General features: G+C 36.0%; 3 protein-coding genes across 6 annotated transcripts in view; 2 read left to right on the top strand and 1 right to left on the bottom strand.

Moving 5' to 3' along the window:
• Positions 1-1257, top strand: part of LOC132627871 (phosphatidate phosphatase PAH2-like) — a 5543-nt gene extending 4286 nt beyond the window's left edge. For 2 of the 4 annotated variants that reach the window (XM_060343481.1, XM_060343480.1), the window contains 3 exons: positions 291-419; positions 497-594; positions 798-1257. In XM_060343481.1, coding sequence (XP_060199464.1) covers positions 291-419; positions 497-594; positions 798-810 — 240 coding nt within the window. In that variant the 3' untranslated portion in view covers positions 811-1257. Of the gene's footprint in view, positions 1-290; positions 421-496; positions 595-797 lie in introns of those variants that run through there. The other 2 variants (XR_009577987.1, XR_009577988.1) reach the window with 2 other exon arrangements.
• Positions 1258-35483: 34226 nt separating this feature from the next.
• LOC132629107 (uncharacterized) lies at positions 35484-39396 on the bottom strand. Its single transcript, XM_060344844.1, has 5 exons — positions 38847-39396; positions 37290-37856; positions 36139-37079; positions 35852-36029; positions 35484-35743 (listed from the first exon to the last, which is right to left on the bottom strand). The coding sequence occupies exons 1-5, from the start codon at positions 39394-39396 to the stop codon at positions 35484-35486; spliced, it is 2496 nt and encodes an 831-aa protein (XP_060200827.1).
• A 26848-nt stretch (positions 39397-66244) lies between these two features.
• Positions 66245-67021, top strand: LOC132629106 (uncharacterized mitochondrial protein AtMg00810-like). The gene has a single exon (XM_060344842.1). The coding sequence runs from the start codon at positions 66245-66247 to the stop codon at positions 67019-67021; it is 777 nt and encodes a 258-aa protein (XP_060200825.1).
• Positions 67022-72089: the final 5068 nt, after the last annotated feature.

The following is a 72089-nucleotide window of genomic DNA, read 5'->3' as shown; positions in this document are numbered from 1 at the left end:
AAATACTTCGAGTGGAAAATGTCTTTCAGCATAAACGCAAAAATTGTTTTTCGTTTTGATGCTTTGGTCTCCAACACCCCCCCACAACCCTCTCCCCCCTCCCCCCGCCTATTTAGCAGGGATTATCTCTTAGAATAATAGCGTGTGCAACTTATAGGGCAAGGAGTATCTTAATTAGAGGCTGTATCGACGTTTTAGTGACTAACTTTCAGCAATTCATCTTAGGTCATCTAGCTTTGGTAACAAATACAGATAACTGAAGTGTTGAGTATTGACTTTCTAATTTGCAGGACATCAAGGCATTGTTCCCTTCTGATAGGAATCCCTTTTATGCTGGATTTGGAAACAGAGACACTGACGAGCTCTGCTATCTCAAGGTTCAAATACCTGAAGGAAAAATCTTCACCATCAATTCAAAGGTATGTACATGTCAACTGTAAAGGACCTTTTGGAAGTAACAGAATTTTTTTGATGATATTATTATGATGATTCACAGGGTCAAATTGTTCTAAATCGCCATATAGATACAAAATCATACGCCTGTCTTCATGGTCGTATCAATGACATGTTTCCACCCACGTCCTCATTGAGCAGGTTGGATTTCTTTGCTTTTCTTTTTTTATTTAAGATGATTATTGGTCATTTAGCATTTGATAGAGCAAAGAGAAGTCTGTGATTTCTCGAGCATACAGTTAGCTATGTTGAAGTGGAGCATAAGAGCTCTGTCACCATTATGTTCATTTTAATGATTGTCCGACTTAGTCAATTTTCACCAACATGTTTGTTCGTACGTGCAGGTTACAACGCTGACCATCTGAGAATAGCTTCATTCTGCATATCGCCTGCAAAGGGAAACACCTGAAATTGCAGGATTTAGCATATCGTTTGCAAAGGGAAACATCTGAAATTGCAGGATTTAGTTTTGACAAGATGTGTGAGGGGACTCACAATACGAACCTTTATTTTTCCTATCCTTTTAATTTTGTTAGCATCAAAAAGTTGGTGAAGACATATTCTGAATATAGAGCTTCTTTCTTTGGCTCAACCAAATGCGGCCTCATTGTAACTGTATATTTGCACATGGAAGTTACTAGTTTGTTGTTATACAACCATACTTGAAGGAAGAAAGTATTGTAATCAATTTTCTATTATGTTCTAATTTTATGCATCAATAGTAGGCTTGCGCATTTGCTGTGCATGCATGTATATAAACCATTGTTGGAGGACATTACAAATAAGTTCCACGTCATTGAATGAGTTGGACTTTGTAAAATGTTGTTGTAGCTCATGAAAATGTGTAGATTGTGTTCATCTATTGAAGCTTTTCTTATTAAACTTATGGGCAAAAAGTTTTGATACCATGAGGTGGTGTTTTCGCGCTTGATACTAACATTGGAGTTCTGTTTTTATTTTTATATATGCTGCTGATGGATTCATTATATATTGCAAATGACACATACTGGTAAATTTTCAATCAAGACTAAACGATGACTGTAGCTTAGTTGGATAAATAAAATTTACAATCAAGTTGAACGTGAAAAACTAGCACATCTTTCTACTTGCCTCCTCGATTCCTTGTAGGGAAGGGTATTCATGGTGCTGGTACGGTTATAAATTTTGGTTGGGGTATTTTGATCTTTGATTTTTAAAGATATTATACCATTACCAAAATTAATATGATATGGTTTGGTATTTTAAGTTTGATTTTGATTTGCACGGTACGGTAAGCTGGTAATTACTATATGTTCGGCTTACATACAGTGGAGAATTATGACTGAAATAACGATAGGAATTCTTTCACGTGTGAAATGAATGGCAATTATATAGTGATCTGTTCGAAACCACACACATTTTGCTCGACTTATTATTGGTAGTACATAGTAATGCTGCAAAATGAGTAGCCACTCCATATATTAACAACGGATTTGGGCATTTACATGACATCTCGCCCATCTAGTGTAGCGCTGAAACCTATGGCATAAACAAAATATTTTCCTCAACTATGGGTACGTAAACTCTCTACAAAATATAACATTATGTGTTATTTCAGAATCGCTGATGTATATAGAGGGCCATATACCTCTATTCATTTTGTAATGATCCCTTTTAACTAATTTCCTCGTAATTTGATGTCTCTGAGGGTCATAAAACAAAAAAAGTTTGTAAATAGTCAAATAACCATTTCTCCCGTTTATATTTAGTAATAAAGGTTAGAAGGTTTTAGTTTAAAGGATTTTATGACTTTTGGTTTATATTCAAGATTAGTTAAATTATTATTTATATAACACACATGAATTATATCTGGAATTAAATATTTTGATACAGCAATTTGTTTTATTCCAAAATGTGCACATTACTACTTGTAAACTCCTTCGCACAACAGTAGTAATTTTCATAGGCAATTTTGGACACGAGTGTTCTTTATAGTTCTGAAGGCTCAAAGATGAAGCAGGGAGTCTATAAGAGAGAATTATGACTGACTTAGTTGATACAAAGAAGGAACCGTTATTGTTACTTATTTTTTACTGTGGTGTGTTAGTCAGATTATGTGTACTTCCACTAACTTCATAAATTATCTATTACTTTTTCACTAGCAAATAATTTCGTCCATCAAAACTTGAACAAAAGGAGTCATCGTTGTTATTAACACACAAAGAGCACATGAAAATTAATAAGACACAATCCTAATATCCAAGTGCTTCAGTGCAAACTCCGCGAGGTTGATGATTTCATCCTCATCAATACATCCATTGCCATTGGCATCAGCAGATTTAATAGCCCGATGGCTCTTTATCCGGCAGAACCAGCCTCCGTTCGTCGAACGGATCGCCTCTCTGAGATCTTCTTTGCTTATTCTTCCATCCTTGTCAGTATCAAATTTCTTCAACCATCTCTTGAATTCTGCTAAAGTCATTTCACGTTTTCCATCGCTGGAAACGTTGCGATATGTGATACTTTTTAATGCCATAAAACTAGCTAGCTTGTGATGAGACCAAATTTTTGTTATATGACTTAGAGAATAACTTGGTGAAATGACCAACATTTATAAGAGTATTACTTAGAGGCTTCACTTTCACGCAATATAAATTATTAGAAATTACAGCGTAACGTTCACTGCTTATGGAATAATTTCGGATCAATCGTGTATCACGGGAACATGCATAATAGTAAATGCTGTCAATCAGATAAAATCATATATGGATCATATTGGCCGAAAGAGGAAAAATTGATCTAACTTTTAATACTACTATATTGTTAATTGATTCTGAAAAGACTGAAGCCTAATCCTAATGGATCGGAAGGCAGCTACTAGAAGATCTGCTCCTACTGTTAGAGTCCGTTTGGATTAACTTATTAAAATTAGTTGATAATTATCAAGTTTCAGAAAATTAGGTGCCAAAACTGATTATATAAATAAGTAATTAGTAATTACGTATTTGGATAGTAGTGCTGAAATTGATAATAAATAAGTAGTTTGTAGTTGGTAAAAAAAGTGCTAATAAATATTATTTTTATTAAAATGACCAAAATATTCTTCAAGATTTAAAAAAAATATATAAACGGAAAAGGGCCAAAACTACCCTCGAACTATTGAAAATGGTGCAAAAATACCCTCCATCCACCTTTCAGCCCCCAAATATCCTTATCATCCACCTATTAGGTCTAAAATACCCTTATCACCACCTATTGGGTCTAAAATACCCTTATCACTAACAGAATCTTTTCATTAAACACGTGTCATTTTTCTATTGGTTGACTTATAAAATTAATTAAACTAATTAACTTTTGCAATATTGACCAGATAGTGCCCCCACCCCGACCCGACCCCCCCCCCCCCCCCCCCCCCCCCGTGAAAAAAAAATTTGAAAAAAAAGTTGACATTTTTTTTGCACCCCACCCGCACCCTACCCCTCCCCCGCACCCCCCCGACGGAAAAAAAATTAATATTTTTGAAAATAAAAGTTTTGACGTTTATTTTTGGGTTTTTTTAGCTGGGAGGGGAGGGGGAGGGTGCGGGGTGGAAAAAAAAGTCAACTTTTTTTTTTCAGCTGGGAGGGGGGGGGGGGGGGAGGTGTAGGGTGCGGGGTGGGGTGCAAAAAAAATATTATTACGCTTCTCAACTTCCTAGTAAAAAGCACAAGTACTGTGAAATGTCTTGATAAATTAAAATGTCGAATGTAATTGAGTTACCAAAAAAAAAAAAATATCTCACCCTAAAAAACATGGTATATTTTCAACCAAAAATCTAAAAGGCACAAGTGTAGACTACAATATTGTTTTTGCACCCCACCCCGCACCCCCCCCCCCCCCCCCCAAAATCTAAAAGGCACAAGTTGACTTTTTTTCCACCCCGCACCCTCCCCCTACGCCCCCCTCCCCTCCCAGCTAAAAAAACCCAAAAAAAACGTCAAAACTTTTTTTTTCAAAAATATTAATTTTTTTTGCGTCGGGGGGGGGGGGGTAGGGGTGCGGGGGAGGGTGCAAAAAAAATGTCAACCTTTTTTTTCAAAAAAAAAAAAAAAAAATTTCACCGGGGGGGCACTTGGGTTATCTGGTCAATTAGTTTAATTAATTTTATAAGCCAACGAATAAAAAAATGCCACGTGTTTGACCAGAATATTCTGTTAGCAATAGGGGTATTTTAGACCCAATAGGTGAATGGTAAGGGTATTTGGGGGCTGAAAGGTGGATGGAGGGTATTTTTGCACCATTTTCAATAGTTCAAGGATATTTTTGGCCCTTTTCCGATATATAAATTTGAAAGAATTTAAATAAAAAAGAGTGATAATAAAAATAGAATAAAGAGATAATTAAACATTACATTTTATGAAGAGTATTTCGGGATTACAAAAGAAATTGGGCGTAAAATTGTAAAAAGCTTGGACAAAACAAAAAGTGTTAATTATAAGATGTAAACTCATAAGTTGACGATAACCAACTTATGACTCTTTTAGTGATTACAAAAACAACTTAACTGTTTCATTATTTTTCACCAGAGAAATAATTATATCACCAAACGACCCCGACGTAAGAAGCACATTTTCCTTCATCTTATATTAGGCATTTCAAATTAAATCATCATAACCAGCGATGACACTAACTTCCACATATAGTTGGATGTATATTTAGTACTAAAGTTTTTTTTTATATATATATATATATATATATATATATAAAAGTATTTAGAAACGTGCGGAATGACGATAAACACCCTCTAGTCTGAAAAACTCAAGAGCATCAATCCATATTTCACTAGTACAAGTGACAGTATGACCAGTGAACTGACCCAAAATAAAACAAAAAAACCACCAAACACGCACTAACCCACAAACTGATTTATTTAACAATCTTGAAGTTCAAGAAGAAGTGAAAATTCACTTATAACTATATAATACTAGTATAGTATACAGCTACTCTTGGTGGAGCAAGCATTTCTTAGCCTATAGCCACGTTTTCTTGCATACTCAACAAGTTGATCCAACTCCTTGTTATCAATATATATAAGGCCATCACCATTCTTATCAGCACGATGGAGGGCTCGGGCCGCTCGATATCCCGGGAAAGTGGACCCCAGCTGCCGGAATGCCTCCGTGAGATCCTCCTTGGTCAGGTAGCCATCACCGTTGATATCGCACTTTTTGAAAATATTGGTCAGTTGACCTTCAGTCAACGGTACATGAGCACATGCACATTTTATGATGTTCCTAGGACGGAAAAAATCCAACATATTGTACTGTTTTGATCAGCTGAATTTTTTTAGAAACAAGAAAATGTTCTTTTTTTGTAATTGAATGCTAATTCTCCGATGGATGAGGAGTTAGAACAATGAAAGAATTATATATAAGTACTGTTACATTGGGTGCAGCATCTTCTCATGGAACTTGATTCCCATTTTTCAACTAAATTATTCCATGGAATCCTTGAGATTAAGGAATTTGTCATGAACGCCCACTCAAATTTCATAATTTTCAAAAACTTCTTCCATTTTTGCGAGGTTTACAAATATCATATTTTGAGTAAAAACTCATTTTGTAACAACCTTCTATGAGGTCTATAATGTAATAATTTCCCTCATTGCTAATTATAAGAATGTTATAATACCCCCGTCCAATTTTAAGTTTCTTTTGAGCCAAAAAATATGGTAAAGTATCTACTACTTCAGAAAATTAAGAGAAATTTTATATTTATATTTTTTTAAAATGGTAAACTTGTTGCTAAAGAGGTTAAAAGTGATTACTACTAATACTATTCACTTTCCAACAGGCAACAGCCACTATAAAGTGTGGAAACAAGAAATAACTATGGGTATTTTAGTAAATTACACTTTGTACGCAGTGACGGAGCCAGGATTTCCGTTGAGGGGGTTCAAAATATAAAAAAGTAAACATACGAAGAAGCCTAAGGGGGTTCAACATCTACTATATATACATAAAAAAAAAAAAAATTATCTTGTAAAAACAGTGTTTTTTTCCGCCGAGGGAGTTCGGATGAACCTCGGCTCTATGTGGCTCCGCTACTGTTTGTACGTAATGTTTTTTAATAAATATATTTAAAACCTAAAAAGACACTTGAAAATTAAAGTAAGACCGAATGATTAATAATTTAGATAGAGAAACCGAACACAACATTAAATATCTTAAAGGATAACAATTTCTATATAAGTACATGTGAAATTAGTTTGATTCTGTATGTCATTATCGATTAAAATATGTAGGTGCCGAGTGTACATACACATTATTATATTATAGAAAAGTCTATTCTGGTTGTCATGATCGATAAAGGACCACTCAATTCAGAGAGATTCTCATAACCTCGCAAATAGGACCTCGAGGTAAAAAACACAAAATTTAGAACTTTTTAATTGCTCAGTAAATAAAAAAAGAAAAAATGGTAAACAAGTAAAAGTTGGGAAGACAGTTAAATTTGAAAAAACATAAAGGATTGAAGATCTTATTTTTATAAGAAGATAAATGTTGCGAATAGATAAAAATTCGTTGTTCAGATTCGGAGTCACCCAAGAGTTTTGTTTATGGGTTAAGGCAAACATGTGAAAAAGAAAAAAGGTTAAGGCAACATATATATATATATATATATATATATATATATATATATATATATATATATATATATATATAATTGATTATTTTTTAGCATATAATGAGAATTCACTTTATAAAAAGTGAGCATCTATCCTTATTAATTACCGACCAAGCGAAGCAGCTTAGTGATGATGTTATAATACATGACATCAGTTATATTGTGTTAGTTATATTTTCTGAAAGTTTAAACTACATCAAAGAGATAATATTTTTATTTACTTAAATATCTATCTTTAACAAAACTTTTTATTTTCACTTGACTTACTTACACTTAAATAAATGAAAGAAGCCAAACACATAAATGGTCCTTTAAAATTGATGCAAACTGTCCATTAAATATTTCAACTACTCCCTCCGTTCACATTTACTTGTCCAGCATTCTAAAAATAGACATTTATTTGTCCAGTATTCTAAAAATAAATTTTCACTTGTCACTTTTAGCATATTAAGATAAGACAATTTTTTTTTCTATTTTACCCATAGTATTAATTACTCATTTCAAATCATCTTTCAAATTCATTAAAAATATGCACCAATTAATATGATCGAGTATCATGGTAAATTAAACACTTCATTTATTATTTCTTGAGGGGTGTGTAAAACCCATCGTGGACCAGTAAAAATGAACGGAAGGAGTATTTATTTAATCAGATAGACACCTCACATAGGTATATTTGTGTCTCCTGAACGCTTGTGTGCCCTTGACACCATCCCCATGAAATACACTTGCAACTGATGTGTCAATTTAATGAATTAAGTTATGACAATTTTCGTTTTGTCAAAAAAACATTGACACCTGTAATTTATATATATGTCCAACAGTGGTGGTTGCCTGGTCGAGATTCGGGAAGCAAATTTATTAAGTGGAATTAAGGGAATATAAGTTAATTATAAAGCATCTCTTTTTAACGGCTGGATGGTGTTATATAAGTTCGACCTACACATATAAGACATGAAAAGTTATGCAACAACTCAACATCAAAATAAAAATCACAAGGCAAATATCATTAAGCTACGCAAATAATTAAGAACTCATATTTTATCAAATACGTCACTCCGCAAGGGAGTCCGGAACCAAAATACCTCAAAAAAAAACATTTTGAACCAAAATACCCAACAAAAAAAAAAGTTACTAAAGTACCTATAGCGCAGTAAATAGCACTAACGGAGACGGACCCGTCAAGTCCTATAACGCAGTAAAATAATGCACTATACGAAATACGGTCCGACCTATAACGCATTATTTTATCGCGTTATAGGAGGGAGAGAAACTCCTATAACGCATTAAAATAATGCGTTATAGGAGTCTCCCATTTCCATTCACTCTTTTTTACGTAATTTATCTTTTTTACGTAGTTTAGCAGTATATTAATCATGCTTTGAGACTCCGAAACTTCAATATTTTATATAGAACTCTAGTTATATTTGTACAATTAATAAAATAGGCTCAACACATCAAGAATACGTGAAACTTTGAATTGCCGTTTTAATAATTGAAAAGTGCTCGAAGTCCTTTTTTGTTTGAAGACTTGTAGTCATTAGCTTTAAGTTATTTATCTTTTAGGGTTTCGTCTTATTTTTAAATTAATGCGTAACTTTTTTTCGAATGTGTCACATTTTTTTTATTATCAATAATAAAGACTAATGATAATATTTATAAATATGCAAAAAATATATAATATTTACGATAAATTGTACAACACTAATGTATATACACTATCGAGGATGGGTCCTGTTATACCCCATTTTAACCCGGTTAAAGTAGAGTACAACATATTGGAGATTCCTATATGCTTTGTTTTAAGGAGTCGCCACCTAATTGATTTTAAGGTGAATTAGGGCACCTAATTATTAACTAAGGTAAAACTAACTAAACCTCCGTTAATAGTCTGCTTAATCAGTGTGATTGTAGGTAAGGGTTCTATATTATCCTAAAGGGAAGGGGTTAGACATCCTCTAGAATCCGTTAACTACGGTTGTCCGGCCAAACTTGGGTTAATTAATTAATGCTAAATAAGGTGCTTTGAATTTTAAGAAAAAGGGCTAGGAAAGGTTGTTAAGTTTTTAAAGAAAATATAAGAATGTTGCTTAAAATGAGATTTAGAGAAAACATAATAATTTGCATAAAAGAGGACTTTAAATGATTTTAACATAAGAACTGAAACCTAGGGAATTAACTATTGGTTTCTCCTTTAATTTAACTACCCGTTATTACTAACATCATCCCCACTAATCCGCTAGGATTCATCTAATATTAAGGAACGAAACAAGGCAAAGCGTTAGTCATTCAATACCAAAGCAAAATGTTCAACGGAGCATAAAATAGAGGAGGAGAGGAATTAAATGGATCGGCCCATTTCAGGCCAATTGCTGTGCACTGTTGCTGCGGTTATGGGCCTCGGCCCAGAATCATTTTACACAGCTGATGGGGCTGACTCGATAGAATGTTTCGTTGGGCTTTGGCCCAACATCGAATGCGGAAGAAGATGAGTTCCTCGGACTCGCACGCGGTGGTCATGCATAAAAACGAAAGGAAAAAGATTAGTATGTAATCGATAAATATGGCTAACGATAGACACAGAACATGCTACAGAGATCTACTTCCTGACAGATTAATACTTCAAACAAATAACAGATTAAATAGTTCAAGCTGCTCTGAACTACACTACTATACTTGAATCATATACATAATGGGATAAAGACTAGCGACTAAATATGCAAGAAACTAACACTTCAAACTACCTTAAAACATTAACACGAAACATGGAGGCAAACGAGCAAAGAATTAAAACACACATAAGAAAACAATAAAACTAAAAGGAGACGAAGATTACCAACTAAACAATACAATACGGCTGAACCTGAAACAATGCTAAAAAGCTAATGCACCTAAACATGCTTGCAACCATTAACGAACATAACTAACTAAGAATGACAACCAACACACATAAGCAGATATTGAACTAGTAATTAAAAGCTAACACCATACCATCCTAGAACACAGCTAATGCCTTGACACTTAGCAAAAGAAACTAATCACACCTGAGGTGTTTACCCATGTGAAACCCGCCAAAAACACAGATTATAACCACATCATATTCCCACATAGATCAGAAACTTTCAGAAAAGTGAAATGATAGGAAGAAAACTAATATGAAACTACAGTGATCATCTATTCGCCCATGAACACGCATATGGATATTACCCGATCATACATGGTTCAAGCCTTAGGCGTACTTACAATACGATAAATAAGTAGTTTCAATCTTCATTACTGTTCAAAACATCATGCGAAATAAGATTCAACCCTCCAAAACATCCTTGGGTAATTCAGTTATATCAAAATCCAACAAATCCAACAACTGGATACTAAACAAATTATTCATAGTATTTTGTGTGAAGCAGGCAATTTAAACTTAATTTGATACTACAGATTTCATGGGTATTTCTTATTTAGAACAGGTCTATTCTAACACATATGTAGATACCAAACTACACACACAAATCCCATAGGGGCAGTAAAATAAACTAATACAGGACAAACATTATTTAGCTAACTATCTCGTCACATAAACATTCTTAATCACAAAAATGGCAAAACTGAGCTAACACATAGTAACTGAGGAAACAAAAAATGCAAAATAAATGGAAAAAAGGGGAATTACCTTCTTCGGGTGCAGCGAAGTGAGGCATCAAATCTCCGAACTACACTCGAACACTACCAAATCCGAGCTTGCGATGCTCGGATTCGCAGCAACACCAAGGTAAACGAAACAAAATTGATGTTGTACTTTTTACTTGATAACAAACAGGATTTAAAAAAAACTGCCAATAGAACTGGTATTTTAGGGATTTTTGCGACTGAAAGCTTTGATTCTTAGGGGGGTTTCCTGAATCCAAAAAAGCCCTCCTTTCAACGACTGGTAAAAGATTATTTATAGGGGATTGTTAGGGTTTTCGTGTGAAGAAGAGAGAGAGAGGAGCGTGGGGACAGAGGGAAGTGGGGTGACAGACGCGTGGGGAGCAGGGGAAGTGCAGGAAACAGAGGGGACAAAAGAAGATGGGGGAGATGAAGGAGAGAAGAGAGAACAGTGAGCAGGGGGGGGGGGGGAGGCGGCGTGGTGAAGGAAAAGATGAAAGGAACCCTAGTGGTTCCTTTCTGTTTAATTAGAATTGGGTCGGGTCAAATGATTTAATGGACTGGGTCGATTTTAAATGTGGGCTGGGGTGAATTAAAATGGGTAGTGGGCTATGAAAAATTGTTTTGGGTTAAAGTTCAAACAAAAGACTCATTTTAATTAATTGTATACTAAGTGTGCTACTTAATGAAATATGTAATTATTAGTGCTCGGGTAATAAAATTATATGACGTTGTAATAGCCGTGCAATAATATTTTGAAAAATAAATAAACGCTATTATTTAATTGTGCGAAATAAATGCGATGCGTATGCATAAGGTGGTAAAAATGCTGAAGCGCAAATTATGATAATACTGGTAATAATAATAATAACAAATAATAATAATAATAATAGTAATAATAATAATGGTAGTAAAAGATAATGACAGGATAATGAAATGCCGGTATTAATAAAAGCTAATAATTATAGTAAAAAAAATGCAATTTTTTTTTTTAAAGTTGCCAAAATATTGGAAGCGAAAATAGGTATTTCGGAGGAAAGGTGGGACAAAATTGGGTGTCAACAGGTCCCACATGTAGTATGCCGGAGACTATCCCTAGGCCTAAGGCTCATACCATCCCCACCGCCCTTGCCATCGTCTCCGTCGCCCTTTTTCCTCTTAATAACTGGGCGCTCCAAGTCGTGATCATCTCCTCTACCCCTAGCCCTTGCGCCTTTAACTAGAACGTGCTTCTTCTTGGGATCTTGTCCTGCTAGCACGCTCAGAACCTCAGGCTGAGCTGGGTCTGGAAACTCGACCTCTTCCTCGTCGGGAGTCGCCACCGCAGGCGCCGAAGGATGAACCTGAAAAATATATAAATATTAGTACCATTTCTTATTTATGTTGAATACATTAACGTTATTTATTTAATCAAACCTGTGTGTCAACGGGCGCCTGAGAAGGCTCCTGAGATGGGTATGTAGCCTCTTGAAATGGGTGTGATGGTGAATATGAGGTAGTCTCCTGGACGAGATGCTGTTCGAAGTCCAAGTAAAGGTTATAAAAATTAAATAAACATTTACCTTATATTGAATAAAATTAGTTTTAAGTAAAAAACTTACATGCGCCTCGGTAGTCTCATGAGAAGACACCTCTGCCTCGGCAGGCTGATGAGAATGCTTCGGAATGGGCAACTCCTGTGGACCCACTGGCGCCGAATCCTAAAATATGAAAAAATGAAATAATAAGTACTTTAAATGATCAAATATGTATATTAAATATTGACCTTATATTGAATAAAATAAATTTTAATAAAAAGCTTACCTGTGGCTCGGTAGTCATATGGGAAGACATTGCTGGCTCGGCAGACCCATGAGAAAATGCCTGAGTGGGTGGCTCTGATGGACCCGCTGGCGCCGAATCCTAAAATATGAAAAAAAATGAAATAATAAGTACTTTAAATGATCAAGTATGTATATTAAATATTGACCTTATATTGAATAAAATTAGTTTTAAGTAAAAAACTTACATGCGCCTCGGTAGCCTCATGAGAAGACACCTCTGCCTCGGCAGGCTGAGTGGGTGGCTCTGATGGACCCGCTGGCGCCGAATCCTAAAATATAAAATATTACTAAATAATGAATAACATATATATCTTAGCAAGTAAGAGCGCCGGCGTAAACGTAGGTGAGTCTCCAGGTGAGCTGCCACCGGCCTAGAAGGGCTGCGGATGGACTAGACCGTGAACGCCCTCTGGAATGGGATCGGCCTCATCCGCCTCATCTACCAGTCCTCCACCAGCAGGTCCTCTAGCAGCAGCGCCGCGTTCTCTACGCGCACGGCGTCCTCCGGCAGCACGGCGTCCCCTGCCAGCACGGCCTCCTCCTCTGGGAGCCCCCGGTGCTGCCTGATACTCAGCCTCCGGAACAGGCTCCGCCATGCGCCTAATCTCGCCTGCCTGGCGGATACCCTCCTCGGAAATCCTAACCATCTCCGCGGCAAGCCCAGGGTAAGGCATATGCTCTAACTCCAAGATGAGTAAACGCTGTACGGCCACCAGCTGTATTTGTGTTTAACAGAAACAAAAATGTTTATTTTTAAAACGTAACAATTAATGAAATTAGATAAATCTAAATACGATAAACTTACCAATGCCTCGTACTGCCCCGCGAGTGCTGAATATCCTACATCCCTAGGGGGACGCAAAGCTGGGTTGCCGATCAATCGGCGTGTGATATGATGATACCAGCGCCTGTAATGCTCAATGGGAGTCAAATGGCCGACCACCACTAAAGTGCCCAACCTGTTCTCCCAACGGTGGAGCTGGACATCCATGAAAGCCAAAAAATTATCATCAATGGCAGCCCGATCGTCCCGCTGGTAGTGTCGGAGCTCATGACGGACATCAGGGGGTATACTCTGTGTATGACCAAACTGTCGTAAGACACGCTCGGGCATGTGATCCTCTACGATGTCCAGGTGTATCAATGGACACCGCGACCTCCAAACCCCCTGACCTGCCCTACAGAAGGGGGGCAAACCATCTAATATAGCAGCGTACGACGTCCATATAAATAGCTGCATAACATATAAATACAAATCAATGATCACCATGTAGAAAAGACGTTTAATTAAATTATTAATGTACATTTAAATAGTTTTACCGCATTATCCGTCATGTGATCAAGCTGGTCCCGGAATGGAAGAATACTGTAGTGCGTATCGACATCCCGGTCAAAACCCGCTGTCCACCTCCTCGCATAAGGCATGTCAATCTCGAGGTGATGTCTAGGCTGAAAAGGCAGCATCCTCTCCCACGCCTATAACTGTAAGCGATATTAGAAAATACGATTTTTTAGTCGCCCTTTCAAGAGGTTTGTTGACATTAAAGGAACGCACACTTAAATATTACCTGGAGAAGAGCAAAAAATCCACACACATCTCTGACAGTACCAATAGACGCTCGGCACAAGCATCTGTAAAGATACGCCAAAACAGCACCGCCCCAGCTTTAGTCTCCCAAGCGGTCCAGATGCTCCAAAAAAACCAAGTAACGTAAACTGACAAAGGCACCCGATGAATTCGGGAACAAGATGCCCCCGAATATAATAAGCAGGTACAAATGGGCATGACGATCAATATCGTCCTGCGGGGTGCCGTCGTCAACCGGATCCAGACCCTCCAAATAAGTGCAGAGTGCACTAAGCTGAACCCGACTCTGTCCGGATATCTGGGCCGCGACATCAGGCACGAAGTGGGTGAGCCTAGTCAACTCTGTCACCCACGTCCGACCAGGAGGAGGATCGTACCGAGTGTACAGTGACTCTCCATCAACCCGCAATCCAAAGAGGACCTCTACATCCTCAAGTGTAATCGTGGCCTCACCAGTGCGAAGATGGAAGGTATGTGTCTCTGGCCTCCACCGCTCAACTATGGCTGTGATGAGCGCCCAATCATGCTGTACCCGACCAACGGACACGTAACGGTAGATGCGGCCCCGAAACAATATCTCCAACACGCGAGGGTGTGGGGGGTGCTCGCGTAAAAGAGTCCACGCTCTCTGCAGCCTACGGGGACGGAGCCTAGTAGATACCCCTATAGTACCGGCCCATAATAACTTTGACTTATGATTGTCTTGCAAAGACAATACTGATCTATTAGCGGGCCCCGGGTGAACAGTGGGCCCCGGGTGATCATCGGCCCCAGGGGGAACATTCGGATCCATGAAAGAGTCCGGTCTGTACAAACTAAAATAGTCATTATTCTTGAAATGAAAGATAAATTATATTAACTAATCGAAATTTAGCAGTAACATTTGTTTGGAACTCTATTTTGAATATGTGATATATTTTTAGTTGACCAAATAGCCAACACAACTACGATAAAATTAAACTAAGAGTTCATATTCGTCGACCACATATTTTCCTATAAACTTTACATTTTTATCGTTAGCTTATGTATTTATGAAAAGAAGAACTTTAACTATTCTTTTTAAGATAATTTTTTTATTTAACATATACATTCATGCTTTTAAAATTGTATAGATTAACATTTCATAATCGTTTACAACTTGTTTGGATGGTTGTTACCTATTGTATTATATTATGTTATTAGTATAAATAAAATGTTTGCTTTGATTGCTACTTTAATTTTATTGTTATGTAACGACGAAAGGTTCTATTTTATGTAACCACTGATTTGGTCCTATATAATACAACACAATACGATAAATGTCAAAACAATACATAACAATCATCCAAACAAAATGTTAACAATATAATAATTCATTACCAATCAACTTCTTTCAATTCATAAAGAATATTTAACAAATACTCAATTAACAAAATAATAATTCATTAACAATTCATAAATAATTAACCAAATTCAACTCATAAACATATAACAAATTAACAATGTTAACAATTCATAAATAATTAACCAAATTAACAACTCATAAACATATAACAAATTAACAATGCATAAACATTTAACAAATTAACAATTCATAAACATTTAACAAATAATGAATTGAACCACAAAAAAAAAAAAAAAAAAAAAACGGAATAGTGGCCTAAGCCACTGCCCAGCCGATCAAACCCAAAAAAACATAAATGAAATTTGATTTTTTTTTTAAATTAATGACGATTAAATGTTAAACATGCATGCAATATAATGTATATAACAAAATAATAACAAAAGTTCATAGTAGAAAACCTTAATCGAAGATTTTTTGTAGAGTTATTTTAATCGAGTTGTACGCCGCTTTTTCTCAAAATTCGAACTTAGAATCTTGCTCCTTGACTTGAATATACCGAGAATCTAAACTTTCCGGATGAAATTTAATAGAAAACGACGTTTTTAATGCGTGGGGACCTCCTTGGCTCGCCTCCAATGGCGTTTTTAATTTTTTTTTGCCACTGGAGGGGCCAGTGGTGGAACCCGATCGAGTTATAGTGGAGGCCTATAACGCATGATTTTACTGCGTTATAGGAGAGAGGCAAACTCCTATAACGCAGTAAAATAATGCGTTATAGGAGAGAGGCAAACTCCTATAACGCAGTAAAATAATGCGTTATAGGTCAGACCATATTTCGTATAGCGCAGTATTTTACTGCATTATAGGACTTGACAGGTCCGTCTTCGTTAGTGCTATAGCGCAGTAAAATACTGCGCTATAGGTACTTTAGTAACTTTTTTTTTGTTGGGGTATTTTGGTTCAAAATGTTTTTTTTGGAGGCATTTTGGTTCCGGACTCCTCCGCAAGGTGCACCAAATCTCAGTACAAATGTCAGCATCCGACACCCATGTGCCACTTCAATAATCGCAATAAAAAACCGAGTCCGGAGCCTAAAGGGTATAAAAATACACGGTGTAAACCAAAAGGGGATATCAAAAAATTTACATACCGAAACAGGTATAACGTGGACTGATCCACGTTATACCCCAATTTTTTTTTCGGCTGTCAGAGCAAATCATCGAAAAATTAAAAATAAATAAATATAAATTGTATAACGTGGACTGATCCACGTTATACAAATAATTTTGTATAACGTGGATCAGTCCACGTTTTACAAATATATATTGTAAAACGTGGACTGATATTTCTGACAGCCGATTTTTTTTTTTTGGGGTATAACGTGGATCAATCCACGTTATACCCGTTTTGGTATGTAAATTTTTTGATATCCCCTTTTGGTTTATACCGTGTATTTTTATACCCTTTAGGCTCCGGACTCATAAAAAACCAGCATGCACACCGCACGGGAGGAACCAAACTGGTGACTCATGACTGATAAATCTAAATACATATGCGTACATGATGATCATATCAGTGATCTTACAGGCGCAACAATCTCAAATCAACTTGACGATCAGACTCTCAACAGTGACATATTTGTATTAAATCAGATTTTCTATAGTCCCTACTCCCTAACACTCTATCAAACCGGACTCTCCGTAGACTCCATCTCTGTACACATATTGGACTCCCATGCACGATCCTCAAATATCCATATCCCAGCTACACAATCAAATCATAACACAAAACAAGGAAAGATGATAAAAAATAACGTACTACATGCCAAGTATAAGCCAATATGAAAATCAATGGGCACATAGATTTATGATACATTTTTTTTAGCATGTTAGTAGGGCTAAATCATCAGCAAGGTCTATTGATATGCACACATAATCACAAAACGTATATGGCAAGTATTGCACAACAATTAGCATTCTAGTACGCCCGTTTAACCACCCGCTACCCACATATATGCTCATCACTTCATATATATACAACCACCACAGATACAATACATATAGAACCTTACTCCCTTCGTTCCATTTTATGTGAAGGTGTTACTAATTTGAGAATCAAAATAATTTTTTCTTTGACTATTATTTTTTCAAACTTTTTTTAAAATATTTTGAATTGTTAACTATGTTTATTGTAGTAGTTTCATGTAGTTTTTAAATACATAAAATATTTTTTTAAATATTTGAAGACTTATACACAAATTCATAATCAAAATCAAGTGTTTTGACTCTTGTACGTATTTGAACCCCTTCACATAAATTGAGAAAGAGGAATATTAGTTTAGAAAAATTATCCTATTGAGGTCAAAGTCATAACTTACCTTGATCAAAGTAAGCTTTCAACCTTCCAAAACTGTCTTTCCACGCCCGAATGCATCCAAACGGCTCAACTCTAGCCAAAAGAATGCTTAATGGGGTCAAATAGTGCTATTGAACTCAATTTCACAATTTAATATGCAATTTAGATCAAAGTCAATCAAAAGTCTCAAGATCCCAAACCTCGAGACAAAATACATATCCGAGTTACCCATAACCTCACATGATCGAATCTATAATTAGATTTTCATTTTGAGTTCATTTACTAGCTCAAATCATCGATTTACAAATTCTAGGGCTTAGTTCAAAAATCCCTAAATTTTGCTTCTAAATCCATGCTTAACGACGAAATAATTAATGGGTAATCAAGACCGAGAAAATAATTAATGGGTAATCAAGACCAAAATGAGTCTCGTTGACTATATATATAATTGCTTATTCATTTTTTGAGAAAATAGCTAATTGAGCCCCTAACGTTTGACCGAAATCCCAACTACACACCTTATCTTTGCAGGAGTCCTATTAGTCCTCTGGGCATTTGAAAAATGAAATATATTGCTCCCTAAATGCTGAGGTGACAAAGAGAGTGTATTTCACTGTCTCAAAGAGAGTGAGAGACAAAAATAGATTATTAAAACTTTATTTTTATAAGTATTTTTATTTAATTTTTTGATTTTTTAAATTCTTTCTCTTTCTTTCTTCTTCTCTTCAACAGGTCACCGGATTTTGGTTGCCGGAAAAATTTCTACCGGCAAACTCCATTTTTTCTCATAACAATAAATAAGATCAAAACAAGAAAATTCAGGATCATGCTCAAAAAAATCAAAATCCAAGAAAACGCGATACGAGAGTTCACGTTTTTCTTGGGGATTGGGGAGTTTTCTTACCAGATTTTGTGCATTTTTTAGAAGAACAAATGGGATAAACATTGAGGAAAAAGGAGGATACAGGATTGAGATAACAAAAAATAGAGCACTAGATCGCCGTTCAAACACCACCTTCATTTCACCGATGACCGCGTTCCCCCACTAGTTCAGTACCGAAACTACACCAATTTCATCATTGTTGGTTCTCATCTGATCCAATCATCTTCAGTGAATATTAGATACACAAATAGAAAAAAAGAATTAAAGACCCAATTGAAAATTTGAACGACCCATCAATCTAAATGCCGACATTAAACAAAATAGGAATCAAATCAAGAATTTTGATAAAAAAGAAAACTTCATATCATGAAAACCCAAAAACAAACCTGCAAATTTGAGTAATACTAGACGAATCTCTACACTAATTGGTATGAAAAAAATCAGATCTTGAAGTAAGGAAGGAGATTGTGACATGCTCTGAAGAAGCACAGGTGGAAGAGAAAGGAAAGAAAAAGAAACTAAAAAAAATGGAATAATCCGGCGACCTCCACCATCTTTCTCTTCAACTCCGGCGACTTTTTTTTTTTTTTTTAATAACTTAAGCTAGTGCATTGTTTTCTCCTTTCCGGGGTAAGAAGAATTTCATACTAATCTTTGGTTTTCACCGAAATCATACTTTGTTTGTTGATTTTTGGTAGCCTTTGAATGACGGATTTCTATTTTTTCTTCAATGTGGAGCTCTGAATTTGTTTAATGGTGGAAAGATGATGGAAGTATGTTGGAAAGAAGAAGAATTAGGGAAAAATTAATAAAAAAAGGATTTAAATGAAAAATACACGTGTTAAATGCTAGTTGGCACATGTATTTCACTGCATACTTCAGATCTGGGTATAGAGTCTCAGAGATCAAATTATTCCACTTTTAAAATGACTAGGGGCGTCATAGGACCTCTGCAAAGGGTTGGTGTGTAGTTGGGATTTCGGTTAAACGTTGGGGGCTCATTTGGCCATTTTCTCTCCATTTTTTAGCAATTTTTTTTATAAAATGGAATTGGGGCTAGACCTTACCTTACTAATCCTATTGGGGCGTAAAAAATCTCTACTAATTAACACATCAATTTCCATAGGCATCATGAAAAAGAAAAATTTCTTATGTGCCTCCCTCTTTCTCTTTACACCCTTACATTCAACAACCCAGACACTGAAGACCGGTGGGAAGAGTTGTTATTCTCACGTAACAGATTGGTTTTGGTCAATAGAAAAGAAGTGGATGATGAATTTACCCTCTTCTTAATAAACCCCACCACCCTAGAGCATCATAGGATTCCATCTCCGATTTGGACTGAGAGGGTGACTCATAAATATGATCTGTTTTTTTATTCTGACAATGATGATTATATTGTCCTTAATGTTAATTTTTTTAGAAATTATTACGAGGTCTATTCTGTGAAAACCGAGAGTTGGATGATAATTGCTTATTCATTTCATCTTTCTTGTGACTTATTATTCAGTTTTCCTCCTCCTTCTCTTTTTGTTCCTTTTCCTCCTCCTCTCTCTTCCTTCTCTTTTTGTTCCTTTCCTCCTCCTCTTTCATTATTCAATTTTGCAATGACTAAAATTTCCCTTTGTATGATTTTTTCAGAGTGGGTGTTGCAAATTTTGTTTATGATATTGTTAAGAATTAAACGAGCCATGCAGCGGAACCGATTAGGATGCACCAATACAAGAACAATAATGCAAGAAAATAATAAACATAATGAATACAAGATTTACGTGGAAACCCAAGACGGGAAAAACCACAGGGCGCGAAGCGCAGAGAAATCAACTATAAGGTGATGAGTACAAAACGATCTCAACAGGATGTCGAAGCATAACGAGAACAAAAAAAAAATGAAAAATTACAATCTCTCAATGAAAACTCTTTCTAACCTAAGTGTGGAATATAGTCTTGTGTGTAGTCTTGATAGTCTTGATAGTTGTTCTCTTTTTCTTGATGTTCTGGCAAAAAATCTCCTTTAAATAGGGGTTGAAGACATTCAAAACCCCAGTTGGAATGGGACAAGCTAGTCGAATCCCAGTTGGAATAGGACAATTATCGAATCCCAGTTGGAATGGGAGAATTTCGTGAAACCCTTTTGGGACATATTCTAACAATCTTCACCTTGGACCAAAATACATCAACATCAACACTCGTCACCCTATAAAACCCCGAAAGGCAATTTAAGCATGAAGAACACCAACTAAGTCTAAGCAATGCTTAAACTGAGTAATAGGAAACAGCTTGGTTAACACATCTGCGGGATTATCTGGCGTGTGAACTTTCTTTACCACAATCTCCCCTGCAGCAATAGTGTCTCTGATAAAGTGGTATTTAATGCTAATATGCTTGGTCTTTGAGCGATAAGAATCGGCCTTGGTAAGATGAATAGCACTCTGGCTATCAGAAAATACAACGGTAGTACCCTGTTGAACACCAAGATCAATAAGAAGGCCTCGCAACCATGTAGGTTCTTTAACACCTTCAGTTGCAGCGATATACTCAGCTTCAGTAGTAGAAAGGGCTGCAATAGACTGTAATTGTGCTTTCCAAGAGATAGCACCAGAGCATAATGAAAAAATATAACCAGAATTAGACCTCCTATGATCGAGATCACCACCATAATCAGAATCAACGAACCCAACAACATCATAAGACGATGCCTTGGCTCTATCAAATACCAAACCAATATCAACGAACCCTTTCACATAATGAAGAATCCACTTCACGAAATTCTAATGATCCTTTCCTGGATTATACATGTATCGACTCACTATGCTTATCTCAAAAGCTAAATCAGGTCTAGTGCAAACCATAACATACATAAAGTTACCAACAGCACTAGCATACGGGATAGTAGACATCCTCTCAATGTCCTCCTTGGACTTAGGACAAGAGTTAGCAGACAGTTTAAAATGAGTAGCAAATGGAGTAGAAACAAGTCTACAATCAAACATATAAAACCTATCAAGGACTTTCTTAAAATACTTCCTCTGAGATAGGTAAAGTTTCCCAGCTTTTCGATCCCTGTGAATCTCCATACCTAGAATCTTCTTAGCTGCACCAAGGTCCTTCATCTCAAACTCATAATTAAGTTGAGATTTTAACTTGTTGATCAAAGACTTTTCTTTAGAAGCAATCGACATATCATCAACATATAACAACAAGTAAATGAAGGAACCACCAGAAAACTGTCGAAAATACACACAATTATCATACTTACTACGTGTGTAGTCTTGCCCAATCATAAAGGAATCAAAACTTTGTACCACTGTCTTGGAGCTTGTTTAAGGCCATAAACAGATCTTTTCAACCGACAAATAAATTGCTCTTTGCCAGGAATAACAAAACCCTCGGGTTGCTTCATATAAATTTCTTCTTCTAACTCTCTATGAAAAAACGCAATTTTAACATCAAGTTGCTCCAACTCCAAGTCAAAAAGAGCAACAATAGCAAGTAACACTCTAATGAAGGTATAACGAACAACAAGAAAGAAATCTTCATTAAAGTCAATACCTTCCTTTTGGTGGAAACCACAAACCACTAAGTGAGCTTTCCATCTTGCTTCTTCAACACCGAGAATACCATCTTTTAGTTTGTAGATCCATTTTGCAGTCAATGCACGACGACATTTGGGTAGCTCACATAAATCCCATGTATTATTTTTGTGTAAGCTTTCCATATCTTCTTGCATAGCCACTAATCAATTTGAGCAATTAGGACAAGAATTTGCCTCAGAGTAAGTAGAAGGATCAACTCCTTCGGGAATTTCTTGTGCAACTGCAAGAGCATAAGCAATAAGCCATCATCACCAGTGTCAGCATATCGAGTGGGCTTCTTTATAACTCGCCTCGGTCTATCACGAGCAATAACATGATCATCCTCCACCCGTGGCTCGACGGGACGTGTGGTACTAGTACTTGGCTCCTCAACAGGAGCCTCCTCGCTAGCCTGAGGAACTGTAGAAGAAATAGAGCCAACTTTGTGAGCTTCATGGCTCACGTCTACCTCCACCTTCTCACTGGCATCTTTCATATCATTATTACCCGTAGAGGAAACAACCGACTCTGTCCCCGAAGATAACATAATGGCCTCATTAAAAGTTGCATCTCGACTCTGAATAATTTTCTTGGAGCTAGGACACCACAAATGATATCCTTTAGACTTAGAAGCATAACCAAGAAACATGCACTTAACAGCCCTGGGGGCTAGCTTCCCATCATTAACATAAGCAAAAATAGTGCATCCAAAAACTCTAAGAATAGAGTAGTCACGGGATTACCAAACCAAAATTCTTCGGGAATTTTAAAGTCAATAGATGAATGTGGAGACAAATTGACGAGGTAACAAGCCGTTCACAGCGGTGCCATAAACCAGCATTTGAGAGCATACAACGGGCTCTCTCAAGTAATGTTCTGTTTATACGTTCTACAACTCCATTCTGCTGGGCTTATGAACGAGATTCTTATGTCTAGCAATACCTTAAATAGCGTAGAACTCATTAAACTCATTACTACAGATCTCCAAAACATTATCAGTTCTGAGCTTCTTAATTTTTTGGCCAGTCTGGTTCTCAACAAGGGCTTTGAATTTCTTGAAATAGGGAAACGCTTCACTTTTCTATCTTAGGAAATAAACCCAGACCTTACGAGAAAAATCATCAATGAAAGTCAACATGTAGCGTTTTTCTCCAAAGGAAGGAACTTTGGAGGGACCCCATAAATCCGAATGAATATAATCAAGAATGCCCTGTGTACGGTGTTTTGCTCTGGAGAAACTATCTCTCTTTTGTTTCCCAAAAACGCAATGATCACAAAAGTCAAGTTTACCCGTACCGGTTTTACCAGGAAGACCTCTTTTGCTCAAAATGGTCATACCTTTATCACTCATATGGCCCAAACGCATATGCCATAAATGGGTGAGATCATCGTCAATGAAGTAGAAACTGCTACAGACCCCGTCACAATTGAACCCTACAAGTAACAGAGAGTCTCACATCTTGTTCCTTTCATCAAGACCAGAGCACCTTTTGAAACCTTGAGAACTCCAACTTCAGCTGAATATTTACATCCAAGAGATTCAAGAGAACCCAGAGAAATAAGGTTTCGTTTCAAGGCAGGAACATGACGAACGCTGGTCAAGGTCCTGATAACACTATATGGGTCTTAATTTTTACAGTACCAATCCCAACAACGTTGCACGGGGCATCATTCCCCATTAGGACAACACCACAAGCTTTCTCATATGTTGAAAACCAGTCCTTATGAGGACAGAAAACTAGTCCTTATGAGGACAGAATGTACATCCAGAATCAAAAACCCATTCAGAAGAATTTTTCTTATCAACAGAGACAGTCATCAAAACATAACCTTCGGAATCACTTTCAACAACTCCTGCTTCAGCGGTTTTTTTGCAACATTTTTATTATTTTCTTCTCTCTCTAGTTTATTCTTCAATTTATGACAATCACCAACTACGTGGTTTGTCTTCTTGTAGTATTTGCAGATTTATCATTGTTGAATTTGTGGCCTCTAGACTTAGACCTAAAATTCTTTCTATTACTCCCTCTATCATGGGATCTTCCTCTAACAGACAAACCTTGTCCTTTGTCTTCAGAACGCATTTCAAAATCAATTTTTTCTTTGGACAGCAAATTAGATTTGACATCCTCATAACTCAATGTTTCATTACCACCATATAGCATGATTTCTTTAAAGTTCTTATACGTAGAGGGTAGGGAGACCACCAACAATATTGCTTTATCCTCATCTTCGACCTTAACGTCTAAATTTTATAGGTCAAGAATAATAGAGTTGAACTCATCAAGATGATTTTGAATGGGGGTACCTTCAGCCATAGAGAATGTGTATAACCGTTCCTTCAGATTAATTTTATTTGCGAGACTTTTCGTCATGTAAAGTGACTCTAACTTCAACTAGAGGCCTGCAGCAGTAGTCTCATGAATAACCTCGCGAAAAACCGTCTTAGATAGACATAGTTGGATATTTGAAAGTGCCTTTTTATCCAATACCTCCCATTGATCATCTGTCATAGACTCGGGTTTCCTGGATTTCCCAAGAAGAGCCTTCTTTAATCCGTTCTGGGTGAGAACGTCTTGCATATGAACTTTCCAAATACCGAAGTTTATCTTGCCGCCGAACTTATCGATATCAAAATTGGTTATGGTAGACATCCTGGATCTTGAACGCTCTTATACCACTTGTTAAGAAATAAACGAGCGATGCAGCGAAACCGCTTAGGATGCACCAATACAAGAACAATAATGCAAGAAAGCAATAAACGTAATGAACACAAGATTTACGTGGAAACCCAAGACGGAAAAAACCACGGGGCGCGAAGCGCAGAGAAATCAACTATAAGGTAAGGAGTACAAAACGATCTCAACAGGGTGTCGAAGCATAACGAGATCAAAAGAAACGAAAGATTACAATCTCTCAATGAAAACTCTCTCTAACCTAAGTGTGGAATATAGTCTTGTGTGTAGTCTTGATAGTCTTGATAGTTGTTCTCTTTTTCTTGATGTTCTGGTCGAAAATCTCCTTTAAATAGGGGTTGAAGACATTCAAAATCTCAGTTGGCATGGGACAAGCCAGTCGAATCGCAGTTGGAATGGGACAATTATCGAATCTCAGTTGGAATGGGACAATTTCATGAAACCCTTTTGGGACATATTCTAACAGATATTTGCAAGTAGCACGAACCAAATAGATCTAACTAATTGCCCCTAAATTATGTTCTTTCAGGGTTATAGATATATCCAGTTCATACGCAAGGTTATTCTAACCATATGTCCAATGATGAACTAAATCAACGGAGAATTTGGGATACATTACACTGGGTATGTTGTTGTTGTTACTGTAATCGTATATCCCACAAGCTGGTCCAATAAATAAACATTAAGGGAATGTGTATCTGCCCAGATATCCCAGATGCAACAGGATGATGATTCAACATGATACTGCTTTATTTCAATTTCATGTATCCACCTTCAGATGATTTGATTTCACTCCAATTGATTTTGGCCCCTCCTGATAGAAGATCGAAATGGTTCAACTTGATCATTTTTTTGTTGTGTTGTTGTGTTCATCATCGCCACTACAGAGAGTGGCTCATGGGGGCATATCCATACAACCACACTATGCACACTGATGTCATCTGAATACGATATATGGGAGACCCGAACATGTCTAGGTTCTTGTCGTGCCATAAAAATGACACTACAAATAAATTTAAAAATAATTTTTGGAACTTATCAGGTGTCATGTAAGTTTAGTAATGTAGCTTTTACTATAAATTTAAATATCTTAGGAGTTTTGTTTCTTTATCTTTCTATTTATTTTTTCCTTTATTTTCTCTTTCTCATGGCATAGTTTTTGTTCGTTGTAATGTAAATATTCATAAAATATTTTCAAAAAGGCATAATACATAAACAGATCCTCAAACTTGGCCTTAGCTGACAAGTATGCCCTCCAACTTTGAATATGCACAAGTAGGCACCTCAACTTGTATAAAGTTGAACACGTAAACACAAATGCTGACTTGGCACTGATGTGGCACATACATTTTGGAGGTACCACGTCCGTGCCATGTCAACATTTGTGTTTACGTGTTCAACTTTATACAAGTTGAGGTGCCTACTTGTGCACACCAAAAGTTGAAGGGCATACTTGCCAGCTGAGGTCAAGTTTAAAGGTTTGTTTATGTATTATGCCATTTCAAAAATCCTCACAAAATCTCCACCTTTTAGAAAATGTTTCGATTTATGCAGAGAACGTCCTTTTCTATTTTTTCCCGAATATCCCTCTTTCTTTTCTTTTTACCACTTTTATGTCACTGCCTTTTCTCTTTCTCCTTTCTTGTTTCCAAGAAATACATGTCACTCAATCTTTTTCCTTTTACATTTATTTCTTTTGCTTCTCCTCTCGAAAGCTTTTCGTAAACAAAAAATAGCACCACTCCCTCGAATGCCCTACTCTTCATAGCCCTCTCTAAACCACCCTTCGAAAATAGACTGATATGACTAATTCTAGATATTATAGTCAGATATGTTATGGTATGCATTTTTTATGGTAATTTTTTTTATAAACAGTTCCTTTTGTTTTTCCAATATCAGTGTTGATGCATTAGTGATCTTTTGGTCACAATTTGTAATCTTAAAATGACTTTTACGTAGTTCCCGACCCCATTCACCACCATTGAGCTTGCTTTTCTTTTTTAAAATCGGTGCAGAGACATTTGTGATCATAGAATACCTTTTACATAGTTCCCAACCCCCTCCAACGTCCGACTCTTCATCTCACTTTCCGACCCCTTCTGTAGAAAATTATGATTTCTTGGTCACAATGGTCTTAGCCTTTCTTTGCTGATGCCGGAAGATCCGTAGAAAATCTAAGCTAGCTTAGTTAGCTTCATTCTAATTGTTGCACAATAGAAAAAAAATCATCCCGTTTGTCCTCTACTTTCAAAGAAGTGCAAGTTCTGTTTCCTCAATTTTCAAAGCTTCTGTCTCACAAGAAGTGCAAGTTCTTGTTTGTTAGTTTAAACAAACAAGAACGACTTTACTAAGCTATTTTTACATCTCGGATGGACATCCAAAAAAATCAACTTATTTGATTTAAATACGGTATGAGGATGTCTTTGTCCTTTGTAATCGAGAAGTGACTCTCAAAAGGCAGGTGAATTAAACCTAGACCTCCATATATACAAGAGTTATTTGCTTAGACATATTATCGGAAGTTCAAATATAAAACATGCATAACTGAAGACAAACACAACACAAGCCATAAGGTACAAAAAGATGCAACAACAATTGACAACTGCAACTGAATATTAGGATTTGGATATTGTTGGAAGTAATTGGTTCATAACTAATTCAATAGGACACAATTCTAATACCTAAGTGCTTTTGCGCAAACTTCACAAGGTTGTTGATTTCGTTCTCGTCATTAATGAACCCATTGTCGTTGGTGTCTGCGGACTTAACAACTTTACTGCTCTTTAGTCCGCAGAACCAAGCGCCAGTGGGACGGATCGCCTCTCAAAGCTATTCTTTGCTTATTTTGCCGTTGTTGTCAGCATCAAATTTTTTTAACCATCCCTTGAACTCTTTCATAGTCATCTCAATTTTCCCGTCATTGGAAACGTTCCCATAACCACGTTTGATGAACGCCATATATATAACTGTTTAATCAAAATATAGTGAACAGCTTATTAGGCCTTAGTGCAATGAATAAATGATACAAGATATAGTACTACTATATATTACTGAGCAGCTAGCTAGCTTCAGCTTTATGAAGTTGTGTAAAATTTTCCGAAATTACGACTTTCACGTTTGTATGGGGTAAGTAACAATCGAATCAAAAGAGTGGTTAAACGTGTATCACGAAGAATATAATGCAAGGCTTCAACAGGATAAGGTTGATGGTAAAGCAAAAAAAAAGAAAATATTAGTGAAGTTGATTAGAGAATGTGAAGTTATCTTTTCTTCTTATTTAAAAACAATTTGACTTTAGACTTCTTATGTTACTCTAATAACGTGATTTTATAGCCACCTAAATGTCATGTTATGCTTAAGACCGTACTTCTCGGAAGTTTTATAGCCACACAAATGTCATTACATGTTTAAAATTATAAGTTTTAAGATTTGTTTTTCTTAAACTATGTGTTCAGTCAAAATCGGTTCACGTCCAATAATGAGACGGAGGGGATATTTGTTATCATTCGGGAAAATGAATTAAGATTTTATCCTTTTTTAATATCTTACTATTGACTGACACGATAAGGACCGAAACCTAACATTATATTGAATTGGAAATGGTAAGGAACTCCTTTTTACTCAAAGCTCTCCCTAATTTTCTCTTCTAATATTTGTTCCACGTTCTTCATCCTCTTCCTCATTTTTCAATGGCTTTAGTTTTAGAGTTTCATGTGCAAGAGAATCAGAGCAAGCTCAAAAATTTAGAGATAGTGATAAATGCATTGCATTGCATCAATTATAGTATGATATAGATTATAAAGAAAATAAATGTTGTACCCCGTATTTTTGTACGTTGGATTATTCGTAAGATAATCGACGTAAGTTCATGGACAAGATTATTTTGGGATATGAGACAAGGGCTTTTAATCCCCGATTTTTAATAAGTGCACGATTTGTTATAAATTTCAATTAGTATAGAAATATTAATGGAGATTAGGGATTAATTGTGATTAATTAAGTTAGCTAATTAGGCAATTAAGTGGGCCCCACCGAATTAAAATAAAAGAAAAAAATAAAAAATAAAAGTGATGACTCATTATAGTGGGACATGTGTCCTATAGGTAGACAACATATAAATACCTATGTTGATGACTAATGTTAGTCATATAATTCATTTGCAATTGCCATTTTAATTGAGAGAAAGAGAGCTTCCATGCCATGGCAACTCACGACCATGGCAGATTTGGAGCAGCTCACGGCCAACTTCCATGGTAATTTTTTTTATTTTTTATAATCCCCTAACGTCAAGAAGGCGGCAACCTAAGGGTGTCGAAGTGCGGGAGATGAAGTAGTGCGAATTGAGCAAGTTATTATAGGATCTGTCCTAATCAATTCAAGGTAAGATTTCTTCATCTTGAAATGTAATTGGAGTTAAAGATGTTGTAATGGAAAGATTAAAATTGTATTAGACGAAATTGGAAGTAAGAAATTGCATGAATTCGTTGGTATTAGGAGTTGAGTTGAATTGGAGTTGTTTCGATTTAATCAATTTTAATTGTTGTTGGTGTCGTTGATTGTGTGATGAAAGTGAAGGAATTATGATAATTAAGGTTGTAGTTGCTATATGAAATTGTTGAAATATGAATTGGATTAAATGTTCATAAAGTTGTGGGCTGTTCTTGTTGAGTTGACAGATTGAAAGTGTGGTTTTATGTTCATGTGTTGTTGTTCTTGTTGTTGGTGATGTGGCTCCTAAATTTGGAGGAAAGAAGTGTATAACGTATCGTATACAAAGCGTATGTTGGTCTGTTTGGTGTATAATCTTAGATGCTAATGATTTGGATTGGAAAAAGATTAAGAAAGGTTATTGGGTTGTTTGAGATGTTTATGGGCTGGATTTTAAGGATTTGATATGAATATTTCTATTATTGTTGTTGTTGGTATTGCTGTGATAACAGGAGATTAATTGGAAGTTCGGGTTAGGCGAGTTATATAGAGGAAATGCTGCCCGATTTCCGTTAAGTTCTTAACTAACCAAAATCCTAATCAAGAAAGTATGAACTAAAGAATGATTCCTATAAGTGATTGGTTGTGGATTTATAAGCTAGAAAGTATAGTTTACTAACGATAGCGTTACTTTCATATTTAATAGGCTAAAGGGGCGACAAAGCGAACTTGGTTACGGTTAACCTATAACAGGTATGTAAAGCTAACCCATCCTTTTTTTTTTGGCATGATCCATATGAAACAAACAGACGACAAATGTTTAACTCCAAAGAAGGTCCTATTCCTAGAGATACTAGGATGGTTAATGTTCTTGATTTGCATAACCTATTTCATTATGTCTTGATACGTGTCTATGATTCTAGCCATCCTATTTTGATATAATCCATAGTGACATTCGAAGGGTACTTGATATGACTATTGTCTTGATTTTCAAATGATGGTTCATTTTGATTATTCTATTGAGTCTCATATATGATTTAGTTGCATGTGGTTGCTCACTACTCTGCTCGTGCATGCCTCAATATATCTTTCACTGAGTCCCGGGCCAGGATACGTTTTCGTGCACAGTTTCACTGCATTGTTCACCGAGTCCCTCACTTGAGGGCCGGGATACGGTATATATATATGATATGATATGATATGATGATGTGATGATATGATGATATGATGATGTGATTGTGGCGCCAAGGATGGTATGTGATGACTTTATTCACCGAGTCCCATGGTGGGCCGGATATGATATATGACATTGATATGCATGTTTTACATTTTATAAGGCAAGTGTATTGGTATTTTGAAAGTCATACTTGTCTCCTGTAATTTCTATTTCAGTCATGATCCTCCTTATTGTGTTTCATGCTTTATATACTCAGTACATATCTCGTACTGACCCCCTTTCTTCGGGGGGGGGGGGCTGCGTTTCATGCCCGCAGGTACAGATACTGAATTTGGTGATCCTCCAGCTTAGGATTTCCACTCAGCTATCTTGGAGAGCTCCATTGTTCCGGAGCCTAGAATTTTGGTACAGATCTTTTGATGTATAGATATATATGTTTATCCAGGGGTACGACGGGGCCCTGTCCCGTCATATTTCACTATCGATACTCTTAGAGGTCTGTAGACCTATGTGTGGGTTGTGTATAAGTTTGTTCAGCTGTGTCTATACGATGTGCTATGGATATTTTCGTCTGTAATGGCAGCCTTGTCGGCTTGCGTATGGTATTGATATGTAGTGGCAGCCTTGTCGGCTTGCGTATCATGTTATGTTTTGCTTAGTTGTGGCTCCTCAGGAGACAGGTTATCTGGATATATATATATATATATATATATATATATATATATATATATATATATGATGACGTTATGAACCTTTGGAGTTCTTTTTTTGCAAGTTTCCATATTGTTCATAGATTCAGTTTGACTATATCTAACAGGTACGTATGTGAGTGTCCAGCTCGGGCACTAGTCATGGCCCATGGGGTTGGGTCGTGACAATAAAGTTTCAATTTTGTGGCAAAAGTTGAACAAAATGAACGTCCTGTTCGAATCCGCCAAAGTGGGTAGGGATTAAAAGATGAATAATTGGTATGGAGGTTCTGTTGACAATTCGGTTTCCAAATCCATGTCTCTTGGTTCTTTAAGATCAGTTCATAATTTCGGAAGTTATTAATCGAATAAATGAAAAGTGCTGGTAGGGATTTGAAAAATGTAGCAAATCACTTCGGATGTTTGTTGTGCAGATAAGGGCACCATGAATATGCATTTTTACCATATGTTTGTAGGAATATTTAGGGTATTTTATTTGGATGACTTTGGATTTTGTAATGAATTACACTGTATGGTTCAATATCCGGTGAAGCTTATCTTACACAGGTAAGAACTTGGAGATGTAAGCATAAATTTTGCTTTCACTAAATTCAAATTTAAAATCTAGCATATTTATGGTGTTTTTATTTCAAGGGAATTTTCTAAAGAGCATCTTTACAAATTTATTAGTTAGGGCAAATTTGGTATATTGTGATTCTTTATTTTAATGATAATTAGGTTAAAAGAATTGTTACAAAAAAACTAAAATAAGGGAGGTAAGCGTACAAACGTAAATCAAAGGGGAGGGGAGTGAAACGAAGCGAAACGTGGAGGGAGGTCTCTGAAATTATCCCTTTTTTTAATCTAAAAGTGAAGAGTTAATTAAAAGGGGTAAAAAGGGAATGGCATCTAATGGACTGAATTTCGTTCGCACTAATCCTAATTCAACCTAGTTAGGCTTTTTCTCATCTTTCTCGTACGTGTTTCATCCTTAATTATGGCAAATTGAAAAGAGAAAAGAATAAATATTGGGAGGCTGCATGGAAAATATTTATATGAAGTGAGTTTTACAAAGTAGTAGTTCTATTTTGCAATTTAACCTTTTATTTCGGCTACAACTACAGTGGTTTTGTAGTTATGCAAGAGGTTTAAAAGTTAGGGGACATCACAAAAAGAAATAAATACAGAATGGATGGGCTGTAAATCATTAAGAAATCTTGAGTGTATGGGTGCAAAATACAATACTAGTTTTTTAATGTAGGAGGTGAAGTTTTATAAATTAAGTTACGACTAACATTTTAAGAATTGGACTTTAGTATAATGGAGCGGTCACAAGGTATTTTTTTATAATAAGAATATCGAGTTAGGACGGGAATTTGTTCTTTCAAGGATAGCAGACCTAACTCTGAGACAAACTAAAATTATTATAAGGAGTACTACATAATTATGATTTATGTGGGAAGAATATTTTTATTTTGAGATGTCTATCCACGCTGCTTTTGGCCGAAAAGGTGGAACGGTAAGTGGGATTTATCAATCTAATGATAAGTCTGTCAAGTGGACCGGGCCGGGTCATATAAATGCGGGTCACATGGGATCGGGCCGGGTCATTGTTAGGGGGCCGGGTTGGAGGAGGGAAAGAGGTGTCCGGCCCAGCCCCCTACCCAGGTAGGGGTACTTAGTGGGCTAAGTGGGCCGGGTCGGATTTTAATTATTTTTTAAAAAAAATTCTAATACTAAAATTTATTAAGTTTGATACTTTAAAATCTAGTTGCTGTCAACTTTATTTTAACCATCAAGTTCCTTAAATTATACTTTGATCCTATTTTCAATTTATAAATACCATTAATTCTTCTCCATATTATGTCACAATTCCCTACTCTCCTCTTTCCCTAAATTTCCTACTCATCTAAATCTCTCTCTCTCTCTTCCAACTTCCAAGTTTAAATTTCAAAATTTAAATTTAATGGATAATGATAATCCTCTAGGCCTCCTCCTCCAGTTCGAAGATCAATTTCAAGTCCGGTGTGGTTGCATTTTGAGCGAGTAGACGAGGAACATGTTAAATGTCAACATTGTGATCAAATATATCTCCATAAGTCCGAACCGGTTCTTGGGGGTATCGGTCCGTTACGTAGGCACTTGGACAAAAGGCACAAAATTGAACTTTGAAGTTTATCTCTTCTTTAAATTTCTTGATCGATGCTAGCGTTTTGAACTTTTCATTTGTAGTAAGTTAACCGTTCAAGTTTGTATGTTTTGAATTTGCAATGTTATCAATTTAAGTTTGAAGTTTTATTTTAAATTACTTATGTAGTCTTGTATCACATTCTCAACTTTTTATAATTTTTAGCACTTAAATAGCCGTTGGGAGTCTTCATTCCAACAACATATTCAAGATATACACAAATATACCATTAACATATACAAGATATACATAAATTAGGAACTTTTTTTTTTGCTATAAATAAGCTAATCTTTTTAACCCCAAAAAAATGGTTGAAATGAAATCACATAGTAACTAAATGGGAACAATGCACATGAGTTTTGATACTAAACCAAAGTTCTTAATTTAATTATCTCATCTGATCCTAAGTCCTAATGTCATGTGTAGATTGTCACCTCTCCATCATCGGCGGAGACATTTCAAATACGCTAAAAAATATTTAATTATTATTATATATAAAATATTTGAAACTAATAAGATATTATATATAAAATATTTGAAACTAATAAGATCTTAGACATTAGTTGTTCTACATTTTCGTACTTTATCACAATCTATCTTCCAATTTCTCTGTGAGTTGATCCTTTTATTTCATTTTAACGATTATCTATCTTCCAATTTCTCTGTGAGTTGATCCTTTTATTTCATTTTAACGATTCTGTAAACTCAGCTATCAGTAGGGATGACTGATGACACAACATTTTGACATAACTATCTTCCTTTTAATTATGCTAATTGATTATTTTTTATAATAATATCCATGATTCTCAATAGTGTTATTATATTAATTTGCTCGAATCATGTTCACGAAAAGGTATATTAAAATTTTTGGTGTTACCAACTTATTTTTTACAGCAAATAGGAGAAATAAAAAGGAATGGCGGAAGTTATGGAATCTAGCATATATATGTAAATGCCTATTTATGATTTTAAAAAAAAATAAATTGAAGTGGGCCGGGCCGGACCCTCGGTGGGCCAAAACCCAGGCTGTTGGTGGGCCGGGCCATCGGGCTAAATGGCATGTCCGCCCCAGCCCCCTAATTTTTTCCACTAGCCCAGCCCACCACCCTCTTACCGGGTTAGGCGGCCGACCCGATTATGGGTCGGGTTAGGTGGGCCGGTCTCGGGTCGATCCGGCCCAATTGACAGGCTTATCTAATGATGAGAATTACTGGATGCTAAACATGCTACTTTGTGAATTTTAAAAATAATGCCATATTTTTTCTCTTGCATAAAGGACTGGTGAATTTAAATGTATATGGTTTCGCTTGTAACATCGTTTATCGACTGACAATTTTAGTTTGGAGTTGCTTCTCAGGCGACAGTTGCAAGTAGGGATGACAGAATCAACCCATAAAATCATGATTCACCCAACCCGTTTAGGTTTGGGCGGGTGAATGACCAGCATTTTTTTTTGGGGGACGGGGGACGGCGTGTTATGACCCGTTTTTAAGTCATTTCAGCCCAAGTTACTTTTGGGCGGGTCAATAATCCGTTCATTTATTAACTAAGCCCATTTTTACATGTTCAAATTCAGCCCAACCCGTCCATTTGACACCACTAGTTTCACGTAAAAGTTTTGAACACAACATATCGATCCTACAATTACATTAACTAATATAAGTAGAGTTTAATTTTTGTACACGCTCAGTGTATAATTAAATTCATTATACTATGGATAGTTGACTTAAAACAACGGGTAAATCTTCATAATATAATCAACCTAGATATTTTACTTCCTTTTCTTTTTCCTCTCAACTCTCAAGTTGTTAATAACACAAAAATACCATCAGGGCTTCTGAAATTGTGATGGAATATTTTTTTAAAAAAAATTTCCCAGCATCACTGGTATGTGTTGTATTGATTATTAATCGTTTTAATTACAACACTGGATAGAGACTATCCACCAAAAAATTGAGATTGAGCTTATAGCAAAAAGAAACTTATTGGTCAATCTCTACCTATACAAGTAGTTAGCCTAACTAACAAAGAAATTAGCCTTATCAAATTTCGACCTAATGGAGGGAACTTGTCTTTTGTCTAAGATGTAAGGTCCTTTTGCTCTATTTGGTAGCTCCTGGTCAGATAAGTAGATGTTGTTGTCATTGGACTTCATTTCCTGTTTTGCTAGCCAATCTGCAAGTTGATTAGCCCCCCTATAGCAATGCATGAACTTGACATTAGAATGCTGCAGTTCTTCACTAGTGTCTTCTATAATCTTGTTAAACATGGAACTCCCTGTTTTTTTTATGAGCATATCTGTGATAACCTTAGAGTCCAGCTCTATGTCTAGATTATTGTAACCGTGTTATTTGCACCTGTTTCCTCTATACCAGACTGCTTTACCCTCTGCCATATTATGACTGTTGCACTGATATGCTACTGAGAATGCCATGATCAGTTGTCCATTTGCATCTCTAAGAGCTCCCCTTAGACCAGCCTTCCTATTATTTTTGTTGTAACTACCGTCTGTGTTCAATTTGTATACCCCCGGCTCTGGTTTTTGCCAACAGATCACCATAATCTTTGGAATTGGTTATAGTTTCAGTAGCCTATAGCAAGTCTTTCCATGGGAGAATTAGTTTGGATCCTAGGAAGGACTTGACTATTACTGCTTTGACAATCCATCCCACCTGCTGTTCAAGCTTATACCCACTGAATTTGTTCTGGTTGCCATACCTGTAAGCACAAGTTTCCTTCCAAAGAGCCCAACATATAACAATAGGAGTAATATTTAAAATAAGTCTATGAACATCATTCTTAGCTTTCTCTTGCCACCAAGAGTTAATGATATGTCTAATTGGGAGGTGGGAATGTTTGATTCCCAAAGGGGCACCAAAGAGATTCCAGTTATTACTAGCTGCTGTACCTTGACTGAACACGTGGTTCATGGTCTGGTAACTAGCTGTGTTACAGCAGTAACATTTGGAATCCATTTGCTTGCCAAAACTACTAATGACTTCCTCAAAGAGGAGCTTATTTTTCCAAATTCTCCAAATTAAAAATGAAATCTTAAAAGGGATAGAAGAGTGCCATACCTTGTTGATTAAAGGCTGAAGAGCTTTTTTATTTCTTACCAGATCCCAGGCCGACTTGTTGGAATATTTTCCATTCTCTGTGAGGTCCCAAAAAATCTGATCTTCCTTATCAATGTTGCCAATTTCTATTTTCCGGATACTGTCACTCATTTGAGGGGTGAGAATCCCATTGAGCTTTATAGTGTCCCACTTGCCTTGACTGATGAAGTGCTTGACTAATAGCTTGGAGCTCTTATCAGTGTTAGGGACAAGATGGGCTAGAGGGCCTTTACAAGTCCAATTGTCCCACCAGAATGAGCAAAATCCAAAATTTACCTGCCAAACCATGTGCTTTTCTGCTTCCTCTCTAACCAGAGTCATATGCTTCCAGGCATGAGAGTCACCTGATGCCCACTTCTTACCTACTACATGAGCTCTAATGCAATATTTACTCTTGATGAAATTATCCCATAGAGAATTAGAGGTTCTAAACCTCCACCATCTTTTCATGGCTAAAGTGTTGCTGATATCAGTCATGCTTCTAATACCTATACCCCCTTCTTTGAAAAGAACACACAAATTACTCCAGGAGCACCAGTGGTACTTATGGTGACCTTGATTACTACCCTAGAGAAAATTTGCAAAGTGTTTCTCAATTAATTTACGGCTACCTTTTGGAAGAGACAATGCAGAGAGAGTATAAATAGGGAGGGATTGGAGGACAATTTTGATAAGAACTACTTTTCCCCCATAGGAGAGTAACTTACCATGCCAACCATTAAGCCTTTTTACCACTTTACTAATCATATAGTCAAAGTACTCCAACTTTTTCCTTCCCACATGCAAGGGACATCCAAGGTAAGTGAAGGGGTAGCTTTTGTCCATGAAACTAGTGCAGTTTCTAATTCTGTTAATCCTCTGAGCAGAAGTTCTAGGGGAAGGAAAAAAGAAACTTTTATCCCCATTCACTAACTGACCAGAGCTATTCTCATAATCATTAATAGTGTTCATAATGAGTTTCAAAGAGGAAGTTTTACCACTACTAAAAATGACAATGTCATCAGCATAAGCAAGGTGATTTATTGTAGAGCAATTAGAGGGCATAGTAAAAGGAATGAAATTTCTATGACTAGCAATATCATTAAGAGATCTGGACAAAACCTCTGCCGCAAGAATGGATAAAGAAGGGGACAAAGGGCCCCCCTGTTTTAAACCTTGAGATGAGGAGAAGAAACCATTTCTTGAACCATTTATGATCACAGAGTACCAATTCTCAGAAATCAGGTTATAGATAATTTCTAACCACACTTTGGAAAACCCAAATTTATCCAAGACTGCAATAACAAATGCCAAGACATTCTATCATATGCCTTAGCCATGTCTAGCTTGATCACTACATTGCCACCCTTGTTAGGTTTGGAGATGTTCTGGATAATCTCTTGGGTTAATAGGACATTTTCAATAATTAGCCTTTCTTTAACAAAACCACTTTGGTTTGGAGAAACCAATTTTTTCAGTAAGAGGTTAAGTCTAATAGAGATGATTTTTGAAACAATTTTGTTCGTAAAATTAGAGAGACTTATGGGTCTGAATTCTCCAAATCTACTAGGGGTGTCAAATCTACATGTGTGAGAGAAATACCTGGTGAGCTTTTTACCTTTGAAGAACTCTTTTACAAAGGCAGCAATGTCCTCATTTATTATGCTCCAACAATTCTGAAAAAAAAACTCCATTGAATTCATCTGGGCTAGCTACACTAGTTGCACTTAGACTGAATACTGCCTCTTCGATCTCTTGTTCTTCTGGCATTAGATTCAACCTGTCATTTTCCTCAGGGGAAATAATGTTAGGAATACAATTAATAATATCAGGATTAATGAAGGGGGATGGAAGATTAAAAAGATGCTGAAAATGCTTGATAGCAGCTCTCGAGAGCTTCTCATCTCTACTGATCCAATGGCCCCTACAATTCTTGATTCTTGATAGGACAAGTTTCCTCCTTTTTTCCCTGAGAATACTGTGAAAGTATTTGGTATTATTGTCCCCCTCTTCAAACCATTTACACTGAGATTTTTGAGTAAGAATAGAATCTTGTAACTTCATTCAATGAATATACTCAGCATGGGCTTTATTAACCTCCATCCTACTTTGCACAATATTTTTTTGAATATCCATTTCCTCCAGGTTCTGTAACTTGGTTTCCCATTCTATAGTCTTTTCATGCACATTGCCTATTTGTTCCTTTGACCAGAGGCTGAGTTTCCTTCCCAGTATTTTCAACTTAGATTGTAGTATCCACATGGGATTCCCTTAAACTGATGTACCCCAGCTTTCTTTAACAATATCCATGAAGTCAGGTTGAGTGACCCAGAAATTTAAGAACCTAAAATAGGAAACATGGGAAATATTGGAGTCCTGGTACTTCATTAGCAGAGGTCTGTGGTCAGAACCAGTTCTGGCCAGATGCCTGATCGAACAGTTCCGGAAGAGATGGTCCCATTGGTTATTGATACATACCCTGTCCAATCTTTTCCATATCCTCTTTCTAGGTCTCCTATTATTACACCAAGTGAAGTTTGACCCAGTGAATCCAATATCAGTTAAACCAGAATTATCCAGGTAACTTTGAAAGTGTAAGCTTTTGGACATCCTATGGGGGTTACCCCCCATTTTCTCTGAAGGATCCAAAACCATGTTAAAATCACCTCCGATACACCAAGGGCCATTAATCCTCATATTATCTTGTTCTAGACTTTCCCAGAGATATTTTCTTTCTGATGTAGAGCATTTAGCATAAATAGCTGAGATGAAAATATCCTGAGCACCTACTGCATTATTAATCCTAAGCGTAATGTGCTGATCATCATCAGACATAGGGACAACATTGATATTGTTGCTCCAAAAACATCAAATCTGCCCATTTTGATTAACAATACAGTTTTGATATCCCAGGAACTTTTTGTATCCTTCAATCTTTTCTTTTGCCACAAACGGCTCAATGATAGAAATGAACTGAATCGTGTTGATTTGTATTAAGCTTTTGAGTCTATGAATGACCTTTTTTGACCTCACACCCCTTATATTGCAAAAAAGAGCACTAATCATTAATATTACTAGTGGTGTGACCATATTTTTGTTTCCTCATTTGTGAGGTCTGATTTTTGCTATTCTTATTTTTGACATTCTTCTTTGATTTACCTCTACCTTTGTTGGATTTTGTAGGTTCCTCGGCATTTGATTTCTCTCCCTGCTCAGGCTGAATGTAGTCACTATCCAGAGCCTCCTCCTTTCTATCAGTTGATTGATCTGAGGATTCCTTCATTATGGATTATGCTTCTGTTTGATCCTCTAAATCATTACCAACTTTCAGCTACTCAGTAGACCCTTCAATCTGCACTATGTTTCCCAAATCTACTACCAAGTCTAAGCCTGGCATATTTCTTATTTCTGTGGGAACTGTTGAGTTTCCTGAGGCAATATCAGGAGTGCTTGAAATTCTGTCCTGTATACTATCATCCTCGGTGTTCCTTCTTTCATGTACTACCTAGTCTTCTTTGTTCTGGGGCACGTTATCATGCTCTTCTTGATGATCCAAGCTAAGATTTACTGCCTAATCTTCCCCTATCTCCTGATCCTGCTCAATCACCTTTGTACTGTTTTCCAACTTTCTTTTTTTTTCTTCCTCTGTGGTCCTTGTATGTTATTGATATTATTTTTTTCCCCTTGTTGCGATTGGATTTCTTGGACAGCTTCAGAATTATCATCCATGTTCTTCCCTGGAGTGACTGGCTTGAAAATAGCCTTTCCCTTCTTTTTTGGCATCTTCTTGTATTTCTTTTTCTTTTTTTTCCCTCTTTTTTTCTTTGGCAGCTTGGTCTTCTTTGGCCTTGAAAATGTTTTTGATCTGATCTACCTTGTTGTCCTCTCTTTTGTTGCTGTTAACTTCCTCTACTTCCTCTGCTTCTTGCCCTTCTTTCTTCGTTCAACTTCCTTGCTGTGTTCTTTCCCTTATTTATCATTTTTATTTTCTGCCCTCTTTTGTTCCATCTTCCTACACTGGATTATGGAATGTCCCAAAATCTTGCAATGAGTGCAATATTTTGATGGATTCTCATATTCAACTTTTTGGGCATGAAACCCCTTAGCGGGCAAGATTCGTCCTCAGTACCAATCCAGATAGAAGTTATTTTAGGCTTCGTAAGATTTACCTCCACCCGAATTTTAGCCATACTAGGGCGAGTTCTGAAATCAATGGCAGCGTCCAACGACAAAGGAGTGCCTAGCGGGCTAACAATTTGTTTCAGATAGTGCCAGGCATGACAATGAAATGGCAACTCAGGTAAAAGTACCCAAACTGGCACTATAGGGGAGTCTTCGTCCGGTTTAAACTCCGGCGTCCATTTCTCCAACCACATGACTTGATCTTTTATTTCAATAGAGCGTCTAAACCAGACATTTTCAAAATCTTCCTTGTTGGAGAAATTCAAGAATATAGTTCTATAATTGAAGACTTCGATAGTTACCTTACCTTTCACTGTGATTTTTTCAGCAAATCTGGACCTAATTTTGTCGATCTGAGGCCTGGGTTTCATGTATTTACCTACAAGAGTAAATTTGCATTCTTCCGCCATGACCCCTTTAAAGTCTTTAGCTTTGAAAATTATGGCTGGAATTCCGTTATGGGAGTCAACTCGAGCCTCCACCGATGGGTTCCCAAGTCGATTCGTCGTGGTAGTGTTAGGAGCCGTTGTTATTTGGACGGCTCTAGCATAATTAACCATTGTAGGAACTCGATCCCTAGTTGGGTTGGAGACGCTGGGTGAATTAGTTTTCTCTGGGAGGTGCGCTGGATCCGGGTTTTCCGGCGTCCCCATGGGACGGCGCATGTCTCTCAGTGTCTAGAAGGTGGTAGAAAGATTTACTTTTACGAGGTAACGTTCATAAATGTACGAAGAGTGTTTTTGTTTTTGTAGTTGATGCGCATGTCTTTGTGATGGAATAGTTGAGATCTTAATTCTACCTTTAATTAGAGGTACCAAGTTTGAGCATGGGGAATAGCTAGAATACCTTTAAGTAGAGTCGTTTTTCCTTTTTAGTTGTCCTATTAAACGCAATTTCGAACTAGTCAAACTAATTTCAAATACCGACTGCTTAAATTGAAAAAAAAAAAAGAAGGAAGAAGAAGAGGAAGAAGGAGGAGGAGGATAAGCTATTGGAGTAAACTTTAAAATTCAAATGCATCCATTCATCAGCAGTGACAGATCTAGCAGGTTGGTTCTGGATTCACGTGAAATCAGTAACTTTTACTTAGATCTTGTATATATATGAAAAGAAAGTCATTAAAAATTTAATAAATATTTCACTGTGAATTCAGTATTTAGTATAGTATTAATTTGAGATCGCAGTAGATCAAAACGCACAGTGCTTCAACTCCTGAATTTGCCTATGTACATTAGTACAAGTAGAAATACAATTATGGGAAAACTCACACAAAGAGAAAACTACAAACCTCACACATAGAGAAAATTACCTACAAACCCTAACACATAGACAGATTAATATTTTATCATCTAACAACCTAGAAGGCCAAAAAGACATGCAAACTTCCCATATTTACTTGTTGCAACAGGCGTGTCCTAGTGTATAACCATGCTTTCTAACATATTTGACCAGTTGATCCAATTCCGCCTCCATATCAATACGTCCATCGCCATTAATTCTTTTCGGCATGGTGGAGCGCTCGGGAGGCTCGCCACCACGGGGCGGTGGATCCCAGTTGCTGGAAAATCTTCTTTGTTGAGGTAACGGTCGCCGTTTGAATCATATTTCTTTATAACTTTGGTCAGTTGTTCCTCGGTCAAAGGTACCTGACTACAGAGACACTTCATGTTGTTCCTACTATTAGGCCTAATAAATTCCAGCATACTTGATTGTTGTCGCTGATTTTGTTTAATTGTACTATGTGTTGTGTACTATAAATATTCCTTCCTTAGTCTACGTATCACTCGAACAATTAGCATCCTCGTACAGGAAAAAAACGGGTCCGTGGCATTTTGCACCCTTAATGTGTGCTCTTTTTTTCAACTTGCACCCTATCCTATTTTTTTTTATGATTTAAACCCCAATCTCTTTATTTCCTTGCAAAACAATAAATTCACCCTTTTTATAAATTTTTCATGAGGGCAAAATAGGAATACAAATAATATATCTTTTTTTCCTTCAATTTATTTATTTTATTAGAACTGCAACAACAATAAATTTTATTTTCAAAGCTCTTTTTTTATTTTTTTTATTTTAAGTGATATTTCTCTATCAATAGTTGCTAAACATTTGAAGTTCTTATTGTTACAAGTTTGTCGTTTTTCCTTTATAAATTAGTAGTAATTAAATTATAAAGGAAAAGCGACAAACTTGTAACAATAAGAACTCCAAATGTTTAGCAACTATTGATAGAGAAATATCACTTAAAATAAAAAAATAAAAAAGAGCTTTGAAAATAAAATTTATTGTTGTTGCAGTTCTAATAAAATAAATAAATTGAAGGAAAAAAAGATATATTATTTGTATTCCTATTTTGCCCTCATGGTAAATTTATAAAAAGGGTGAATTTATTGTTTTGCAAGAAAATAAAGAGATTGGGGTTTAAATCATAAAAAAAAATAGGATAGGGTGCAAGTTGAAAAAAAGAGCACACATTAAGGGTGCAAAATGCCACGGACCCGTTTTTTTCCTGTACGAGGATGCTAATTGTTCGAGTGATACGTAGACTAAGGAAGGAATATTTATAGTACATTGAGGAGCATCATTTAATTTTTTTTATTCTTCACCCAGTCGCCATGGTCTTTTCCGTGTCCACCTTAACTGAATTTCTTTTGACTATTTACTTTTTGACTGACGCTTTCTTTATCTTCTTCTTTTTTTTTTTTTTGGGGAAATCCCGAGTTTCATGATTTAGTTATATATTGACAATATAAATATTTTTTTACATCAATTGTTAGGTCACCAAAAATATATCTACGGGTAATCCTCTATAAAAAGTGGATTTACTATATCGAAAATATGGGGTTAATTTTAATAGATGCTCACTCAAGCTTTATTTTATTACAATAAAGTCACTAAACTGATTTTTTGTACTAAAAAAAATATTACTCAATATAATTTTGCCTAAATGTCACGTAAAGTCATGGGTGAAACATTTTATGTGATACTTAAACAAAGTTGAATTACTTTTGGTGAAAAAAATGTTTAGTGACTATCTGTGATACTTAGCAAAGCTTAGTGATTCTTTTTATTGCACAAAATAGTTTAGTGATTTTTTGTCATATCTAGGCAAAGTTAAATGATTTTTGTTACAAACGATAATTTAGTGACTTTAGCTCAATAAAATAAAGTTGAGTGACCACACGTGAATCTTAACTTGAAAATACGACAGATTACATGCTACAACAGGTAAAGGTGACTTGAGAGTGTAAGATGTTTTTATATCGTCCATGAATATTAGTTAATCTCTTTTCTTTATAGTACTAATAAATTGATGCAAAATGTCCTTATGATTATGAAATGTCGCTAGGTGCCCCTTCAAATTTCAAACTTCCCCTTGGTGGAGGTTGCAGACCGGGGGTGGGGGGGGGGGGGGGGGTTACTGAACTAATTGCTCTGCAAGTCAAATATACGAAAACAACATATTAACATATCCTTAATTATTTTTACGTTTAAGCTTCTTACATATTCTCACCGAACAAACAAATTGCAACAAGAGCGATATGGAGACTCGAAAAAAAATTCGTCATCGAACAAAAGTGAGTAAAATTTGATAAGACAGCTAAAATTAGAAATAATAAAGGATTTAAATAACTATTAATACTTCATTTTTCCTGAAATAATTCTTTCTAGCACATCATTAGTTGTAGGTCCAAGGAAGCCTAATAGTGGTGACTAGATGAAAATTATTCTTATTCGTTGCAGTGTGTAACCCAAGTGTTATATTCATGAATGACCCTGTTGGACCAAAAAGCAACACATAGTTCAGGATTAAAGGCAAAATAATAATCGGGATTCTCTTTAGAAAAAAAGTGATGAATATCTTTTTCACCGGCCAAAATACGCCAGCCTGATGATGTCATCATAATGATATCAGTTATAGGGAGAAGTCTCTTGTGATCGTATGATTTCTATGATCCATATTTGTCTAGGCACGAAAAAATATTAAGATTACCAAAACAAATACAACGAAAGAGATAATAAACATAAATTTGTTGAGTTTAAGTTCAATGCATTGATAATATAAAAATTATTGAGTACTGCCAACTCGTGGCTCCCTTAAGTACGGTAAATAGATCTATCAGTAGCATCTATATATTATTCCCTCTGTCTCAAATTATTTTGTCGTGATTACTAAAAATAATTGTCGCAAATTATTTGTCGTTTTAGAAGTTCAAGACATAATTAATATTTTATCTCCATTTTATCCTTAGTAGAGTTTTATCATTAATGGAGATGACACATAAATAAAAATTATTTGTTACATTTCGCTACAAGTGTAGCGAAATGCAACGATCATTTCCGGACCGGAACAATATTTTTTTTGGGTATTTCGTTGGATAGCCCACGAAATACCCATTTTGGTATAAAAAAAAAGACATCCTATTTTTATCTATTAGCTCAAAAAAAGAAGTCATTTTGACGCCGGACTCACTCACTTTACATGTCTCATTTTAATCAGGCAGTTAAGTTTCACCTCTTTTGCACTTAGCAGTTAGCACTATAATCCATCAGAGCCCTACTTTTTTTTTAATCTACAAGTGAAGATTTAATTAAAAGGTGTAAAAAGGGAATGGCATCTAATGGACTGAATTTCGTTCACACTAATCCTAATTTAACCTAGTTAGCCTCCGCTTTTTCTCATCTTTCTCTACGTGTTTCATCCTTAATTATGGCAAATTGAAAAGACAAAAGAATAAATATTGGGAGGCTGCATGGAAAATATTTATATGAGGGGAGTTTTATAAAGTAGTAGTTCTATTTTGCAATTTAACCTTTTATTTCGGCTACAACTACAGTGGTTTTGGAGTTATGCAAGAGTATTAAAAGTTAGGGGACATCACAAAAATAAATAAATAAAGGATGGGCTGCAAATCATTAAAAGATCTTGCGTGTATGGGTGTAAAATACAATACTAGTTTTTTAATGTAGGAGCCTAGGAGGTGAAGTTTTATAAATTAAGTTACTACTAACATTTTAAGAATTGGACTTCAGTATAATGGAGCGGTCACATGGAATCTTCTTAGGATAAGAATATCGAGTTAGGACGGGAATTTGTTCTTTCGGTTACAAAAATAATATTTTCTATTTAATATTTCAAAAATAACATATTCTTTATTTTCTTAATATTTATTTTGTTTTAATGTCAGTCAAATATTTTATTGTTCAAAACGTTTCTGACTACATTTAATTAGCCTTAATAGCTTAGCTTTTATTATGAGAAATGTTTACTATTGTCATATGTTAGCATTTTGACAAAGGCACATGATCATATTGAATAGGCCTTCAATGGCTTTTATTTTTGATACGTTTTAAGTCTTCAAACGTTCAGATTTTTGCTATTCCTTTGACTATAAATTCTGAAGTTTGTTCACTGAAATATAGAAAAAACTAAGAGATACAATTTCATCCTCTCAATTTCAATGTTATGCTGGGTTTTCTACTTTTTGTAAAATCTTTGTTAGATTCTGGCTCCTAGTTTTGTACTAGAAGAGCTTGTTGAATTCTGGGGGATACACCCATACCGGGTGAAATATCCTTAAGGACAGTACCATTGGCATGCCTTAAGCTATGAAGAATTCTCTACAATTGTTCGTGATCAAGCATTTTCCTCAAGTGTAAAAGAAGTTCCTATAAGTGTTCGTGATGAAAAAAAATCCCTACACGTGTTCGTGATGAAGTATTTTCCGTAGGATTTCCAACGCTTTCAAGGATAGCAGACCTAACTCTGAGATAAACTAAAATTATTATAAGGAGTACAACACAATTATGATTTATGTGGGAAGAATATTTTAATTATGAGGCGTCTATCCACGCTGCTTTTGGCCGAAAAGGTGGAATGGCAAGTGAGATTCATCAATCAAACGATGAGAATTACTGGATGCTAAACATGCTACTTTGTGAATTTTAACAATAATGCCAGATTTTTTTGCATAAAGGACTGGTGAATTTAAATGTATATGGTTTCACTTGTAACATCGTTTGTCGAATGTCGACTGACAGTTTTAGTTTGGATCAGTTGCTTCTCAGGCGACAGTTGCACGTAGGATGACAGAATCAACCCATAAAATCATGATTCACCCAACCCGTTTAGGTTTGGGCAAGTGAATGACCCGCTTTTTGGGGAGGGGGTGTTATGACTCGTTTTTAATTCATTTCAGCTCAAGTAACTTTTGGCCGGATTAATAATCTGTTCATTTATTAACTAAGCCCATTTTTACATGTCTAAATTCAGCCCAACCCGCCCATTTGACACCCTTAGTTACACGTAAAAGTTTTGCAACATAAAAGGTGCTTGAACACAACATATCGATCCTACAATTACATTAACTTGAGAAATAATATAAGTAGAGTTTAACTTTTGTACACGCTCAGTGTATAATTAAATGCATTATACTATGGATAGTTAACTTAAAACAACGGATAAATCTTCATAATATAATCAACCTAGATATTTTACTTCCTTTTCTTTTTCCTCTCAACTCTCAAGTTGTTAATAACGCGAAAATATCACCAGGGCTTGTGAAGTTGTGATGGAATAGTTGAGATCTTAATGCTACCTTTAATTAGAGGTATCAAGTTTGAACATGAGGAATAGCTAGAATACCTTTAAGTAGATTCGTTTTTCCTTTTTAGTAGTCCTATTAAATGCAATTTCAAACTATTCAAACTAATTTCAAATACCAACTGGTTAAATTGAAAAGAAGAAGAAGAAGAAGAAGAAGAAGAAGGAGATGGAGGAGGAGGAAGAGGGGGAGGAGGCGGTGGCAGCTAAGCTATTGGAGTAAACTTTAAAACTCAAATGCATCCATCCATCGGCAGTGGCAGATCTAGAAGGTTGGTTATGGATTCACGTGAAAGCAGTAACTTTTACTTAGATTTGGTGTATATAAAAAAAGAAGTCATTAAAAATTTAATAAATATTTGACTGTAAATGCAGTTATTAGTAGTATTAATTTGACGGTTGATCAAAACACACAATACTTCAAATCCATCAGCAGTGACAGACAATAGCGGAGCTACAGTATAGCAAAAGTGGTCAGGTGAACACCCTTTGCTGGAAATTTATACCTGCATATAAGTAAAATACTATTCTATACTTTATATTTAGCATTTTGAACAACCTTGGCAACATTGAGCGAGGTGGCCCAGTGGTGAAGGGTGTTCAGAGAAAGCCAAAGGAGTAAGCTGAGCGTGAAAGTTTGATCCAGAGGCAGTTTTAATTTTTCCTTTTAGACTTTTTTGGTTCCATTCTCAGTTGCATTGAATTTCCAATCCGCTGCATCTTTGGCTTTCTATTTTCTTTAAATTAATTTTATTAAACTAAACTTAAAAGTAATACTAAGCAAATTCTAAAAGCTCTCTACAACTCTATCAAAAACCAAAGGTAAAATGCTCCACAAAGAAAATCTCCTCTTGGTACTACTCTCCATTCTACGTGTCTCACTATTATTGTTGTCATCTTCCGAGGCCGGTGAAAGCTTGAAGCCTAAATGTGATTCGATTTTAGGTTGAATTCTCTTCTCTCTTTCTCCTTTTTTTTAGTTCTATCCGTTCACTTCATGTTAAATTAAATACGAACAAAGTTTTGGTCCTTTTAAATGTTGATTAAAGCTAAAAACTGCATAGCTTGATTTTAGATTCTCGGTGCACCCATTTATTAATTTTTTTTATGAATATTGCCTACTTTAATTTTAAAAGTGCACTCATTTATAAAAAAATTACGAATATTGCGTAGTTTGATTTTAAAAATTTCGGTGTATCCAATCATCAATTGTTTTTACTTATACGAAGCTTGAGCACCCTTCACGAAATTTCTGGCTCCGCCACTGGTGACAGATCTAGAAGGTTGGTTATGGATTCACGTGAAATCAGTAACTTTTACTTAGATCTTGTATATATAAAAAAAGAAAGTGACTAAAAATTTAATAAATATTTGACTGTGAAACCAGTTATTAGTGTGGTATTAATTTGAGATTGCAGTAGATCAAAACGCACAATACTTCAACTCCTGAATTTGCCTATGTACATTAGTACAAGTAGAAATACAATTATGGGAAAACTCACACAAAGAGAAAACTACAAACGTCACACATAGAGAAAATTACCTGCAAACCCTAACCCATAGACAGATTAATATTTTATCATCTAACAACCTTGAAGGCCAAAAAGACATACAAACTTCCCATATTTACTTGTTGCAACAAGCGTGTCCTAGTGTATAACCATGCTTTCTAACATATTTGACCAGTTGATCCAATTCCACCTCCATATCAATACGTCCATCGCCATTCTTATCGGCATGGTGGAGCGCTCGGGAGGCTCGCCACCACGGGGCGGTGGAGCCCAATTGCTGGAAAATCTCCTTCAATTCTTCTTTGTTGAGGTAACTGTCGCCGTTTGAATCATATTTCTTTATAACTTTGGTCGGTTGTTCCTCGGTCAAAGGTACCTGACTACAAAGACACTTCATGTTGTTCCTACTATTAGGCCTAATAAATTCCAGCATATTTGATTTTTGTCGCTGATTTTGTTTAATTGTATATGTGCTGTGTTGAGAAAAGAAGATAGAAAAAGACGATTTTATTTCTGTACGAGGATGCTAATTGTTCGAGTGATAAGTATTTAGACTAATGAAGGAATATTTATAGTAACAAGTTCTTCACTGAGGAGCATCCTTTAATTTTTTATTCTTCACCCAGTCGCTATGGTCTTTTCCGTGTCCACCCTAACTGAATTTCTTTTGACTAATTATTTTTTGACTGACGCTTTCTTTATCTTCTGTTATGCATTTTTTTTTTTTTGTTTTGTTTTGTGGAAATCCTGAGTTTCAAGATTTAGTTATATATTGACAATATAAATATTTTTTTACATTAATTGTTAGGTCAGCAAAAATATATCTACGGGTAATCCTCTATAAAAAGTGGATTTACAATATCGAAAATAAGGGCTTAATTTTTATAGATGATCACTCAAGCTTTATTTTATTACAATAAAGTCACTAAACTGAATTTTTGTAAAAAAAATTACTCAATATATTTTTGCCTAAATATCACATAAAGTCATGGGTGAAACATTTTATGTGATACTTAAATAAAGTTGAATTACTTTTTGTGAAAAAAATGTTTAGTGACTATCTATGATACTTAAACAAAGTTTGGTGATTTTTTTTATTACACAAAATAGTTTAGTGACTTTTTGTCATATCTAGGCAAAGTTAAATGATTTTTGTTACAAACGATAATTTAGTGACTTTAGCTCAATAAAATAAAGCTGAGTGACCACACGTGAATCTTACCTTGAAAATATGACAGATTACATGCTACAATAGGTAAAGGTGACTTGAGAATGTAATAAGTTTTTATATCGTCCATGAATATTAGTTAATCTCTTTTCTTTATAGTACTAATAAATTGATGCAAAATGTCGTTAAGATTATGAAATGTCGCTAGGTGCCCCTTCAAATTTCAGAATTTTCAAACTTCCCCTAGGTGGAGGTTAATTGCAGACTAGGGGGGCACTAAACTAAATTCTCTGCAAGTCAAATATACGAAACAACATATTAACATATTCTTAACTCTTTTTACATTTAAGCTTCTTGCATATTCTCACCTAACAAACAAATTGCAACAAGAGCACAATGGAGACTAGGGGAAAAAAAACTCGTCATCGAACAAAAGTGAGTAAAATTTGATAAGACAGCTAAAATTAGAAATAATAAAGGATTTAAATAACTATTAATACTCCATTTTTCCTGAAATAATTCTTTCTAGCACATCATTAGTTGTAGGTCCACTCAGTGGCAGATCCAGGATTTTCACTCAGGGGGTTCGAAAAAACCCATAAAAGCTAAATATAAAAACTTAGGACGCTAGAGACAATTTTAAACATCCTGGACCACTTGAGCTGACCTTTTGCATTTGTTCAGGGTGTTCAAAAGTCAATATATGTACATAAACATGAAAATTTTATCCAATATATACACTGTAATTTTTTGCCAAGAGTGTTCGGCGGTATAAACACCCTCACCGCCATGTAAATCCGCCCCTGGGTCCAAGGAAGCCTAATAGTGGTGACTAGATGAAAATTATTCGTTGCAGTGTGTAACCCGAGTGTTATATTCATGAATGACCCTGTTGGACCAAAAAGCAACACATAGTTCAGGAATAAAGGCAAAATAATAATCGGGAATTATCTTTAGAAGAAAAGTGATGACTATCTTTTTCACCGGCCAAAATACGCAAGCCTGATGAAGTCATCATAATGATATCAGATATAAGGGAAAATAAAGACTCTTTGAGATCGTATGATTTCTATGATCCATATTTGTCTAGGACAAGAAAAAATAGTAAGATTACCAGAATAAACACAACGAAAGAGATCATAGACTTACAATAGTAAGAGTTTAAGTTCAATGCATTGATAATATAATAATTATTTAGTACTGCTAACTCGTGGCTCCCTTAAGTACGGTAAATAGATCTATCAGTACCATCTATATATTACTCCATTCGTCCCAAATTATTTGTCGTGATTATTAAAAATAATTGTCTCAAATTATATATCGTTTTAGAAGTTCAAGGCATAATTAATATTTTTTCTCCATTTTACCCTTAGTAGAGTTTTATCATTAATGGAGATGACACATAAATAAACTAAACATTTAATCGAGAGAGACTATAACGTAGAGATAGATAAGGCTAGAGTAGGTCAAATACCCCTCCTAATTAATGTTTCTTAAGATGAGTCTAAAATAATAAAACGACAAATAATTTGAGACAAGGGAGTATATGGGTTGATACACCGATTAGCAGAGAGAGGCAATGTCCTCCTAGAAGGCAGAGGCGGATGCGATGTTTCGGCATCGGGTGCATCCGAACTTGATATTTTCGATATGAAATATATATTTATATATAAAAAGTTTATTGAAATTGCAATGAATATTATGTCTCATAATTTTAAAAATAAAATAAGCTCAGTAGTAAAAACTTCAGAAGTTAATTTTATAAGATTTACATTCTAAATCTTCTTGATCCTACACTCCTACTGCACAGGGTAAAAAGAGAACTTATGCCTTTCCTAGTATACTTTTGGTGTTTGAAGATAAATGGGAACATGACTCGGACATATATATGTCTGCGGAAGGCATGCTTAAGAATTTACCCCTAGCTGCAGGGGCGGTTCTACAGTAGCGGGTGTGGGTTCTCGGGAACCCAAACCCGCTATCGTAAGACCTATTTTGATATTATAAAATGTAGAAGAGTATAAGTATTTTCATAGTGGAACCCATAACAAAAACGCTGGTTGGTACCATAGCAAAGGACGGACTGCCAAAGAGGATTTTGCCTAGGTGGTTGCGTTTTATTCTTCTTTTATTGTTTTTTAAAAAAACATTACAAAGTGAACTAAAAAGAATCAACTAATAAATTATTACTTCACCCAAATTCCAATATCTCAAATTAAATTTGAGACCAAAACAAATGAGAAACAAGAAAAGCTAGGGTTAAAAAATAGCTTCTCTTCTATAAGGGAAATCTTGTTCTTGCGATTGTTGGATCTAGTTCTAGTTAGTTGATTCTGATTTGTTAATTTTCATTATTTTTTCAATTTTGAGTTTTACTATCCATATTTCACGATTACTGAAGTTTACTACTTTCAAAGTAGTAGTTTTGCGAAAGTAGTAATTTTGTTAGTTTGGAGTGAAAGCCATTGCATCTTTGGCAACCCTTGTTGCAGTGCAGTCCAGTACCAACGTCAAAGGCCTAGCTGGAATCTCCATTGCTGGAATTAAGCTTCATCTTAAAAATATGTGACAAGAGCGTATACTTTGATTTAGATGAATTAGGCAACACCACTGGCCAGTGGGACTTATATGGATCAGATGACAAGAACATATTATGTAAATTAATTGTTAGTTTCTTCAAGATACCCTTAAATATTGACAAGAAGAAGTTATTTTATTAAGCTGCTTAATAAGAGAATTGGGCCTGGTTACTTCTCTCGTTTCTTTTTCGGGAATGTTGTTTACTTGTGGGACTACACTAGATACGTTGTTGTTGTAATTTTTTTTTTTTTGGGAACCCACAACCTTAAAATCCTGGATCCGCCTCTGCCTAGCTAGTCCAGAATGATTCTAAACATATAATTATATTGCTTCAAAATTTTTAGGCATAGTCACATGCAGCTGTATTAACTGCCTTAAACAGTGGTGGAACCGAAAATTTAAATTAAGAGGTTAAATAAAAAAGAATTATACCAAGGATATATATATATATATATATATATATATATATATATATATATATATATATATATATATATTTTGCCCTATTTACATATTATAATTTTTCAACAACAGGGGTTAAATTGAACTCCTTACACTTCTCTGCCTCAGGCCTTAAGTCTCCTTCTCGTCCACTTTCTAAATTTGTGATTGTTCTTTTTTCTTCTGTTAGTATTCTCAAATCTCAATACTGAACAAGTTCCAAACTTTTGAAAATCCTCGAAATTCAACATTACTTTTAATCATGAGTCCTTTTTCATACGAGTAAGGGTCACGCCAACACCAACTATAATTTGGACGGTTTTTGAAAAAAAGATTCTCAAGAATATTTGAATAGAAAAGAGAGGTGGGAGGGAGATAAAATAAATTGAGATAGTGCAAAGTGAACTATTTTTATCATATCTCTTGAGCATACCTTTCACTTGCTCATCACTTAGTGGGTGACTTACTATTCTTCTAGGAGTGAACGAAGGCATTTTTTTGGCTATACTTTTCTTTGTCTTCTTAGGATATATAAGTGGTGGTGGATGGATTTTCAACAAGGGGTGATTCATATATATAATATAAGGTTCAGCTTAGAGTTCTTGAGGAGTCATTTTCTATTCTAAAAATATGTTTTTTCCGTGGATAAAAGATTAGGAATTTATTCCTTCTTCAACTGTTTCCTTTTTTTTTTTTTAAAACCAAAATTGAAATTTTAACCACTAGAGATCATAAATTACTGAAGAAACAACAAGACCTTTCTTTTATCTCTTTTGGGTGATATGAAGAATAAAGAAATAGGTAATATATTAAAGATAATTACGTATTTACTTTAGGCGCTCCATCTCATTTCCCATTTAGGCCGAACCTATATATGTGCTCGATAGATAATTGGTAGGGATGTGTGGATTCTCAAGAAGAGAGGAGCGGTGGTCCAATAAAATCTTAATGGTGTTTCATGTTAAAAAACTTGGGTTCATAATAGTGGCGGATCATGTGTGTTAGCTACGCGTTCATCGGAATCCAATAGCTTTTGCTCAGGATATATGTATTACAATATTCATAGAATACTTAAACTTGAGATCGCTATAGGAACCCATAAACTTTACATAGGCAGCATCTACCTCATGATTGTAGGAGTATTTAACGAAAATTATCAGTTAAAAGGGGACTAAATTGTCTTAAAGGAGTATTTAATAATTCTCTCTCTTTTGTTGTTCTTTATCGATGCTTTTGAAGATCTTTCAGTATCTTTGAACACGTGTGGTCGGACCGGTCAACTTGATCAAATTAAAGTGGCCGCAGTAATTAAGAAGTGGAAACAAGAGAGCTGTAGTTTAGGCTATATATGAATCAATATTATTACTCCCTTTTTTGGTGAAACCAACAGTGACCTATGTAAAAATAAAAGAGGGGGATTGTGAGTATAGTAGGTCAATGTAGATTCGGAAGAAACGTGATATGTAATAATTGAAATTAAATATATTAGACTATTGATTAGAATAAGTTCTAGCTTGTAGACATAACTTAATTATTAATAAACCACATAACTTGATATTTTCGATACGAAACCATATATATATATAAATTCATTAAACTTGCATTATATATTAGGTTTCACAATTTTAAAAATAAAATGAGTTCAATAGATAAAAAAAACTTTAAAAGTTAATTTCATCAAATTTGAATTCTAAATCTTCTTGATCCTACTGCATGCACCGGGTAAAAAGAGAACATATGCCTTTCCTAGTATACTTTTTGTGTTTGAAGATTGGTGGGAACCGGGTTCATAATATATCTGCTTTTGGATGAGCTTGTGGAGGGCACGCTTTATAAGTATCTAACCATAGCTAGTTCAGAATGATTCTAAACATATAATTATATTGCTTCAAAATATTAGGCAAAGTCACATGCCACTAGTACTGTATTTTAACTGCCTAGCGGAATCAGGAATTTAAATTAAGAGATTAAACAAAATCGTATACCAATGCAAGGAGATTCAATAGTTTATATATATAAATAATTTTTGCCCTATTTACGTAGTATAATTTTTTAACGACGGGGTTTAATTGAATCCTTACACCTCTCTACCATAGGCCTTAAGTCTTCTTCTCGTCCACTTTCTAAATTTGTTATTCTTCTTTTACTGTTAGTATTCTCAAATCTCAATATTGAACAAGTTCCAAACTTTTGAAATCCTCGAATTTCAACATTACTTTTAATCATGAGTCCTTTTCATACTGGGGTCACACCAACACCATCTATAGTTTGGACGGTTTTTGAAAAAAGAATCTCAAGAATATTTGAATAGAAAAGAGAGGTACGAAGGAGATAAAATAAATTAGGATAGTGCACAAGGTGGCAAACTGTGGCTTCAGATTTTTTCTTTGTAGTGCTTCTTACTCTAAAGAGTCACGTAGCTAGAGTGCTAGACTTGTCTGCTAATTAAGTAGCTTTATCCGATTTTCTTAATATTATAATACATGTAGAAATGTATAATCGTCTAATCTAAAAATTTAAGTGGTAGAAAATAATACTTTTAATTAATTATGCTATTATTTTTAGGATTTAATGTAACTCGTATTATATTGAAAACCTCAAGCACATGAATAAAGATCACAATATACCAAATACATGCACCATTCAGTAATTCAAGTTTAAAATTTATATTACCATCTCGTTTGCATCCTTGGAGATAATCTAGGTAATTATACACGTACTTTCTTTAAGAACTTAAGCTTTTAGACGATGAAATTGTGAAACAATTCAACGTCCGAACTTGATACAATATTTTTCCATCCAATGTAATTTTAAGTTTCCTTTTATTTTGTCAGATGTAATCATTTTAATTTGGAGGTGTGTACCTTGGCCTTTGATAAGCTAAGGTGAAGCTCGATATCTCTAGTACTGAAAGTTAGGGATACATGAATAATAATCTATATTATATTTGTTAGGACATCTCAACTGTGAGCTTATCCTCACGTATGTTTAGTTGTATTTAATTAGAATTCATATGTATAGTTTATCTAGAGGAAGGATAATATCAAGTATAGTTTATCTCTTAGAGAGTTTGTATTCAACTACACTTTGTGTAGCATCCTGTATATATAGAGGAAGAACTCCTCCATGAAAGGCACACAGATTTTATCAGCTTCATTAAACCTTTTCATGGTATCGGAGCCTTGCGAAGACTCACGTCTCACAATGACACTTCCCTCTATTACCAATATCACCTTGCAAACCCCTTCCCAGAATCCTTCGTCATTCGCGACGAACGTTAACCAGTCTCATCTTCTCAAATTGGACCGTAATGACTACATCGTATGAAAATCATAAATTCTCCCAGTTCTAAGGGGTTATGAACTTGAGGGATATGTGGATGGTACGCACGAATGCCCTCCAAAGGTAATTTCGAATAGCTCTTCTGAAGCAACCTCAACCAGCGCGGTTATCAACCCAGCGTACAGTTTATGGATCAAACAAGACCAACTTTTATTGAGTTGGATTCTTTCCACCCTCAGCGAAGGGATTTTAGCCCAAGTAGTCGGTTGCACAACATATCAGACTGTTTGGCGAGTGCTTGAGACTATGTTTGCGTCGCAATCTAAGGCTAGGATAATGCAACTAAGGCTGCAACTACAAACCACCAAGAAAGACAACTCATCCATGGTAGAATACCTTCAAAAGATGAAGACTTGTGCCGATAATCTCGCCGTTGCAGCACACCCTGTCACTGATGATGATCTTGTCTTACATATTCTTGGAGGACTTGGGCAAGAGTATGATGCCCTGGTTGTCTCGGTCACTGCTAGGGCCGAACTAATTTCATTAGCCGATCTTCATGGCTTGCTTTTAAGTCATGAGTATCGTTTAGAATAGATGACAATTTTGGAACAAGGTTTGGGCCAAGTCAACTTGTCTGGTAGACAATCAAGCAACACCAAGAATGATAATTCATTTGAGAAGCCTACTAATGTCCATAACAATCAGGCTTATGGTGGCAGATCTGGACGAGGACGAGGTCGGGGTCGCAATACCAACTCGTCCAACCAAAATCAGTGTCAAGTTTGTAATAAGTTTGGTCACTCAGCCTTAAATTGCTACCATCATTTCGATCATGCCTATCAAGCTCCGTCCAAGTCGCACATGGCTGCTCTCATTGCACAACCTTCCATGGTTGGAGACCCAAATTGGTATCCGGATTCTGGGGCTACTCATCATTTAACTAATGATATGCAGAACATGGCAGTAAGAGGAGAGTATCTAGGAACTGATCAAATTCATGTCGGTAATGGCATAGGTTTGACAATTTCTCATTTTGTTAATGCTACTTTACCTATAGTTAGTCGATCTTTACGTCTAACTAATGTATTACTGGTGCCTGAAATTACCAAGAATTTGCTTAGTGCGGCAAAATTTACTACTGATAATGATGTTATATTTGAGTTTCACCCTCGTTTTTGTCTTGTGAAGGATCGGGCAATGGGGAAAGTACTACTGTGCGGGACTCTTGAGCATGGCCTTTATCGTCTCCTTGCTGCCCAGTTACTCAACCAACCCTCTCCGTCAAATAAATTACAGGCGTTCCATGTGTCCAAACAGTCGTTTGATTTATGGCATAGTCGTTTAGGTCACTCGTCTCTACGAGCAGTCAATAGTATTATTAGGACTCTTTCTTTACCATTCATATCGAGTTCTCGGACTAATTTTTGTTATTCTTGCCAATATGGCAAGAGTCACAAATTGCCTTTTCTATTTCTAGTTCTAGTGCTAGTTGCCCTCTTGAATTGATCCACACTGATGTATGGGGCCCTGCTCCACAGTTGGCTAGCAATAAATTTCGTTATTATGTTTCTTTCATTGATGACTTTAGCAAATTTACATGGTTATTTCCTATGAGTTCCAAAAATGAGGTTTATACCATATTTTTACGCTTTAAAACTCAAGTCGAGAAGTTCTTTGAGCATCATATAAAAGTGGTACAATCTGATTGGGGTGGCGAATATAGGAAATTTCCAAATTTTTTGCTCACTAGAACTCCTATTTTTCTGCTTTAAGAGAATCCTTCTAGCTCGTTTTAAAGCGTTGAAGAGAGAGATAGGACATTCTAAAGATAGTTAAGCAACATCGTTCATCAGCTCTCTTGTCACCATACTCATGAACAAAATGGTACCGCTGAAAGAAAACATTGTCATATTGTTGAAATAGGTTTAACACTTCTCGCACACGCCTCCCTTCCTCTCACCTTTTGGGATCATGCCTTTGCTACGGTTGTTTACACTATAAATCGTATCCCCCACCCTCGCTCACTAATGTTTCACCTTATGAGAAGTTGTACAAAAAGGTTCCTGATTATCAATTCATGAAAGTTTTTGGCTGCGCGTGCTACCCATTCCTTCGTCCCTATAACTCTCACAAACTAGCGTTTCGATCTTTACAATGCGTTTTCTTGGGGTACAGTGGACATCACAAGGGCTATCAATGTTTACATGTCCCAAGTGGTCGAATATATGTCTCTCGGCATGTGGTTTTTGACGAGTTACAATTTCCCTTTGCTAGCTCATTTTCAACTCAAAGTAGCGCACCGACCTCCGACTCTACTGTCGTGGCCTCTTTGCTAGTCATTGCTCCTTGTAATTCTTCTTCTCTAACTACTGCTGCAAGTGATAAGTCCATAGCAGCAGCTGCCCGTGATAGTTCGATAGCAGCTGCTACCTTGCCAATTCCATCGTCAAACTCGTCAGCTCATTCGTCACCAAGTCCATCGTCAAACTTCCCAGTGTGTCATTCAGTCCCGTCTGATTTTTTGCTTTCCTTTATCCCTCATATTAACCTCACCGTTGATCTTCCAGTAGCTAATGATCTTCCAGTAGCTAATGAAACTCCCATCGTTACTAGTAATCCTCAAACATCGGCAGCTCAAACCACAACCTTTGTACCTCATCACATGGTAACCAGGCGTAAAGCCAAATCTCAACTTCCAGAAGCTCATATTGCCACAAAATACCCTTTGCCTCTATCTAGCTTGCCACCTGAACCTACATGTTTTACCCAAGCCAACAAAGACCTAAAATGGAGAAAGGCTATGCAAGAAGAGTACAATGCCCTCCTGCAAAATGGTACTTGGTCCTTTGTCCCCTCCTTCGCGGCAAAGAATGTTGTGGGATGCAAATGGATTTTTAAGTTGAAACTTAATCCTGATGGATCCATTGAGCGATACAAAGCTCGTTTAGTGGCAAAAGGATTTAGCCAAGAGGCTGGAGTGGACTATCACGATACATTCAGTCCGGTTGTGAAGCCTACAACAATCCGAGTGGTTCTGTCTCTAGCTTTGTCAAAAGGGTGGTCGCTACGGCAGCTCGATGTCAAAAATGCATTTCTACATGGGCAACTACATGAAGAGGTATACATGTCTCAACCCTCTGGCTTTACTGATCCAAAATATCCACACCATGTGTTCAAGCTTCACAAAGCTCTTTATGGCCTTCAACAAGCACCTCGGGCATGGTTTGAGAAGCTTAGCTCGAAATTGCTTGAACTCAATTTTATGCCTTCTAAATCTGATACGTCTTTGTTTATCCGCAATTGTGAAGGCCACATTACTATTATCTTGGTCTATGTGGATGATCTTATTGTTACAGGAAGTTCTAATGAGTTCATTGCAAGTCTTGTTCTTCAACTGTCTAATGCCTTTGCTATAAAGGATATTGGTAAGCTACACTACTTTCTTGGTGTTGAGGTACATTATCAGGCCACTGGATTGACCCTTACTCAATCCAAATACATTAGAGAACTCCTCACTCGTGCCAATATGGATGGTGCGAAGCCAATTTCCACACCTATGGTAATAGGACTTCAATTGTCTCAACATGGGAGTTCACCATTTTCTGATCCGTCTTTGTATCACAGCTTGATAGGAGCTCTTCAATATGTGATCATCGCGCGTCCGGATGTGTCATATAATGTGAAAAAATTATGCCAATTCATGCATAAACCTATGGAAACTCATTTAACTGCTATGAAGTGCTTGTTGCGTTATTTAAAGGCAACCATGGACCTCGGCTTGCACTTGCGTTCAATTAGCTCCTTAGCCCTTCAAGCCTTCTCAGATGCGGACTGGGCTGGCTGCCCAGATGATAGGCGATCTACTAATGGTTATCGTATTTTTCTTGGACCTGGAGCTTAAAGAAGCAGTGAGTGGTTGCACGGTCCAGCACCGAGGCTGAATATCGGGCCTTAGCTGCAGCTAATGCTAAAGTTACCTGGATGCAACATCTTCTTCAAGAGCTTCATGTATCTCTTCCTCAAGCTCCCATGCTATGGTGTGATAATCTGTCTGCGACCTACCTCACTGCCAATCCTATTTTTCATGCCCGAACCAAACATTTTGAATTGGATTTTCATTTTGTCCCAGAGAAGGTGGCTTCGAAAGACCTGGACATTCACTACATCAATTCCTTGGATCGGTTAGCAGGCATCTTTACCAAGAGCCTTCCTTCCCGTCGGTTTCATCACTTTCGTTCCAAGCTTACAGTTGCACAGCCACTGCTCAGCTTGCGGGGGCATGTTAGGACATCTTAACAATGAGCTTATCCTCACGTTTATTTAGTTGTATTTAATTAGAATTCATATGTATAGTTTATCTAGAGGAAGGATAATACCAAGTATAGTTTATCTCTTAGAGAGTTTGTATTCAACTACACTTTGTGTAGCATCCTGTATATATAGAGGAAGAACTCCTCCATGAAAGGCACACAGATTTTATCAGCTTCATTAAACCTTTTCAATATTAAAAACACGAAGGGTCTTAGAAATGTTGATTGAACTTTTTGCCCTTCATTAAAAAACTCTGTAATAGACAAAATAGTCATTTCCTGTTTTCTTAAATATTAAATATGTAGTATAATATATTACAAAATATATAAGCTATGTAATTAATAATAGGAAGTAGTAGAACTCAAATATGGTAGTAAAGAATATCAAATTTTCGGAGTAAGTATTTACTTTTCCTCATATAGTACTCCAATTCTATAATTAAGGTTTTGAAGTCTAACTTATAACAATAGAAATGTTGAAATTGCAGGTCAAATTAACATCACGAGGATTCATAAATCCAATACGTTTTCCGTCCATGATTAAATATGTCAAATTGTTAAAAGTCCATGATTAAACATGTTAAATTGTTAATAAATATATAAGCTATGTATTTAATAAGAGTTCTTCGCCCTAAGGTCCGTCAGAGTTTTTTGAAGGCTACTTTACCCTAAACCTAGCTTACGCCTATTAAAAGGGGTACATATTTCCTTGAAAACACATCTCGAATATACCATAAACTCTTGGGTATTCATAAAAAATCAAGAAATCAAATTTTGTCTTTCTCAAAGTCGAAGTAATCAAGAAGCGATCTTCCTTAAGATCAACTCGATATATCGAAGTGTTGCCTGACGTTCTTGGCGATCAAATACATCCAAATAATCCTATGTTCGAGAAAAAAATTTAAAAGAGAAGAATAAAGTGAATACACAGAATTGTACTCATAATCTTGGTAAATAAAATCACTTCTCTTATTATTTATTTTGTCATTGCAGTTTATTTTTCATACTTGAGAATGTTTTTTTCCCATGTCTACATATATTTTCACTTTTTTTTTTATCTTCCTATGATAACCACTTCCAAGTGTTTTTGGCTTTAAGAGTGCGGTTTTCTTTTTTGGTATAATACAGTAAAAACAACATTACGAAACTCTTTAACACTTTGAGCTCTAGGTTTTATGGGGGAAAAACTCCATTTAGGGTTGGACGTCCATATTTTTCTACCTTTAAATGAATATTCAATCTATTTTGACGTCAATTGCTATTACATATCATTCACTATATTTTAAATATACAATTTTTATTAATAGACGCACTAAAAGCATGAAACCCATTAGCGAAATGTGGCTCGTTTAAATGATTAAATTTTGGGGTCCCGCAACATTTAAATTTTTATCATTAAGCAAGTTTGACATGAGAAAAAGAAAGAATTGTCATGAATCATCTATATCTATCTATAATATATTAAAAGCACGAAGAGTCGTAATGTTGATTGAATTTTTTGCCTTTCATTAAAAGACACTGCAATAGACAAACTTGTCATTTACTATTTTTCTAATATTTATATTGAAATTAAATAAAAAAATTCTTATTAAATCGATTCCTAATTTGATCTATGTAGGAAGTCCTACTATTTTAGGAATAAAAATCAAGATTTACCTTATACGAATTGTATCCTTATTTGAATGTCCTAAATAATGTAGTAATCAAATACATAAACACTAATAATAATATATATTTCATTTAAAAAAAACTAAAAAAAAAACTACTTTGGTGTCATTAGTTTTTACCATAAACAAAGTTAATATTTTGGACAATCAGACAACTCAAAACTATGATGGGCTCTGATAACCGTTGTAATTAGCTATTATTATGTACAGCTACAATATCTCCTATAATATTATGTACAGCTAGAATATCTCCTACAATCTAGAATATCTCCTAGAATAAGGTAATTATATCATTGATAGCCTAGTATTACGCCAAAGGCAACGGCCTAACTTTTGTATATATTGATTACTGTACATTATCATTAATCAAGGAATTGATTTCCACCATGGTATCAGAGCAGGGTTTAATCCTCCAACCAACCTAGCAGCCACCACTCTTCTCCTCTCTTCGTTCACCTTCTCCCTCCTTTCTTCTTCCTCTCTTTTTCTTCGATGCCACCATGTTTGACACAGGCGCAAAGTTTCACTCTGCCCTCTCAATAACCAATGTCAAATCTCTCATCCCCTTCACGTTGGACATTGAAAATGGTCCATATTATTCATGGGTGGCGTTGTTTAAGGTGTAAGCCCGAGTGCACAACCTAATGCATCACATTATCCCTCCTACGGAGGCCGCGGCTACGGCCAAAATTGATGCCTTACGGGTAGCTGATCCGGAACTCTATGACCGTCTTGATGCGGCAGTCCTACAGTGGATATATAGTACGATCTCTCCTGAATTACTTTAAGTCATATTGGTCAAGGATGACACCGCGGCGAAAGCTTGGCAGAGGTTGGAGGCCATCTTTCAAGATAACAAGGGTTCTAGGGCAACCCATCTCGAGGAGGAACTTGATGCTGTCTCTCTCGAAAAATTTTCAAGTGCGGATGCGTATTGCAACCACATGAAAACCTTGGCGGACAGGCTGGCTAATGTAGATGCTCCGGTGGCAAATAGTCGCCTTGTCTTGCGACTTATTGGTGGTCTTCCCGAGGCCTATTCTGGTACGGTGGATTTTGTCCAAAATCAAGACCCATTACCACCATTGAAAGCGTTCGATCCCGAATAAAATTGGTGGAACGTACTCTAAAAAACCGCCTCTCCAAAGAGGCCGCGGGAACGCTGCTTTTGTTGCCTCTACTGGCGGTGCCCAACCAGGTAATATGGACCATGCTAACTCTAATCATCAACATAATTATTCTTCAAATTCTAATCATGGCAGAAATAATAACACCAAGAATAAGAAGAAAAATAATTATGGGAAGAACAATGGGCACAACCGCACCACTGGCCGCGGTGGGGGTGGCCAGAACAGCGGCTGCGGCACCAACCAGTGGCAGACTGGCGGCAACAGCCAGTGGCAGCCGCGTTACGTCATCGTCACACAACTATATCCATACCCCCCGTATGGACAGTGACCACAACAATGGGCTGCCCCACCATGCCCCTATCCATCTTCTCAAATGCAACAGCAACGTCCAGCAATGCAGCCCGGCATTTTTGGGCCTAAACCTCAACAGGCCTACTCAATCTTTGTCGCCCAGCCCCATATTGGCTATACTCCAACGGATATTGAGGCGGCAATGCATACATTTTCTATCGCTCCACCGGATGGAAATTGGTATATGGATACCGGTGCAACATCTCATATGACCTCGGACCAAGGTACATTCTCATCTTATTTTAATTCGAGCAATAATAATTATCGCATTGTTGTTGGTAATGGGCATGTAATTCCAATTCATGGTTATGCGAACACTACTTTCTCACCTCCAAACCCCCCCCCCCCCCCTCTCACCTTAAATAATGTATTGCATGCACCCAAGCTCATTAAAATCCTTATCTCTATCCCAAAATTTACCACTGACAACTGGGTTTCTGTTGAATTTGACCCGTTTGGTTTTTGTGTGAAGGATTTACAGACGGGGAACAAACTAATGAGATGTAACAGTAGCGGGGAACTCTATACACTCTCCGCCGCCATCCAGCCTCACCTTCAAAATCTCATTCCGTCTTCACTGCTTTGTCTCCTGATTTATGGCATAGTCGTTTAGGACATCCGGGAGCCAATACTTTACGCTCTCTTCATAGCAAGCATTTTATTGAATGTAATAAGAACAAACAATTTTTTTGTTCATCTTGTACTTTGGGAAAACAAATTAAATTACCTTTTTATGAATCGATGTCATTCACTGCTTTTCCGTTTGATATAGTTCATAGAGATCTTTGGACGTCGCCCGTAGCTAGCTTTAATGGGCATCGATACTATGTACTATTTCTTGATGATTTTAGTAAATTTTTGTGGACTTTTCCCATCTCTAAAAAGTCTCAAGTTTACTCTCTTTTCACCAGATTCCATGCTCTTGTCAAAACTCAATTTGAAAGGCCCATTAAAAATTTACAATGTGACAATGGGAAAGAATTTGATAACGGGCCACTTCAATTATTTGCTCAAAAACATGGGATGCAATTCCGACTCTCTTTCCCTCACACATCTCCTCAAAATGGAAAAGTCGAACGTCACATCCGATCCATAAATAATGTAATTTGGACCCTGCTTGCTCATGCCTCGATGCCCCCCTCATTTTGGCATTATGCACTTTCTATGGCCACATATCTTTTGAACATTCTCCCAACTAAAGTTCTCGGATCCTCTTCCCATACTCAACTCCTCTACCAAAAAGATCCTAACTATTCTCATCTTCGGGTTTTTGGGTGTCTATGTTTTCCTTTGTTTCCATCTACCACCATTAATAAGTTACAAGCACGGTCCACCCCTTGTGTCTTTCTTGGGTACCCTTCCGATCATAGGGGATATAAGTGTTATGACATGTCAAGCCGGAAAATTTTCGTTGCCCGTCATGTGGTATTTGATGAGCACACATTCCCATTCTAAAAAATTCATACTCCTGACTCTCACACGTATGAATTTTTGGACCATAATGTTAATCCATACATCACTTATCACATGCAACGAAATTCTGAAAATACATCTCCCAACAATTTAAATTCCCTAAATGACACATCCCAATCCCCAACAGCAGACTAACCCGCAGCGGGTCAGCCCTTCTGCTACTCCTGGACCGATGAGTTCAGGCCCAGCTCCATCACCTATGGCCCAATCCCCACAGCAGCTCCACCGCATGACAACTCGGTCCCGTAATGGCATTTTCAAACCCAATTTGAAATATTTCTCCAACCTTAACACCGAGACCGCTACCTCCATCTCTCCATTACCCAAAAATCCCGTAAGTGCTCTCCGTGACTTAAATTGGAAGAATGCCATGATGGATGAATTTAATGCTCTAATTGAAAATAAGAAATGGGAGTTAGTTCCTCGACCTGCTAATGTTAATGTGATTTGGTCAATGTGGATTTTTTGTCATAAAAAGAAATCTAATGGTTTTTTTGAGAGGCATAAAGCCCGTCTTGTAGGTGATGGCAGGTCTCAACAGAAGGGTGTTGACTGTGAGGAGACTTTCAGTCCGGTGGTCAAGCCGGCATCTATTTGCACTGTGCTAAGTATTGCATTGTCTTATTCTTGGCCCATACACCAGCTCGATGTCAAGAATGCTTTTCTTCATGGCAATCTCTCTGACACTGTGTATATGCATCAACCATTGGGTTTTCGGGACCCCAATTTTCCTGATCATGTCTGCCTATTGAAGAAGTCTCTTTATGGCCTGAAACAAGCCCCTCGGTCTTGGTACCAGCGGTTTGCCGATTTTGTCGGCACCATTGGCTTCTCACACAGCAAGTCTGATCACTCATTATTCATTTATCGCAGGGGTTCTAATATTGCATATATACTGCTTTATGTCGACGACATCATTCTTACGGCCTCTTGAGACAATCTCCGTAAGTCTATTATGGCACTTTTGAGTGCGAGTTTACTATGAAGGACCTTGGTCCACTGAGTTATTTCTTGGGTATTGTTGTTACTCGTAATGCAGATGGCTTATTTTTGTCACAAAAACAGTATGCCGAAGAAATCCTGGAACGGGCAGGTATGTCACATTGTAGCCCGTCTCCTACACCTGTTGATACGAAGCCAAAGCTAAGTGCTTCGAAAGATGCACCATTTGATGATCCGACTAAGTATCGTCAGCTTGCTGGGGCTTTGCAGTACCTTACATTCACTAGACCAGATATCTCATATGTCGTCCAACAGGTGTGTCTCCACATGCATGACCCTCATATTGAACATATGGCTACTCTTAAGCGTATTCTGCGCTACATTCAGGGGTCTATTGACTTTGGTCTGCATCTCTACAAGTCTACTGTCAACAGCTTAGTCTCTTATACAGATGCAGATTGGGGTGGTTGCCCGGATACTAGGCGCTCCACCTCTGGTTATTGTGTCTTTTTCAGTGACAATTTGATTTCTTGGTCTTCAAAACGTCAGCCTACACTCTCCCGTTCTAGTGCTGAGGCCGAATACAGGGGAGTTGCTAATGTTGTCTCCGAATCATGCTGGATCAGAAATTTACTTCTTGAGCTACATTGCCCGATCCAAAAGGCGACACTTGTTAATTGTGACAATGTGAGTGCGATATACTTATCAGGTAACCCGGTACAACATCAGCGCACTAAACACATTGAGATGGACATACACTTTGTTCGCGAAAAAGTTACCCGTGGCAAGGTTCGTGTCCTTCATGTTCCATCCTGATATCAGATTGCATACATTTTTACAAAAGGGCTTCCGCGCGTACTTTTTGATGACTTTCGGGACAGTCTAAGCGTTCGCCAACCTCCCGCTTCGACTGCGGGGGTGTGATAACCGTTGTAATTAGCTATTATTATGTACAGGTAGAATATCTCCTAGAATATTATGTACAACTAGAATATCTCCTAGAATAAGGTAATTATATCATTGATAGCCTAGTATTACGCCAAAGGCAACGGCCTAGCTTTTGTATATATTGATTACTGTACATTATCATTAATCAAGGAATTGATTTCCAACAGGCTCTTTTGGTACACGACACCGTTATTTGATCATCTTAATTTTCTTTTTGTTTTTCTTCTTTTTGATCCAATAGTTCAGTTAAATTTATCGAGCATAGTCATCAATTTTGTTTTTCCTTTTTAAACATTCAATATGAACGTGCATGTCATTAAATATGTTTAAAATCTAAATTTTTATTTATTAAATTATTTCCTATATTTAGGACTTTGTAATGTACTAAAAATCTAAGATTTTACTTATAAATTTTTTCCTTATTTGAATTATATCCTAATTTTTAGGACTTTAAGTCAATTATAACTCTTCTACAAACTTATTATTTGTTTTCCTGAAGCTTCAATTTTTTTTTCATCAAAGCTTTTTATGCAGGTCATTGATCATCCCTCTCCAACAACCAAAATTATTTTCCTTTGGAACTGGTAAGTTTTTATTTACAAGTATTGGAAGTATTATTTTGTTTTGTGATTTTAGCCACAACTTGCTTCGGGTGATTTTTCTTTATGCTTAATTTGTGTGTACACAATTGAAATTCCATAGAAAGATCTACAATTCTTGAACACACTGATAATCTTCGGTTAGTTTTAAACGCAGTGCATTCATGACCATGAAGTGCATGGGTCTCTCTTATTTCCTCAAATAGATGGGTGATGAAACTCAAACGCTAGGTAAATGAATTTATTGGCATCCAGACTCTCTTCGTTTACGTGAAACCTATTGACGTTTTTCTTTTCTATTTCATCTATCTGTTCTTTACACTTTTGGTTTCTTTTTAAATCGCATGCATAAGTTTATTGACAATGTAAGTCCATCCTTTAAGTGTTTTTTTCTTAATTTATGCTACTTGATCTTATTCTATTTTTATTGTATTTGGTATTATTTTAATTTGGTTGTACTTGATTATTTGATACATATGCCTATGTTTGTACTGGTTTTCTCATTTAAGATTCTGTTTTGGTGTTGCAAGGATGATTAAGCGAATAAGATTTTACTTTCGGACATAAGCAAATTGGATCAAAATAAACTTTTTAATATATGAAAAATCTTTTTTTCTTTGATTTTAGGCAGGTAAATTTAATGCCAGTATGCGGTTAGCAGGAGGTCTTCTCAAGAATTCTGTAAGCAACTCTAGATTTGATATTCGAATTGTTTCAGCAAGATGACGCTTAAGTTAAATTCGCACGTTATGTTTCTAATCTTATTTTTCTATTCATTCAAGTTTAATACTTTTGTTTGATTTACGGTGATCGAGCATTGAAGATTAATAGCGAAAGAAAGATGATATTATCTTATTATCCATCGCAAAGGTGGATTGTATTTAAATGCCATCATTAAGACCTCTTTTCTACCATATACATTAGACAACGCCTTGAGGGTATGCTTCTCATACTCTCTTTTCCACCATATACATTAGACAACCCCTTGAGGGTATGCTTCTCAGACTTTCCTCTTCCGTTTTTGCGATATAGAAAAATTTAAATCTAGATATATAGTGGTTCATTCTTGATCATCTGACTAACAATATATACTATCTCCATCTCAATTTATGTGATTGTGTTCGAATTTTAAGAGTAAAACGAATTATTCTTTGACCATAGTTTTTAAATATGCCTTTTAAAAATTTTGAATGATTAATTATTATAACTTATAGTACTTTTTACGTAAATTTCAAATATGTAAATTTTATTTCGAAAAAAATAAAAGATTTTATGTACAAATGTATGGTCAAAATTAAGAGATTGAATCTCAAAAAACGAAAAGTATTACATAAACTGGGAAAAGGGACAAATGAATATAAATATTGTGATGCATAATGTGTCCATACTCACGAAAAAAAATCACATTGATATCTTTTCTGTTTATTCTTTTCATTAGTTTAAATCATCTATTTTTTCTGTTGGATCATGCATCTATTGATAGCTCGATCACAGGTTTTGAGGCTTGAGGCACAATCAATAGGTAAAAAAAAAAAATCGTTTATTTTTTTGATGTTGGCGCAATACTCGTGTTGATGTTTGTCATGGAATCTGGTCAAATTAATTTTAGAATTTTTTATCAAGCTTATTTATTTTGTAAATATTATGATGATAATGGTCGAAGTGAATTGGTGATGACCTGCAGGTTCAGAAAATTTTGAAACTTCACGTCCAACATATCTACTTCACAATTCTTTGCTGTGTAATTTGCTTATATAAATATTTCCTATTTGGATCGTAAGTTTTACAAAGTAATAAAATAGACGTCCGTTTGTGTTATTTTACCCAATAATATTTCTAATATTCTTTTAAAAAGCCAAACACTGAAATTTTGAGTTAAAAGAGAATACTGTTATGAAATAATATTAAAATTACACGACACAAAAGATATAGCCAAAGAAGTTGGGAGAGAGAGATTTTATTGTTTCTATAATTTCTACAAGTAAACTCCTATTTATATGAGGAAACAAGGCAATAACTTGGTGGCCACACATACTTGGTGGGCAAGTATTCTTGGTGCCCAAGTAGTCTTGGTGCCCAAGTTCATGTGATGGGCATCCACTTTACAACACTCCCCCTTGGATGTCCATTAATTAGATGATGTGTCTCGTTAAAACCTTATTTAGGAAAAAACCCTGTGGGAAAAAGTCCTAAATGAAGGAAAAAGAGCACACATATCTAGTAATACGCTTTGAGAGCTGCCTCATTAAAAACCTTACCAAGAAAACCCTAATGGGACAAAACCTTGGTTAAGGGAAAAAGAGTACAGCGCGTATTTAACTCCCCCCTGATAAAAGTACACATAATTCTTGAAGATGAAGTACTCCGATCTTGTATATACCAACTTATCATATCTTAAGGTTGGTACTGTGTTTGTGATCAGATCTGTCAACCGACCTGGCTGATAATTTGCATCTTCATTCCGTAGATAGAGTTGCATCATCACAATATAATATTGTTAAAATCACGTCAAGTACATTCTTGACTTGCTTCATAATCTATCTGATGTTATCATTCTATGGTTTGACTGTCATGTATAATAACATGGTTTGACAGTAATCCTTCATGGAAAGAGATAACGTATTTGGATCGAACTCTTATGTCGATTAGATGAATACCCTGTATATACAAAACACTTGACAATATTTGTTAGGATAAACACATTCATGCCATACTTTCATTAGCAGTATGCAATTGATCTTATTTCAATAGCTCCATATAGGAGTAAATTATATCATGCTCGTAGTTATAGCGAGATATATAAGTGCATCAATTGCATAAAGATATGGTACTTCAGGACCAATTCAATTTTCTTATTCCAACTTCTTTCAGCAGATAATGTACTGCTTTTGTAAACTCTTCAAGAGCCCCAATAATATTCATATGAAAGGTTCTGACTATCATAAAGAGACAAGGGTAAACATAGTATATTTGTACCATTCGTCAATGAATATACATTAAGGCGATTTCAGTACATCAACCTTGATTCATTTAATCCATTTAAGGATTATAAACCAGTTTTCCAAGAATTTGTATATGCTTCAAGCATTTTTTATCCTTCAAAAATTATCGTATAAACTTTGTCAAGTAAGCCATATAGGCTGTGACAACTTCCATCATTATAAATTGTGACATCTTTTAATGTCTGGACTACAGGTCCAATCGCTTACCAAGATGCATCATATCACTTGGTAAGTATTTCTACGTCAGCATGCTTTAAGAGGCGTAGAACTTATATCCTCACAATCTTATTCAATATTGCACGCCATACCGTATCAAAGATATCGTCGATGAGATATCATCTCGTATCGGTTCGCAATTCGACATAACTTACTGAGATCTCATCACTTCATTATTTTCAGGTACCTGAACCTCTCATAAGGTTTATGAAGTGTTATGTCGTAGCTTTTCAAGAGCACATTGTCTCCTTATTATGATCATTTTCTCCTCTCTTTTTCAAGGATTATTATATTTGGAACCAATTGATCTACCATGCTCCATGCATGCTGCAGACTCTGTCTTTCAGGGACATTAAGAGCATTTTGCAGATGAATAATAAAATAGTTAGGTCAGCAAATGCTTCCAGCATTTGACTTGAATTATCTGAGGATCATACTGATGATAATTTACAACATATTTCTTTGTTGTTTATTCTCTCCCCCTTATTTTAGTGACATATGTCCCCATTTTCTTTGGGAAAATCCATCTGTGTGCATCATGGTATATCCATTAATCATATACCGCACATCAAATGCTATAAGATGGAAATATCTAGTTCCTGACCCTGAACCAAATATGAGGGGAGAATTTATCAAAATTTATTTATCTGAAGCATACAAGTGCTGTTGTATGCAATATATCATATCTCAGACCAACATCTGATGCTCTGTTCTCATAAGCAATTTTTTTGGCTATATTATGGAGGCATCTAATGTCAAACCAGCTTAGATATAAACCAATATTATCAAGATGATTGTCTTGATTACATATTCTGAAAATTGTGCTTCCATCTCAATCATTTGGAGCAAGCAACTTCGTAAATGTCAAACTGCCAGTTGACAATAAACATACATGTGACCGTCTCATAGATGCATCTATTTAAGACATCACATTGCAGGTGAAGAGGCCCACATTCATCTTTTATATTTTCCAGAATTTCAGGGATTTAATCCCAACATTAGCTGGTGTAATCAACTTATCATGAGAACAAGCAACACAAACAAATTCTTGAAGAATCTTCTAGTTCTTTAATATGTTTTTAATACTCAATTAGCACATCAGATTTAAATCAGGATGAT

This window comes from Lycium barbarum, chromosome 2 (assembly GCF_019175385.1).
Source record: "Lycium barbarum isolate Lr01 chromosome 2, ASM1917538v2, whole genome shotgun sequence".
NCBI classification, from domain to species: domain Eukaryota; kingdom Viridiplantae; phylum Streptophyta; class Magnoliopsida; order Solanales; family Solanaceae; genus Lycium; species Lycium barbarum.
The sequence above is the reverse complement of the archived record's forward strand: the minus strand, read 5'-3'. Positions and strand labels throughout refer to the sequence as shown.

Coding starts and splice junctions, on each gene's coding strand:
- LOC132629107 (XM_060344844.1), bottom strand. CDS start 39,396: ATGTCTGATGATGATCAGCACATTACGCTTAGGATTAATAATGCAGTA. Junction 37,080..37,289: donor AAGGCTTAATGGTTGGCATG/GTAAGTTACTCT, acceptor TTTTCAAAGAAG/GGGGTATAGGTATTAGAAGC. Junction 36,030..36,138: donor GGTATAAGCTTGAACAGCAG/GTGGGATGGATT, acceptor CCAATTCCAAAG/ATTATGGTGATCTGTTGGCA.
- LOC132629106 (XM_060344842.1), top strand. CDS start 66,245: ATGAAGGACCTTGGTCCACTGAGTTATTTCTTGGGTATTGTTGTTACT.